The sequence below is a fragment of the Zingiber officinale genome, chromosome 11B (assembly GCF_018446385.1).
Source record: "Zingiber officinale cultivar Zhangliang chromosome 11B, Zo_v1.1, whole genome shotgun sequence".
NCBI lineage: Eukaryota > Viridiplantae > Streptophyta > Magnoliopsida > Zingiberales > Zingiberaceae > Zingiber > Zingiber officinale.
In genome coordinates this window covers 59,887,650-59,959,738 of record NC_056007.1, presented here as the reverse complement: position 1 = coordinate 59,959,738, position 72,089 = coordinate 59,887,650, and the positions used below count along the sequence as shown (strand labels likewise).

The 72,089-nt window shown below is 38.7% G+C and overlaps 1 protein-coding gene across 1 annotated transcript; it reads right to left on the bottom strand.

The window, feature by feature from the left end:
• Positions 1-30,439: 30,439 nt before the first annotated feature.
• On the bottom strand, positions 30,440-45,031 carry LOC122033948 (WD repeat-containing protein 75-like). The gene is made up of 9 exons (XM_042593092.1): positions 44,951-45,031; positions 44,702-44,842; positions 44,552-44,596; positions 43,513-43,679; positions 31,939-32,017; positions 31,779-31,864; positions 31,215-31,344; positions 30,991-31,123; positions 30,440-30,573 (listed from the first exon to the last, which is right to left on the bottom strand). Exons 1-9 carry the CDS (start codon positions 44,990-44,992, stop codon positions 30,440-30,442), a joined length of 957 nt encoding a protein of 318 aa, XP_042449026.1. The 5' UTR covers positions 44,993-45,031.
• Between the last annotated feature and the right edge of the window lie 27,058 nt (positions 45,032-72,089).

Genomic DNA, 72,089 nt, shown 5'->3' with positions numbered 1-72,089 from the left:
CTAGTTCCCTTTGGTACATGCAGTAGGCATGAGAGTTATATGTTGCAGTGCAGTTGCATTTCCCTAAGAATGCACTTCCTTTGAAAATACAGTAGGCGTGAATCACAATTGTAGCATTGTAGTCTATCTCTTTTAGCAGTGCAGATTTTGTTTCCTTTAAACATCTACTTCCTTTTTGTTTTAACAATAGGCGTGTACCATATTTGGTAGAGGTGCAGAATTTTAGATCCCTTTTAAGCATCTAATTCTTTCTGTTGAACATTGGGTTTTTGTGTAGTTTGGTATTCAGATTTTAGATATCTTTTGCACATCAGTTATAGATCTTTGTTGTGTTATTAGAGCATGAAATGGTGTAAATTGGAGCATACAGTTTAGTTTCATTGTGTAGCTCCTTAGTTTGATTTTCCCTTGCATTATAACAAATCTGAACAGCTTTCATTTTAGCATGCTTAAAGATTTCAGAATTGTTTCCTTTGTTATAAATATGTTGTAGCATGTTTGAAGAAGTTAGATATGCTTTCTTTTGATTTGTCTCTGATAAAGCATGTTTATAGAAGTCAGATTTTCTTCCTTTGATTTAATTCTGTTGTAACATGCCTATATTCTTTTAAGAGTTCTATTAAATTCTTTTAGAAGTATTAACGAGTATAAGAAAGATAAAGAAAAGAAAGAAAAAGGCCAAGGCCTTAAGTAGATCCCAAGGTCAAGACTTTAGGGATTTTGGCACACAAGGTGCTAAAGAAAATGCCGAGGCATTATATAGAAGTATTAAAAGATAACAAGTATTTTACTTTTATCAGTGGCACTGTGTTGGACTCTCTGTCGTCCCTAGGTTTAGATAACCTAGTAGTAACGGCTCGGCCGACGGTCGACGGTCGACGACCATAGGGTCGCCAAATGGGCCGCCAAATGGGCCGCCGAATGGGTCGGGTCGTTACAAAAGTAAAAGCACAGTTGCCGGGCCCAAGAAGAAGTTGATTATTATTTTGAAGTATTATAAGTATAAGTTTTTGAACAAGTAAAACGAGTTTTACATAAGTATAAAGTATTAAAGAATAAGTCTTTAAACAAGTGGAATAAGATTCAGAAGGTGTTTAGAATTCAGTAAGTTTAGTTCTTTATTCTACCATGTTGATCTAGTGGATGAGTAGTTTCATGTTTACCTATTAGATGAGTTGCATGATTAGCGAGTAGAATTACATGAGTAGATTTCTTAGCTTTTCTTTGCTATTAGTTTGACATGAGCAGTTATGTTTATGCTTTATTTCTTTTTAGAGCATATAGTTTTTAGTTCTTTTCGTATACATGCACATTCATGATTTTGTGAGTTAGATAGCGCTTACTAAGAAAATTTTGCTTATAGACTACACTTCCTCTTACTGCAGATACAGGAAAGGAAAAGATATAGAAAGGAAGACGACAAGGTGGCGCGGATGGTGTGTGATGCCAGGACTATGGAAGCCTTGGGACTTAGTTTAAGAATTTATTAAGATTGTCATTTATTAAGAATGTATTAGACGAGTCATTTAGTCTTCCGCTGTTAGTTAATTGTATGTTTATTTTGTTTCCGCTATTCATTAGTTGCATGATTTGATTTCATTAAACTACGTGGTGATGTTATTCCTTTTGTGTGTTTGATATGTGTTCCAGCCGCCTGTGGCTGTGTATATTATGTTATGTATGCCAGTTTAAGGTCACCGGTACAGGGGAGACTCTGCCGAAATTTTTCGGTAGGGTTTCCATGTGATTTTTAATCATACCGGTTAAGTAGAGTTAGCAGTTAAGTAACGATCATCCTTAGATAGTAGTAGTAGTAAGAAGGGTGGTCGTTACATCTTCTACCGTATTCCTATCTTTATCTCGGACGTTGTGTGGGCAACGATCTTCCGAGACGAGAACGACCAAGCTCCTTCTTCTCCAAGCTAGATTCGGCCACCAAGAATTCTCCATGAGAAGTAGAGGTCCGGCCACCACCACCAAGCTCCAAGGGATGCAAGAAACAAAACATCCTTTCTCTCCTTCTTCTCTTATCTTGAACCGGCCACCATCAAGAGATCCAAGAGGGGATAAAACCGGCCACTAGAGAAGAAGAGAAGAGGAGGAGAGCCTCTAAGGGCCGGCCACACCAAGGAGAAAAAGAGAGGAAGAAAAGAATAGAGTTATTCACCATTAAGGCACCTCTACCCCCTCTTTTATAATCCTTGGTCTTGACAAATAAGGAAATTTTAATAAAAACTTCCTTAATTCTTTTGCCATCAAAAGGAAAATTTATTTTAATTAAAAAAACAATTTTCTTCTCATTAAAATAATGGCTGGCCACTAATCTCCAAAACAAGGAAAGTTTTAATTAACACAAGAATTAAAACTTCCTAATTTATCTCCGGAAATTTATAAAAATTTCTCCAATAATTTTTCACTTCATGGTGGATTATAAAAAGGAAATTTTATAAATTAAAATCTTTCTTTTAAACATGTGGATAATTTCCAAAAAGGAAAGTTAACTCTAAAAATTAAAATCTCCTTTCAATCTACAAATAAGGAAAGATATCAAATCTTTTCTTAATCTTTTGTAGAAACTTATAAAAGAGAATATATAATTTTTAAACTCTCTTTTAAATCATGAACATGGTTAAAAAAGGAATGTTTTTCTCAAAATTAAAATCTACCTTTCAATCCACAAATAAGGAAAGATTTCAAATATTTTCTTAATCTTTTGTAGAAAGCTATAAAAGGAAAGATTTAAATTTCAAACTCTCTTTTAAAACCATGATATCCACATAAGAAATAATTTTAATTAAAAAATAAATTCCCTTTTAAAATGGCTGTCCTATCAAGCTTGGGCTCCAAGCTATGGCCGGCCAATTAACTTGGCTCAACCTTTGGGTCTTGGCCGGCCCTAGCTTGAGTTCCAAGCTAGCTTGGTCGGCCCCATTAGGATGGGTAAGAAGGTGGGTATGTGGTGGGTATAAATCTCTATATACAAGAGGCTACGATAGGGACCGAGAGGAGGAATTGGTTTTGGTCTCCCGATGAAATTAAGCTTCTCGTGTTCGCCCCGAACACACAACTTAACTTCATCAATAATAATTCATACCACTAAAGAATTATTATTGAACTACCGCACCAATCCCAAATTACATTTTTTTGGGCTCCTTCTTATTATTAGTGTGTTAGTCTCCCTCTGTTTAAGATGTCGAATGTCCACTAATTAAGTGAGTTACTAACAACTCATTTAATTAATATCTTAGTCCAAGAGTAGTACCACTCAACCTTATCATCATGTCGGACTAAATCCACCTGCAGGGTTTAACACGACAATCCTTATGAGCTCCTCTTGGGGACATTATCAACCTAGATCACTAGGACATAGTTTGCTTCTATAATCAACAACACACACTATAAGTGATATCATTTCCCAACTTATCGGGCTTATTGATTTATCGAACTAAATCTCACCCATTGATAAATTAAAGAAATAAATATCAAATATATGTGCTTATTATTATATTAGGATTAAGAGCACACACTTTTATAATAACTGAGGTCTTTGTTTCTTTATAAAGTCAGTATAAAAGAAACAACCACTAAATGGTCCTGCTCAATACACTCTAAGTGTACTAGTGTAATTATATAGTTAAGATAAACTAATACCTAATTACACTATGACCTTCCAATGGTTTGTTCCTTTCCATCTTGGTCGTGAGCTACTGTTTTTAATTTATAAAGAACCGATAACACGATCTTCTGTGTGTGACACCACACACTATGTTATCTATAATATAAATTAATTGAACATCTACATTTGGTATATATAAATGTAGACAACTGACCAATGTGATTCTTATAAATGTTTATACAAAAGCTAGGCTTTTAGTATATACTCCAACAGGCTTCAACATATGGGTTCCACCTGGGTGGATAGCAAATCTATAGCGATGAGCCTCCTGAAGTAACTCCTCCATGACCGGGTGAGACTGAGGCACACATAATTTACCTCGGAAATAAACAATACCCTTGTCATCTTATGTAATCTCAATCTGCTGTCCGGAAGCTATTTGGCTGCCAATGAACTGTAAATACTGATCTCCGGCCTGGGCCTCTCGAATCCTCATCCTAATCAACGACTGAGCAACCATGGTAACAAGAATACCCTGCTGTATCCGTCCCTGCTCCTCAAGGCCCAACTCAGAGAAACCCTGAATCAAGTCCGTGACTATAACTCGGTGATAAGATAAAGTCCCTCTGGACTTCCTGCTAAGTGCATCGGCAACCACATTAGCTTACCCAGGTGGTAACTAATAGTACAATCATAATCCTTCAGGAACTCCATCCATCTCCTCTGACCAGGGAGAGATCGCCGGTTGTGGCTTGGCAGAGAAGAAGACCAGCGATGGCTGGGAAATAAGAGAATCGACAGAGGAGGAGGGAGCGACGTCGGGCGGCAGTGAGGAGGAAAAGTGGAAGCTCGGCGCCATAGGGGAGGGGAAGCTAGGGCACGGCTAAGGGCAAGGGGTTTGGCGCTGAGAGCTTAGGGGAGAAGCTATTTATATTTAGAACTTAGGTTTCAATAAATCAAGGCCTAAGTTTATTCCTCGCTCAACTCCTATCTTTGGATATTCCAAACAGGCTTTCATCGAGCCTATGAATGCATCCCCTCAAAATACGTCGCATGAGCTCCGATTGATTCTAGAAAATTTTCTAAAAATTCCTAAAAATTCCATTATGGCTATTAGCCCATTAAACCTTATTATTTAATTACTATTTTATTCAGTATTTTATAGGTTTGGACATGTTAAATTATGCAACACATTTTCATGACCCTTGCTCCACCTTAACCTAGCACCTTCTGGTTATCTTTGTTGGGAATAAGGATTTTTACCTTAGTGCCTAAGTAATTTACTATTTGTAAAACTACTGCTCATCAAATATATTATTTACACCTTATTATGATTGTTCACTTAAGTTTAATTAATCATTAATCAATTATTCAAAAAATAATTAACCTTAGATTTAGGTCTATTAAATTAAAATTAAAATTAAGTTTCAGGTTAAATGAAATAATTTGTTACTAATTCAATAATAGTTAATCATTATCAATGGTTTATTGATTAACTTTTACTTGACTTAATTCAATAATTTAATACTTATTTGATTAAAACAACTTATATTTCACATTAACTCATTGAGTTAATTGACTAATGAAAGTATTAATTTTAATTTTAAATTTTGATTAAGTTTAACCTAAAGAATTATGGATCGAAAGCGCTAGAGGGGGGGGGTGAATAGCGCTCGTGGCTATTTCATTTTTCGAAATCGTAAAAGCTTGTTCAGAAATAATGCAGCGGAAAAGTAAATAAAGTGGACACGAAGGATTTACTTCGTTCGGAGCCTGTGACGACTCCTACTCGAAGGCCCGCGATCCTTGATCTCTTCCGGTGGGCAACAACTATAATTCGTAAAAGCTATTACACGCTAAGTACAATTTAAGCAGAAAAGAATATTGTACCGACAATAAAAAGAATAAAGTTGAAGCTCCGAATTGTCGTTGCAGCACTTCTGAGTCGAGACGTTAGCAGCTTGTCGCACGGAGAATGCTTAGAAGATTGTTGTTGTTAAAGCTGCACCTCAACCCTCCTTTTATATGAGGTTCCGAGCGCCTAGGCCTTTTCGAGCGCCTGGAGTGTGACGTGGCCAGCCAACTAGGTTGCTTCACGTGGTGAAGTCGCGCAGGGGATAAAGTTTGGTCCCGGGCGCCCGGATCCATCCCGGGCGCCCGGACCTCCTTTTTCCAGGAGCCGCTTCTCCTTCAAAACAAGGTTAGTCCGAGCAATTGCATACCCTACAAGACAATGTTAGAATCTGATAATTCATAAGTGAAAAAGAGCTGACAGTCTTCGGACTGTCCGAGTCTCACTTCGGATTTCCTACCGAAAATCCTAGGTTGACCCGACGCCTACTGTTCCCTCTACGGGGAACGCGTCCTCACCTACTCCCTTCAGGAGAGATTACCTGATGCCAGTCCGGTCCTCCAGACCGACTGGACTTTTCGCCTAGGGTTACCACCCCCTAGGACCTAGGGTTACCGCCCCCTAGGGTTTTTCTCCACCTAGGGTTACCACTCCCTAGGACCTAAGGTTACCACCCCTTAGGGTTTTCCTCCACCTAGGGTTACCGCCCCATAGAACCTAAGGTTACCACCCCTTAGGGTTTTTCACCTGCCTAACCGCAGCTAGGACTTTCCTGAAACACTCATTCAAACATGTTAGATCACACACTAGCTTAACTTTGAATCCTTTGCCATTATCAAAACTAAGGTTCGATCGTCGGATGCTTCCCGCACCAACAATCTCCCCCTTTTTGATAATAGCAACCGAAATTCAATGTCGAGTAAAAGAAATTTGCTGTTATGTATAAGCACAAGACACAAGATAAGCGTGATAGCAAGATAAACATAGCTCCCCCTTAATACAAGCTCCCTTTAAAATATTTTCTTTGAATTTCTCTACTCTTTCTTTGAATTTGAATTTCTATTTTTATTTATTTTTATTTCTTTCTTTGCGTTGAATTTCTCTATTCTCCCCCTTTGCCATATATCAAAAATGAGCTAGTTTTGAAAAACTTAATTTTTCAAGACAGAATTTAGCAGAAAAACATTTTAACTTAGGCAAGGAGCAAGTGAAAGGTAACACTTTAGAATATTTTTCAAAATTTTATCAATTGATTTTGCTTGAAGTGATTTGCCAAGAGGAACTCTTTTTAACTTAGTGTGTTTTGAGGAGTTTCCAAAATTTTCACAGAAAAATTTTAAAACAAAAAATTTAACTTCAGAATTTGTCAAACAAAAAATGACAACTTCAAAGATTTTCAAACAAAATTTTCAGCTTCAGAAATTTTCTGAAAAAAAATATTCAGGTTTTTAAAGAAAATTTCCAAGGAAGATTTTCAACTTAAAAATTTTCAAAGCTTTAAAAAATTTTAACTTAACGAATTTTCAAAAAGTTTCAGCTTAAATAACTTTCTAACAAGATTAAAAAAGATTTTCAGAATAGAGGACACTGAAAGTTTAAAATTTGGAGAAAGTTTTTGAAAATGCTGCTTTGAAATGAATTTCAAGAATACTTAAGGCAAAGGAGAAGCGATAACCTTATTTTTTAATAGCTTGTCATTTTGTTTTAGTAAGGTATCAGAGCCCTAAAGTCCAAGCATGAGTAAAGATTTGTTTTGATCAGGTATCAGATCCCTTAAGTACAGACATGCTTAAACTTATTATTTCCTTCACCAACTGTCTAACCGTTTAGCTACTTGCTGATTGCCTAGAGGGCAACAGTGTTCACTTGGTTAGTCAAGTCAAGTCAATTTATCCAGTTAGATTTGACTAAGGCTGGAAGACTTGATTTGATTACTTTTAATCAATTTACCCAGACTCATTTTGATGCACAAAAATAAGCATTATTGAGTCCAGGCTGTACCCTATGCATCTCACACCGTTCTATGTTTTACAAACATAATCAAGGTATGCCTAGGTGTTTGTGAGATGCTCTGGCTGAGTCCTGGGGGAACATGACTTCTAGGGGGAAATCCTAGGCTAAATCCAACTTTTGAAAGTCTAGTAAAGTAGGGATTTTGAAAAATCAGTTTTGCCTAGAAGTTATAAACATGAAACAAAACATTAAAAGGACTGAATTGAAAGTATCTATTCTACCCAGCACATTCCTATTTGTCTTTTAAGTGTACTGAACTCAAGTTCAGGTAAGGGTTTTGTAAAGATGTCAGCTAAGTTTGATTTTGAATCAACATAGTTGAGTACAATGTCACCCTTAGCTACATGATCCCTTACAAAGTGGTGTTTTACTTCTATATGTTTAGTCCTTGAGTGATGAATTGGGTTTTTTGTTAGATTTATTGTACTTATGTTATCGATAGAAATTTTTGTTTTTTGATATTCAAGTTGATAGTCTTTAAGGGTATGCATCATCCATAGTAATTGAGATGTGCATTCACCTAGTGCTATATATTCAGCTTCAGTGGTAGATAAGGCAACACAGTCCAACTTACTAGGCAGTGCCCTAAAAATTGACAACTGCCACTTGTGCTTTTTCTATCTAGCTTGCACCCGGCATAGTCAGAGTCAGAGTAGCCGGTTAGATCAAGGGTGCAAGATCTAGGGTACCAAAGTCCTACGTTTAGGGTTCCCTTAACATACCTAAGGATTCTTTTTACTAGGGTTAAGTGAGACTCTTTTGCACAAGATTGGTATCTTGCGCACATACATACTGCAAAGATGATGTCTGGTCGACTTGCAGTTAGGTACAGTAGACTTCCTATCACACTTTGATAGTATTTCAAGTCTACTGGTTAACCTTCTAAGTCTGAGTCAATTTTAACATTAGTAGCCATTGGTGTATTAATGATTTTTGAGTTTTCCATTCCAAATTTACTAATTAATTCCTTAGCATATTTGGTTTGATAAATATAAATTCCATCTTTGGTTTGCTTAATTTGTAACCCTAAAAAGAAATTAAGTTCACCCACTAGACTCATTTCAAATTCATTTTCCATTAGTTTGGTAAATTCTTTTAGAAATTCTGAGTTGGTTGATCCAAAAATAATATCGTCAACGTAAATTTGGGCTATAAAGATGTCGTTTTCAAAGGTTTTTACAAAAAGGGTTGGATCTATTTGACCTTGGTTGAACCCTTTTGATATTAGATAGTTGGATAGTCGTTCATACCAAGCCCTGGGTGCTTGTTTTAGTCCGTACAGGGCCTTTTTTAATCTGAAGACATAATTTGGATGTTCTATGTCCTCAAATCCTGGGGGCTGGCCTACGTATACTTCTTCTTTTATAAATCCATTTAAGAATGCGGATTTTACATCCATTTGAAATAGCTTGAATCCTTTGTGTGTTGCATAGGCCAACAGCATCCTGATGGATTCAAGTCTTGCTACAGGAGCATAGGTCTCATCATAGTCTAGCCCTTCTATTTGATTGAACCCTTTGGCTACTAACCTGGCTTTGTTTCTTACTATTTCACCTTGATCATTTAATTTGTTTCTAAAAACCCATTTAGTGTCAATTATGGTTTTGTTAATGGGTTTAGGCACTAATTCCCATACCTGATTTCTTTCAAATTGGGCCAATTCTTCTTGCATTGCTAAAGTCCAATCTGGGTCTGGTAGGGCTTCTTCTATGGTTTTGGGTTCAATTTTTGAAATTAGGGCTATTTGACTCTGGTTTCTATAAGATGACCTAGTTCTTACTCCTACCGTTGGATCACCCAAGATTTGATCCGATGGGTGATTTGTGCTTGTTCTGGTTGGTCGTATGTCATTTGAATTAGTGACTTGTTCTTCAGATTCAATAGGTTCAGATTGAATTTCGTCATCTTCTCTGTTTATTGGATTAGCATTTTCTGTATCTTCAGTTTCATCTATAGTGTCTTCATCAAATTTTATATTTGTTGTTTCTTCTACTTTTAGGGTATTCTTGTTATATACTCTATATGCTCTACTAGTGGTTGAGTACCCTAAGAATATTCCTGGGGTTGTTTTTGATGTAAATTTTCCTAAGTAGTCTTTAGTGTTCAAAATAAAAACTTTACACCCGAATACTTTTAAATAATTTAAGTTAGAAATTTTATTATAATAAATTTCATAGGGGGTTTTATTTTGAAATTTGTTAATTAAGATCCTATTTTGAATGTAGCATGCTGTACTAACTGCTTCAGCCCAGAATTGATTAGATAGATTATATTCGTTTAACATGGTTCTAGCAGCTTCTTGTAAGGTTCTGTTTTTACGTTCTACTAAACCATTTTGTTGGGGGGTTCTGGGGCAGGAGTATTCATGTTTGTATCCATTTATCTCACAAAATTCAGTGAAGTTGTGATTTTCAAATTCTCCTCCATGATCACTCCTTATCCTTTTAATTTTAGTATCTTTTTCATTTTCTGTTAGTTTGCAAAAATTACTAAATTTTTCAAAGGTTTCATCTTTTGTTTTTAGAAATTTTACCCAGGTGAACCTGGAGTAGTCATCAATTATAACTAAGCAATACTGGTTCTTGCTTAGTTATTTGGCTCCATGTGAATCAAATAGATCTAGGTGAAGGAGCTCAAGTAGATAGGTAGTTCTAACCGTATTGGTTGACTTGTGGGTGGACTTGGTTTGTTTTCCTTGTTGACATGCATTACAGATTGAGTTTTCAATAACTTTTAATTTGGGCAACCCTCTAACTAGTCCATTTTGACTCATTTTTGAAATGAGTCTTGTGTGAGTGTGACCGAGTCTTCTGTGCCATAACTCAGTTTCCTCTTGTTGTGTTAGAAAACACTTTATTGAGGATGATGGTAGATAAATAGTGTAGACATTATCTTTCCTAGCTAGTGCCCTTAAGTATGATTTTTGGATTATCGACATGTTTGACTATGCATTCAGACTTGGTAAAATTGACTGAATAACCAGTATCGCATAGTTGACTTATACTTAACAAATTAAAATTAAAATTTTCAACTAACAGTACTTTTCGAATAATAAAATCAGAATTAAGTTCGATATTACCTTTTCCGATTACTTTCAGTTTTCCATCGTTGCCGAATGCAACTGATCCTAGGTTCTTTAGTTTTAGCTTAGTGAACTTCAACCTATCTCCAGTCATATATCTGGAGCATCCACTGTCCAACATCCAATGATCCAATTCCTACACATAAAGTAGTTGATGGATCAAAAGACATTTTGATTGAAGTAAGTACCTAATTTAGCATCTTACCTAATCTGAGTTAATTTTATGGGGGTTTGTTTGGTGATTTGATGTTTAATTGAGAATTATTTTAAATTAATTCAATCTTGAAATTGTTTAAGTTAAGTAATTTGGAGGAATATTTAAATTTTAATTTGCTTAGTCATCTCACCCGATGTATGTTTTCAATCAGGGGATCCTATTATTTTGTGAGATGAATTAGTTCAATTTATAGGGTTATGTTTAACTTTATGTTAGATTCGGGTTTAGCTTTGGGTTCAACAAGTAAGCGTTCTTTGGATAAACTTCTGGGCTATGGTGAGTCACAAGGAGCTCATTAAAGTAATCATACCTTCGAGGTTTCCCAAATAGTCCTACCCATTGAGTTTAATACTAAACCTTGGTCTAACTAGTTAGGATCCATTTAAGGGTAGCTTCGGTTAGTTCCACTTGGCCAAATGCACCAGGTCGAAGTCATATCTTCCTAGACATGCGATGCCCATGTTTTTCCCAACGTACTATCATCCAAAAACTTCACCAGTACTGTGCTTCAAGTTAAAATTTAACCCTTTTTAATCTATCATTATTTTCCCATACGGGTAATCTACTCTTGTTTACCCATTTCGGGTAGATTAAGTTCGGTTACCCTGTCGGGTAAATAGATTTCGGAGTTGCCAGCTATTCTGGACCCTCCTTCTATTTGATTTTTGAGTTTTAAATTTTAAAATTTCAATTACGATTTTTGAATTTTGAGTTTTAGATTTATTTTGAATTTTGATTTTAGATTTATTTTGAATTTTGAGTTTTAGATTTATTTTGAATTTTGAATTTTGAGTTTTAGATTTATTTTGAATTTTGAATTTTGAGTTTTAGATTTTGAATTTTGAATTTTGAGTTTTAGATTTATTTCGAATTTTGAGTTTTAGATTAATTTCAAATTTTTAATTTTGAGTTTTAAGTTTTAATTACGAATTTTGAATTTGAATTTTAAGTTTTAATTACGAATTTTGAATTTGAATTTTAAGTTTTAATTACGAATTTTGAATTTGAATTTTAAGTTTTAATTACGAATTTTGAATTTGAATTTTAAGTTTTAATTACGAATTTTGAATTTGAATTTTAAGTTTTAATTACGAATTTTGAGTTTGAATTTTAATTATTAATTTTAATTATTTTTCTGCTAGCTCCCCCTGGATCATAGCCTCGATAAGGTTTATCGAGGTAATGTATTTGATCCTTATGAATCCAGTAATGTCCAAGTCCTACTTGATTGATCAGATTTGACTTGGCAACCCAAGCTTGGACTGATTTACTATTTGGTTTGTTTATTAAGGATAGGTAAGATTTATATTTCTTTTTATATCCTAGTCTAGTTCGATTGTAGATTGCCCTTTGAGTTCCAAGAATCAAGTCAAGATTCTTGGATCCCAAGGAAAATCGCTCTAGGGTTGTTTTCAAATCCTTGACTTGACTTTTCAGATTGGAATTCTCTTCCTCAAGTTTTTGAACTTGAGTTGAGGTTCCAGTCTGAACTTGATCAGTTAAGGATTCGTTGTTAGGCGTTTCTTTAAGGAGTGTTACTTCCTTTAGAAGCGCTTTGATTCGAATCTTGGACTTAGCTACTTTATGCATTAAATAATTAATTAAACTATATAAACGACTTTTACTTACAGAGGGGTTCGGCCCTTCGGAAACGAATGTGGATCCGTGGCTTCTCTCGGACTCGGCTTCCGATTCGTCCTCACTTCCGGATCCGTTGGTGTAGTCCCGGGCTGTCAAGGCGAGAAAGTTCGTCTGTTCTATTTCTTCGTCGTCGGATTCCTCGGAAGAAGACTCGTCCCATGTTGCCTTCAATGCTTTCTTTCTTTTGGGTTTCTTTGGATCCTTCTGGTTCGGGCAATTTGCCTTGATGTGACCCTTCTGATTGCATCTGTAGCAGGTCACTTCGAATTTAACCTTCGAGCTTGGTTGGGCTTCTTTAGACTGAATTGCCTTTCTGAGATCCTTTTTGTTGAAGTCCTTCTTTTTGCAGAGCTTCTTTACTAAGTTGACTATTTCGGTTGTAAGTTCATCGTCGTCTTCTGAGTCAGGTTCTTCTTCTGACTCCGGTTCGGTTCCCCGCTTGATTTTTGACTCACGCGATCTCCCTGTTCCTGCAACCAAAGCCAACCCTTTCTCGGTCGGGCGTGCATTAGTCTGTTCATGAAGTTCGAGTTCTGCAAAAAGTTCATCTAGTTTAATGGTAGATAAGTCCTTGGAGACCTTGTAGGCATCTACCATGGATGCCCACAAGGTGTTCCTTGGAAAGGCATTTAGAGAATACCTTATGATGTCCCGGTTGTCTACCTTCTGTCCAATTGCATGAAGACCATTGAGCAGATCTTGAATCCGGGCATGGAGTTGGGCAGCTGTTTCACCTTCCTGCAATTTGATATTAAATAATTTATTAAAAATTAGGTCTCTTTTACTTACTTTGGTGTCAGATGTCCCTTCGTGAAGTTCAATTAGTTTCTCCCACAACTCTTTGGCACTGCTGAAGGGGCCGACGCGGTTGAGTTCTTCTTTTGATAGGCCACACTGGAGGGTGCAGGTTGCCTTGGCATTAGCTTCCACTTTCTTGATCAAAGATGCATCCCAGTCCTTGTACGGTAGTGGTTTGCCGGCACTATCAGATGGTCGTTCGAATCCGGGTTTGACAATCATCCAGACTTCAAAGTGAGTCTGGAGATATGCCTCCATCCGACCTTTCCAGTACCCGAAGTCGTCTCCGGTGAATAGCGGAGGGCGGGCAGTACTGTAGCCTTCTTGAAGGGCCATTTCAGTTTTACCTAAAGCGAAAAACAACCAAAAAAAAATTATCCCAGGACTTGGTCCTGGCTTAGTAGTGCGGTAGGAAAAAAATGGATCACGAGCTCGGGTGGTGTTGCACCAATTCCGAGAAAAACCGATTCGAGGGAAAAAAGAATTAGAATATAGCTATGAGGCTAAATTCTAATTGACTCCGAAAGAAAAAAAACCACGAAAAAATATTTTGAATGGTGGTAGCACCGATTCAAAATGACCCCGCTCTGATACCAATTGATGGATCAAAAGCGCTAGAGGGAGGGTGAATAGCGCTCGTGGCTATTTCATTTTTCGAAATCGTAAAAGCTTGTTCAGAAATAACGCAGCGGAAAAGTAAATAAAGTGGACACAAAGGATTTACTTCGTTCGGAGCTTGTGACGCCTCCTACTCGAAGGCCCGCGATCCTTGATTGCTTCCGGTGGGCAACAACTATAATTCGTAAAAGCTATTACACGCTAAGTACAATTTAAGCAGAAAAGAATATTGTACCGACAATAAAAAGAATAAAGCTGAAGCTCCGAATTATCGTTGCAGCACTTCTGAGTCGAGACGTTAGCAGCTTGTCGCACTGAGAATGCTTAGAAGATTGTTGTTGTTAAAGCTGCACCTCAACCCTCCTTTTATATGAGGTTCCGGGCGCCTGGGGCCTTTCCGGGCACCTGGAGTGTGACATGGCCAGCCAACTAGGTTGCTCCACGTGGTGAAGTCGCGCAGGGGATAAAGTTTGGTCCCGGGCGCCCGGACCTCCTTTTTCCAGGAGCCGCTTCTCCTACAAAACAAGGTTAGTCCGAGCAATTGCATACCCTGCAAGACAACACTACAAGAAAATCCTCATTCAACAACACTCAAACGACAATGGTTTTATACCAAACTGTTATTTTTTTACCTTTTAACAACGGTTTTAACAAAAACCGTTGTCTTTTAGCAATTTTTTTGACCTACAACAACAATTTTTAAAAACCGTTGTCTATTTATGCTTTTTTGGGGCTACGACAACGGTTTTTAAAGGCTACGACAACGGTTTTTGAAAACCGTTGTCTATGTGCGCTTTTTTGGGGATTACGACAACGGTTTTTAAAAATCGTTGTCTATTAAGTGTTGTTGAATACCATATTTTTTCCCTCACCATTTTTTTCCCTTCGTCATTTTTCACCGCCGAGTTTTTCTCTCCCTCTCGCCGAAATTTTTTGTAGCCGATTCCGCCCCTTTACCTTCTCGATCCCTAAGCATTTCCGTCCAACCTACGATCTCTTCATCTACTTCACGTTTTTCTTTCTTGATCTCTTCTCGATCCCACCTCGCTGCCACCAAAATCCACCCAACTTCCCCGATGAGCTCTTCTTCATCCTGTAAGAGGAAGGCAGAATAAATTTGCGCTTCTTTTGTTTTCTCCTCTTCTTCATCCTGGAAGAGGATGTGAAGGGCTTAGGGTGTCTCATATCTCAGCGGTGACTCATCTCCTTGCTTGTGCTTGGTCCCTCTTCGCTAAAACCTCTTCCCTCCTCGTTGGTCTTCTTCCTCGTCTGAAGGGTGTCGTGATCGGTGTGTGATGACGACAGGTGAGGCGGCGGCATCTCCGAAGGTGGGCATCGCGTTCTCCAACCGCCTCCGGCACGTGGAATCATTGTCCCTGCACCCCTCGGGCGCTGGTCGGATCTGACACCTTAACGCCGTCATCCTCGGCGAGTCCCTAGAATGAGGAGAACGACCTTATCTTCCCCTCACAAGAATTTTCCAGCCAGGCCCTCGTCTCCTCTCCCAAACAGGTGTGTGCTACTTGTACTTGAACTCTTCGGTTCGAGCTTTCTTGGGCTAATTCCGTTTTATGGGCTTGAAGGTTCCTCCTTTGTTGGGCATTCCATTGTTTTTGTAAGTAAGTTTTGGCTTTGTTTAGGTTTATGTAAGTTTTATTCTTTTGTGGAAACTTGTAGATTGTGATATTTGCTATTGTACAGAACTAGTTGTGTGCTTTTTTTCCCGATTCGGAAGAATGCGAAAACTTTAAAATGGAACGTTGTTTAGTTTCTTGGATAAACTTGTTTTGCCTTTTTTTTCTCAACATTAATATCATGTATCTTCAGTATCGGAACATGTACAGAAATTGATAGAGGATCCAGCTGGTTCTGGTCAGAGATCGCTTCCCAGTTCTACTCGAAGGAGAAGTGAAATCTGGAGGTTTAGACCGAAAACATTGTTGTGAGGAAGGGAACTGTCAAATTCGAGGTGAGTTGTCTTACACTTAATTTTGTTTGGTGGACAATGATGAATATTTTTTGTTCTTTGTTTTCTTCTTTTGGAGTTCAGTTGTTGCCGTAAATGTGATATTTGTTAGAGAATGTCAGCATCCTTGTGAAGAGTTTGAGTGTTTTGCTTACTGAAGGAGTGAAACTGTTACAAATGGATAAGAGAACCTGCCAATGTTTTTAAAATCTTATTGTTCAAATAGTTTGAGACTTTCATAGGCTATATTTTGTTGCTGATTGATGTCTTAATTTTTAATAACTTTTATTCTTGTAGTTGTTGCCTTCTGATTGGGTTACTTATATTCAATTAGAGGCAAACTTTTCTTCATGCTTTCTTTTGTTTTGGATACTCAGATATTGCAGTTTTTGTTCTTGTTTTGTTCATCATCTAGGTATTCCAGTTTGATTTTTGGTTGCATACATTTTCAGATCATTTGGAGGTTAAATGACAGACTTGTTAAGCTGCATATTTCCTTACATGTTTTTATGTACTTACCGCAGCTACACGAACTAAAAATTACAGTGGCGCTAAACTGGAAGGTGTTGTTAGAAGTGCTGTCTCATTTGCCTTGAATCGACAGATAAGCTTCGATGATTTGACCAAGCCCTTGGATGAGGAGAGCATAAAAGTCACTATGGATGATTTTTTGAATGCTCTTCATGAGGTTGGACCAGCTTTTGGTGCATCAATGGATGATCTTGAATGACGCAGGTATGTTCAAGTTTGACATTGTCTCGGTTGAAGCTAATTCCACATCCTTGAAAGCAATTCAACTTGGGGATGTTCAGGAGGGCCTACAGATTTTTGTGCTCTGAATTTTCATAATGTTACATAATGTGGCATTATCTTTAATGTGCAAATGGCTTTCAGGCTTAATGGGATTATCGATTGTGGTGAGAGGCACAAACACATCCATGAGAGAGCCCTGCTTCTTGTTGAGCAAATCAAAGACAATCAGAGCCCACTTGTTACATACCTTCTGGAAGGTCCAACTGGAAGGTAAATTTACAACCAGCTTTCTAATTGATTAATCTGACTTTTCTGCCGATTCAATCTGCTATTTATTCTTTTATGTCAGTGGCAAAACTTCAATGGCAGCTACAATTGGTATAGAGTGTGATTTCCCATATGTCAAGATGGTAAGTTGTGATACTATTGATGAAAGAAAAATAATTACGTCAGTACTATCATGTTAAATGATTAAATCCTCTCATTATTAGATATATGCAGAAAGCATGATTGGTCTCGGTGAAGCAACTAAATGTGCACAAATTGTCAAGGTGAGTTGAATGCTAGAACAATTTTAGTAAAAGTTCTCAATTTATTAAATTGTAAATGAAAAAACATTTTAAGTATTTATCCTACTAATTTTGTCCATGCATTAGTAATATCCTACTAATTTTGTCCATGCATTGTTTCTATCTGGGTTGCAAGATGAGTTACTTCCCCCTTTGCAAATGCAGATGCTACTCTAAAGCTATTATTGAAAACGAAATCCAAGAAACAACTTGGAATATTGCCCTGTAATAAATTCCATGAGATATCCAAGAATTGCAGTTGAGATAATTGCCCAAGATTAAAAGGGATTGACCCACTTAACTTATTGCCATGAATGTTAAAGTTCCATAACTGAGATCCTTGTGGACATTTAGACAAACCATCAAGTAGATTTGTTAGTTCTCCACCAATATTATTCAAAGACAAATCAAGAGTTTCCAAGTTGCATAGATCACCCAAACTCAATGGTATTTGCCCCATCAAGTTATTCATTGATGCATCAAAATACCTTAAGTTGTGAAGATTACCCATGTTTTCTGGTATTTGACCAGAAATATTATTATCAAATAGTAATAGCTCCTCCAAATAGATGAGATTGTACTCCCAAGTCTAACTCTCCTTAGTAGTTCTATCTGTTTCTTGCATAATTCTTAATCCAACTTTGCATTCATTATCAAATGCTGCAAGACATTGCTTCCTGATGCATAATTTAATAGTTAACTTAGATTTGCATGCAGATTTGAGAACAATTTTTTGAAAGAAATAAAGACAAGCTATTGTTTCATGTCATCTTTCTTTGTTTCCTAGTATATCTTCTTACTATGCTAAAACAATTAGTTGCTGATTTGTATTCTGAATCAGTCTGAGTCTCTAGGCTAATAACAACTGGCATTCTAGGGCCATCTCAACTCTCTGTGGTAGTTGTGCTATTGAGACAAAAGAAAACAATTTAAAAGTAATGCTAATAAAGTTCATTTGAAATTATATCATATTCGTATATATTATTTGTGATATGTTCAACGCATCTACCAAAATTCTTTAAGAAATAGCTTACGTTTGCCTTATTGTAATTTGCAGGCATGCAGTAGTGTAACGACCCAATTTTTCCCATTTCAAGTCCTAAAGGTCCATAAAAATATTTGGAAACACTTTTAAAATATTCTAGAGATTTTTAGGGATTTTTAGAGTATTTTTACGTAATTTTTGGAGGTCGTTTAGTAGGTTTACAAAAACAAAAGAAGTTTTGACAAAAACCGTTGAAGGTGAGACTCGAACCCAAGACCCCCGGCTGAACCCGACCTAACCGGACGCAGCCAACCAACTGGGCTACGCGTGGTTTATTAATAAGTATGAAGCGGATATATATATATAAGTCATAGTAAAGGGCAAAGTTAGACCTAGGTTATAAAAGGGATAAGTTAAGAGGAGAAGGGAATTATTTTCCCGTGACCTAATCTCGCGATCCCTTCCTCTCTCGCGGCGGCGACTTCCTCTCGGGCGAAAACGCAGCCGCAGCTCGGGCTTCGCCTCCGGTGGTCGGACAAGGACACTTCTATGAGATCTTCTTGGACCCGAGCTTCTCTCGTCGAAGGGAGCACGCGGACACAAAAGGGACACCGAGATTTGAAGCTAGCCGAAACCCTAGAGTTCTCTTCTCCGATTGTAAGTCCAAGAAAGCAAGTAAGTACTACTCACCTGCGGTAGGAGTTGCTCCGAATCTTTGGATTTCGTTTCCTTGTCTTCGGATTTGTAGTTTCCTTGATGTGAATCTGCCGTGAGTTCCCTGGTTGGACGAATTCGGTGGTGAACCTTGGATAAGTGGCTTCCTGGTTTCCGAATCATGCTTTGAAAGTGATTGAATCTAGGGGTTAGGATGACTGCCGTGGGTTTCAAAGAAGGATTAATAAATTGTTTAGTGTGATTGAGCATGTGGAATTGTGTTATAGACCCTTGCTGAGTTTGCAAATAAACATCTTCTGAGATTTACATTGGTTTCGGATTAGCATGTTTTGGAATTGCCTGCACCAAGAGACATTCTCTGTTAGCTTTCTCTTTAGAATTTGACATGCTAAGCTTTCTTTTTGAATATGCATGCCAGTTACTGTAATATGCAGAATAATATGCTAAGTTTCCTTTAGAACTTGCTGTGTAGAAATTCTATGCTGTTGCCATGCTATTTCTGTGTATTTTAGTTGAGTTACCATGATTTAGGTTGCTGGAATTAGTTTCCTTCCATGCTACTATCATGTTTTAGAATTTCTGAAGCCATTTTCTGTTGGAAGTGGTCTAGGATTAAAAGCACACCAAAAGCTTAATTAAATGCCAAGGCATTTTTAATATCAGAATAAGAAAGATAACAAGTAATTAAAACAAGAGGCTAGTACCCGACATCCAAGAGCTTGTCGTTAAACAAATCCAGGTGACCATTTCCGAGGTCTTGGCCCTGGTAGACCGAGGTCTGCTCTTTTAGGATTGGTGGCTCGCAACCCCAACCTATTAGGGAACGCGCATGAGATGGTACTAAGCCTGGGCCCAAAGAAAAGAAAAGTTAAGAAAGAAAGAAAGAAGAAGTGAGTAAAAGATAGGAATTAAAAGATTAATTTCTAACACAAGGATATAAGAAATGAAACAAGTTACATGCTTAGAATAAATAAAAAGTTAGATGCTGAAATTCTGAGCTTATAGTATTAATTTCTTGTTATCCTGCTAGTTAGTGAGTATGACTTTTATCCAGTTTATTTTCTGTATACCATGAGCACATGCAGATTGCTTTAGTATTCCAGTTTCTGTACTTTTGCATTATATTTATGCATTGCGAGTTTTGTGAGATAGATTAGTACTTACTAAGCGTTTTCGCTTATAGATCTTTTTTTTTCTCCCTCCTACCGCAGATAAAGGAAAAGCTAAGATATGAAAGGGAGGCGACAGGATGGTGGTGGCGATGAAAGAAGTGTGTGATGTTGAAGTGTGAAGCCTTGGGACCAAGAAAAAGTTTAATTGATTTCTTGTATCGCTAGAGATTAATCTATTTAACTTGTCTATTCCTTATGACCGGATTCCTTTGGTATAGCTGAAAGGTTGCTTTTTAATACTGTTTCTAGGCTTGGATTTTGTTGGAATAACTCTTGTTACTTGCTACTGGATATGATTTTTGATCAGCTTTTGTGATGAGGTAGCTTGAGTGCTATACTGCCATGCATGTTAGTTATTCTTAGCCTTCAATTTGCTGTTGCCGTGATTAAATCTGTGCAAATTATGTTAGCCTCCAGTTTGATTGCAAGTTAAATCTGCTGCCATATACTTGTGAAGTTATGTTGCTTGAATTGCCTCTTGCTTATATGCTTTTGATATGGTTGAAGTATTGTTTTTGGTTGCTGGAAGCTAGTCCCTTAGAATATGAGTTATGGTTTGGCTTTCATGGAAGCCGTAGCATGCCATGATTATTATTAAGTTAAATTCCTGCACAAGTCCTTAGCATGCAGTTACAGTTAGCTCGGTTTAATGTTTCCTTATTAATGGTTAAAGGTTTGGCTGTTAATGAATTGTTATGCATGCAGTATTAGTAGGAACAGCCATGACCGAATTATGCAAAGGAATATACGTGCATACAAGTTGAAATGCTATTATGGAAACATGCTAACACACTTCAGTATGATAGATAGGCTTGGTTGATGGCAGTACTGAAATAATTAGTAGTAATGCAGCATGTCCCCAAAAGTGAAAAACAAAGATTAAAAAGAAACAATATATATTATGTCAAGCTTATTACCTTTAAGTCAAGCAATATCAGTTAGGTAGAATGAGTAGTTAAGTAACGGTCCCCTCAGAGTAGTAGTAAGGAGGTGGTCGTTACAAGTAGTGATGAAGATGATTTGCTTGGTTTTGACGTACATAGTGATGGCCATGGCCAAAGGTGCTGCCTAAACTCATGATTTTTGTTTTGACGCCATTAATTCCACCCAATTCAACGGATATGGTGTTTTATTGCAGGCAAATAAATGTTCTAGCAAGAGATGAGCGAATGGAGATCACCTCAAGCATGAATGGTGCTCCTCTGTTCCCTCCAAAGAAGAAATCTTTTTCTTGTATCGAAAAGAATGGTTTTCCGCTATTAATAGTAATTTTGTCAATCTTCATTTCTTGCTCTATGTATAGTTGCCTTGATGTATCCTTATTATCTTGATTATATTTGGTTTCTCAGGTTATTGCGTCTCAAGACTAGCTCGAGAGAACGAAATGCCTCGAGCAACTGAGAAGCCAGCTCGAGAGAACGAAATGCCTAGAGCAACTGAGGCCAACCTTTCTGAAGTGGTTGCTCAGCTCCAGAGGCAAGTAGCAGAGCAGCAGCAAGTGATTGCCAATCTGATGGCAAACCAGCCAGCAGTTCCTCCCCCTCCTCCAGTTGTCACTGCAGAGGCTCCAGTGGTAATTGAGACTCCACCAGCTAACCAGGGAGCCATCACAGCACCTCAGAGACCAGAAGCTTATCTTATACAGTGGCTGAAGCTGAAACCAGAGAGCTTCTCAGGCACGACTGAGCCCTGGGATGCCCAGGCTTGGTTTAAAACACTAGAGAGCACTATAGAGCTTCTTGACTGGCCAGAAGTCGTGAAGGTCAAGTGCGCCTCTTTCTGTCTGTCTGGAGATGCTCGTATGTGGTGGGAGAGGATAAAGACCAAGAGAGCAGTTGATCAGATGACCTGGGCAGATTTCCAGTCAGAGTTCTATGAAGAGTTCTTCCACCTGCAGATTACCAACAAGCACTACGAGGAGTTTATAGAGTTCAAACAAGGTGACTTGTCAGTGGAAGAAGCAGCCAAGAAGTTCAACAGGCTAGCTCGTCTCTGTCCAGAGCTAGTGAGTACAGAGAAGGAGCGAGTCAGGCTGATGCTCAGAATGCTGAGACCACAGATAGCACTGAATGTGAGCAGTGGAGCTCATCGGCCCCAGACTGGCGAAGAATTGATCAGTAGAGCATTAATTGCTGAACATTACATGAACAACATTAAAGCACAGCGAGCACAACATAAGCCAGTGAAGACAGAGGACAAGACAGCAGGAAGCCAGAAGTCACAGTCAAGTAAGCAGAACTAGAATGGCAAAGGTAAAAGGAAGCAGTGGAACACAGGAGGTGGCCAGAAGGGAGGACCAGCAAACAAGCAGACCAAGTTCCCTCCCTGTCCCAAATGTGGGAGAACACACCCAGGAGCCTGCCTTTTGGGTAAAACTGGATGTTACTCCTGTGGTCAGGAGGGACACATGGCTAAAGAGTGTCCTAACAAATTCAAAGTACCTCAGCCACAGCCATTGCAATATGGAGGCCAGCCTGCACAGTTGCACCATATGGAAGCAGCATTGGAAGGACCCTATATTAGTCGAGGAAGGTTAGAAGCTCCACCAGTTCTAGCCTCTGATGGTGCCAGAGTATTCTCCCTCACCAAAGAAGAAGTTGCTAGTGCCTCCACGGTCGTAACAGGTCAAGTAGTTATTTTCCAGCACATAGCTACTGTACTATTTGACACTGGGGCGACTCATTCTTTTGTATCGCTACCTTTTGCCAGTAGATTACAGGTGCCTACAGAGAGTATGAACTCCAGGTTCCTGACGACCCTACCTTCTGGGAAGTCATGGAATCCAATCAGTGGCTCCGAGCTGTACTGGTCAGAATTGCAGACCGAGCGCTATACGTAAATCTGATACTCCTCGCTATGCAGGATTTCGATATCATCTTTGGTATGGATTTCCTCAGCAAGTACAGTGCCTCAGTGGACTGCCGCAGAAGGAAAGTAATTTTTAGTCCGGAAGGTGAATCAACTTTTGAGTTCACATGAGTGCCAAGGAAGAAGACCCAGAAGCTTCTCTCATCTCTAGCAGCACACCAGATGTTAGCTAAAGGGTGTGCAGGTTTTCTTGCATACATAGTAAAGGCAGAAGAGCAGAAGGGACCCAAGCAGGAGGAGGTTCGGGTAGTATGCGAGTATCCAGAAGTATTTCCAGAAGAGTTACCTGGACTACCTCCCAACAGAGAGGTGGAATTTGAGATTAAATTGGTTCCTGGAACCGGTCCAATTTCAAAAGCTCCGTATCGCATGTCTCCAGCAGAGCTGAAGGAGTTACAAGAGCAACTACAGGAGTTACTGGACAAAGGCTTCATTCGCCCTAGTCACTCACCTTGGGGAGCTCCTGTGTTGTTTGTCAAGAAGAAAGATGGGACAATGCGGATGTGTATAGACTACAGAGCTTTGAATCAAGTGACGATCAAGAACAAGTACCCTCTTCCCAGGATCAATGACTTATTTGATCAGTTAAGAGGAGCAACGGTGTTCTCGAAGATAGATCTACGCTCTGGGTACCATCAGCTGAAGGTGAAAGAAAGAGATATACCCAGAACGACGTTAAGGACCAGATATGGACACTACGAGTTTGTGGTCATGCCTTTTGGAGTGACCAATGCACCTGCGGTCTTCATGGATTTAATGAACAGAGTGTTCAGAGAGTATCTTGACAAATTTGTCATTGTATTCATCGATGACATTCTGGTCTATTCAAAGACCCCAGAGGAGCATGACACGCATTTGAGAATAGTGCTGCGGACTCTTCAGCAGAAGCAGCTTTATGCTAAATTCTCCAAGTGCGAGTTCTGGTTAAATCAGGTGACGTTTTTAGGTCACATAATTTCTAAAGAAGGCATTCAAGTGGATCCAGCCAAAGTGGAAGCGGTCAACAACTGGAGTAGACCCAAGAACGTCAGAGAGATCAGAAGCTTCCTTGGTCTAGCAGGGTACTACAGGAAGTTCGTGGAGAATTTTTCCAAGATAGCTTCTCCACTGACAACCCTCACCAGAAAGAACAAGAGATTCGAATGGTCAGATAAATGTGAGCTGAGCTTCCAAGAGCTAAAGAAGAGATTGATCAGTGCTCCCATTCTGACTGTTCCACAGAGCGACAAGAGTTTCGACATCTACAGCGATGCTTCCAAGATGGGCTTAGGAGCTGTACTCATGCAAGAAGGAAAAGTCATAGCTTATGCTTCCAGACAACTCAAAGACTATGAGAAGAACTACCCTACTCATGATCTTGAGCTGGCAGCTGTGGTTTTTGCACTTAAACTCTGGCGACATTATTTGTATGGAGTTTAGTGTAGAATCTTCACAGATCATCAGAGTCTTAAGTACTTCTTCACTCAGAAGGACTTAAAAATGAGACAGCGTAGGTGGCTTGAGTTAGTCAAAGATTACGACTGTGAAATTCTCTACCACCCAGGCAAAGCTAACAAAGTGGCAGATGCACTCAGTAGAAAATCTAGTGCATCACTGATGTCTTTGTCATCACTAGCCCTGCCACTGCAGAAGGAGTTGTCAGATTTTGGACTTGAAATTATCGAAGGACAGCTCTCTGCATTGACCTTAGAGTCTACATTGCTTGTGGAGATACAAAGAAAGCAAAGTGAAGATCCGGACATCCAGAAGATCAAGCAGGGGATACAAAAAGAAGACAACTCAGAGTTTAGAGCAACAGATAGCGGAATTCTTTATCAGGGGAGTCGCATTTGCGTGCCCAATGATGATGAACTGAGAAAGAAGATTTTAGAGGAAGCTCACAGTACACCATATTCCATGCATCCTGGTTCTTCCAAGATGTACCAAGATGTGAAACAGAGGTTTTGGTGGTCAGGACTCAAAAGAGATGTAGCTAAGTATGTCAGTACCTGCTTGACATGCCAGAGAGTCAAAGCAGAACGAGACCAGAGGAGTTCTTGACCTCTTCCAATACGAATGGAAATGGAAGACATTTCCATGGACTTCATAACAGGTCTTCCAAGAACCAAAGAATGGATATGATGCGATATGGGTAATAGTAGAGATTGACCAAGTCCGCTCACTTCCTAGCCATCAAGGTGTCCCACTCCATAGAGCGGTTGGCCCACTATATGTTAAGGAGGTAGTCGACTTCATGGAGTTCCTAAATCTATCGTTTCGATAGAGATGGGCCTTCACCTCACACTTTTGGGAGTGCGTTCAGAATGCACTAGGCACCAAACTCAAGTTCAGACAGCTTTCCATCCACAGACAGACAGAGCGAGTGAATCAGATTTTAGAAGACATGCTCAGAGCTTGTGCTCTAGATTTTAAAGGAAGTTGGTGCAAGTATTTGTGCTTAGCTGAATTCGCTTACAACAATAGCTATCAGGCCACCATCAAGATGGCACCTTATGAAGCACTATATGGCAGGAAATGCAGATCACCCATATGCTGGCAAGAAGCAGGAGAGAGAAAAGAGATGGAAGCAGAGTTGGGCATTCAGACAGAGGTGATAGACGAGACTACTCAAGCAATCCAGAAAATCAGACAGAGAATTGAGACTGCCCAGAGCAGACAGAAGAGTTATGCTGATATGCGCCATAGGCCATTGGAATTCCAAGTAGGAGATTCGGTTTTCCTCAAGGTCGCTCCTATGAAGGGAGTGATGAGATTTGGCAAGAAGGGCAAATTAAGTCCTCGCTACGTAGGACCTTACCTGATCATAGAGAGGATTGGAAATGTAGCTTACAGGCTGGACTTACCACAAGACATGTCAGCAATACACAATGTGTTTCATGTCTCTATGCTAAAGAAGTGTCTCCATGACCCGAGCCAAGTGATTCAGCCTCAGTCAGTGCAGATCCAAGAGGATCTTAGTTATGAGAGCAGACCTACACAGATAGTGGACAGAGCAGTTAAAAGACTGAGAAACAAAGAAGTACCACTAGTGAAGGTCGTCTGGCAGAACCAGAAGCACGAGGAAGTCACTTGGGAGCGGGAGGACAACATGAGACAAAAGTACCCAGAGCTATTCTAAGTTCGGGGACGAACTTTTTATAAGGTATGGGGGATTGTAACGACCCAATTTTTCCCATTTCAAGTCCTAAAGGTCCATAAAAATATTTGGAAACACTTTTAAAATATTCTAGAGATTTTTAGGGATTTTTAGAGTATTTTAACGTAATTTTTGGAGGTCGTTTAGTAGGTTTACAAAAAGAAAAGAAGTTTTGACAAAAACCGTTGAAGGTGAGACTCGAACCCAAGACCCCCGGCTGAACCCGACCTAACCGGACGCAGCCAACCAACTGGGCTACGCGTGGTTTGTTAATAAGTATGAAGCGGATATATATATATAAGTCATAGTAAAGGGCAAAGTTAGACCTAGGTTATAAAAGGGATAAGTTAAGGGGAGAAGGGAATTATTTTCCCGTGACCTAAACTCGCAATCCCTTCCTCTCTCGCGGCGGCGACTTCCTCTCGAGCGAAAACGCAGCCGCAGCTCGGGCTTCGCCTCCGGTGGTCGGACAAGGACACTTCTGTGAGATCTTCTTGGACCCGAGCTTCTCTCGTCGAAGGGAGCACGCGGACACAAAAGGGACGCCGAGATTTGAAGCTAGCCGAAACCCTAGAGTCCTCTTCTACGATTGTAAGTCCAAGAAAGCAAGTAAGTACTACTCACCTGCGGTAGGAGTTGCTCCGAATCTTTGGATTTCGTTTCCTTGTCTTCGGATTTGTAGTTTCCTTGATGTGAATCTGCCGTGAGTTCCCTGGTTGGATGAATTCGGTGGTGAACCTTGGATAAGTGGCTTCCTGGTTTCCGAATCATGCTTTGAAAGTGATTGAATCTAGGGGTTAGGATGACTGCCGTGGGTTTCAAAGAAGGATTAATAAATTGTTTAGTGTGATTGAGCATGTGGAATTGTGTTATAGACCCTTGCTGAGTTTGCAAATAAACATCTTCTGAGATTTACATTGGTTTCGGATTAGCATGTTTTGGAATTGCCTGCACCAAGAGACATTCTCTGTTAGCTTTCTCTTTAGAATTTGACATGCTAAGCTTTCTTTTTGAATATGCATGCCAGTTATTGTAATATGTAGAATAATATGCTAAGTTTCCTTTAGAACTTGCTGTGTAGAAATTCTATGGTGTTGCCATGCTATTTCTGTGTATTTTAGTTGAGTTACCATGATTTAGGTTGCTGGAATTAGTTTCCTTCCATGCTACTATCATGTTTTAGAATTTCTGAAGCCATTTTCTGTTGGAAGTGGTCTAGGATTAAAAGCACACCAAAAGCTTAATTAAATGCCAAGGCATTTTTAATATCAGAATAAGAAAGATAACAAGTAATTAAAACAAGAGGCTAGTACCCGACATCCAAGAGCTTGTCGTTAAACAAATCCAGGTGACCATTTCTGAGGTCTTGGCCCTGGTAGACAGAGGTCTGCTCTTTTAGGATTGGTGGCTCGCAACCCCAACCTATTAGGGAACGTGCATGAGATGGTACTAAGCCTGGGCCCAAAGAAAAGAAAAGTTAAGAAAGAAAGAAAGAAGAAGTGAGTAAAAGATAGGAATTAAAAGATTAATTTCTAACACAAGGATATAAGAAATGAAACAAGTTACATGCTTAGAATAAATAAAAAGTTAGTTGCTGAAATTCTGAGCTTATAGTATTAATTTCTTGTTATCCTGCTAGTTAGTGAGTATGACTTGTAACCAGTTTATTTTCTGTATACCATGAGCACATGCAGATTGCTTTAGTATTCCAGTTTCAGTACTTTTGCATTATATTTATGCATTGCGAGTTTTGTGAGATAGATTAGTACTTACTAAGCGTTTTCGCTTATAGATCTTTTTTTTCTCCCTCCTACCGCAGATAAAGGAAAAGCTAAGATATGAAAGGGAGGCGACAGGATAGTGGTGGTGATGAAAGAAGTGTGTGATGTTGAAGTGTGAAGCCTTGGGACCAAGAAAAAGTTTAATTGATTTCTTGTATCGCTAGAGATTAATCTATTTAACTTGTCTATTCCTTATGACCGGATTCCTTTGGTATAGCTGAAAGGTTGCTTTTTAATACTGTTTCTAGGCTTGGATTTTGTTGGAATAACTCTTGTTACTTGCTACTGGATATGATTTTTGATCAGCTTTTGTGATGAGGTAGCTTGAGTGCTATACTGCCATGCATGTTAGTTATTCTTAGCCTTCAATTTGCTGTTGCCGTGATTAAATCTGTGCAAATTATGTTAGCCTCCAGTTTGATTGCAAGTTAAATCTGCTGCCATATACTTGTGAAGTTATGTTGCTTGAATTGCCTCTTGCTTATATGCTTTTGATATGGTTGAAGTATTGTTTTTTTGGTTGCTGGAAGCTAGTCCCTTAGAATATGAGTTACGGTTTGGCTTTCATGGAAGCCGTAGCATGCCATGATTATTATTAAGTTAAATTCCTGCACAAGTCCTTAGCATGCAGTTACAGTTAGCTCGGTTTAATGTTTCCTTATTAATGGTTAAAGGTTTGGCTGTTAATGAATTGTTATGCATGCAGTATTAGTAGGAACAGCCATGACCGAATTATGCAAAGGAATATACGTGCATACAAGTTGAAATGCTATTATGGAAACATGCTAACACACTTCAGTATGATAGATAGGCTTGGTTGATGGCAGTACTGAAATAATTAGTAGTAATGCAGCATGTCCCCAAAAGTGAAAAACAAAGATTAAAAAGAAACAATATATATTATGTCAAGCTTATTACCTTTAAGTCAAGCAATATCAGTTAGGTAGAATGAGTAGTTAAGTAACGGTCCCCTCAGAGTAGTAGTAAGGAGGTGGTCGTTACAAGTAGTGATGAAGATGATTTGCTTGGTTTTGACGTACATAGTGATGGCCATGGCCAAAGGTGCTGCCTAAACTCATGATTTTTGTTTTGACGCCATTAATTCCACCCAATTCAACGGATATGGTGTTTTATTGCAGGCAAATAAATGTTCTAGCAAGAGATGAGCGAATGGAGATCACCTCAAGCATGAATGGTGCTCCTCTGTTCCCTCCAAAGAAGAAATCTTTTTCTTGTATCGAAATGAATGGTTTTCCGCTATTAATAATAATTTTGTCAATCTTCATTTCTTGCTCTATGTATAGTTGCCTTGATGTATCCTTATTATCTTGATTATATTTGGTTTCTCAGGTTATTGCGTCTCAAGACTCACTACAAGAAAAAAGCTAAACAACAACGCTTTTTTGGCGTTGTCGTATGTACTTAAAAAGTGATGTTGTAGATGGTGTTGTAGAAAGTCATATCAAAGACAACGCTTTAAAAGCGTTGTGGTTGGTCACAAAGACAACGCTTTTTAAGCGTTGTCTTTTCGTTCTTAAAAAGCGTTGTTATAGATGCTGTTGTAAAAATGCACATATCAAAGACAACGCTTTAAAAGCGTTGTGGTTGGTCACAAAGACAACGCTTTTTAAGCGTTGTCTATTCGTTCTTAAAATGCGTTGTTAAAGATGCTGTTGTAAAAATGCACATATCAAAGACAACGCTTTAAAAGCGTTGTGGTTGGTCTCAAAGACATTGTTTTTTAAGCGTTGTCTTTTATTACTTAAAAACGTTGTCTTTTTAAATTTATAAAAAATAGTGTTTTTCTTAATAATAGCAAAATTATAAAAATACTCAAAATTTACATATAATTGAATATCCACAACCACAATCATTTTTATAATAAGACTATTTAACAAATAAATAAAACTTTATATTATACAAACAAAATGTATACATATTGATCCACAAATTAAATTTGTATCATATAAGTTATCCTTAACTTCATGACAATAATTTTTCAAACACACAAGTTTTACAAAACCTCATCATTGACTAACCACTGTTGTTGGTGTCCATCGCATGGAATTGCTTCTTTAAGTCCAGCAATCTCTTCTTCTGAAAGGCTTTCAGCTATCACTCTTAGAGCCATCTTCTTCAACTTGTCATCAGCACACCTGGGGTTGTAGGCAATCAAGAAATTTTGTATGAAAACTTTCATACATGTAAATCTCGTACTAAATAATATGTCAATGTTATATATACATGTAATTCATACCGTAAGTGTGTTTATATCGTAACTGACAAGTTTTCTTTAGGGCCAACTTCTACTCAAGCTCTTTAAACACTGTATCAAAATAAAAAAATTGGCATTAGTTCTGTGCTAAATGAAAATCATATTTAAAGGAAAAAGCGGGAGTGCTGTAGATGGATATATTAACCAAGCATATTAATGTTTGACCTGTCTTTACAAGTTCTAAGCATATATATTAACCAAGCATATAACCTAAGAGGAATAAGTTACAAAATGCTACTTGATGTTTGACCTGTCTTTATTGGATTTTGCGGCCCCGGTCTTCTTGTAGCCAGGCACAATGTAATACTTGATGTTGACTCTACCTTTGCAGTTGTTTCGGCTTGAGGAGTGGCAAAGAATGGTGGAGTAGAGGATGGATTTTAGGTATTCATCCGTGCCATCGAGGAAATGACTTATTCCTCTTAGGTTGCCACAGGAACAGGATCTTCCACATCGAAGAAAAATATTACCCCATTTCCTTTTGCATCAGCATCACCTGCTGAACTGAGAAGAGCTAAGACGGCGAATTGAGATTCATCATGGGAACAGCTTACGGCTGTAAAAAAATGGGAACCATCAACAAGACAAAAGATTACAATCTTCTAACTACTCAAAGAGAAAATAGTATAAAGTTAAAGAAATATAAAAAATTCTATAAATATTTCACAAAATGTGAGCTTTGTTTGTAATCATACACCATTCGCAAAGCCACGGTAAGTTTATACTGGTCCAACAATGGACTGGTTCTTGCTGCCTATTTTGGACATTTGCAATTTATTAATATTAGTGCATGTATGCTAGAGACACTTGCAAAATAGAAGCTTTAGGACTCAAGATTGTTGTTGTATGGAACTGTTGACATGAACATCTAAAGTGCCAAAAATGGACTGGTTCTTTTTATTTCATTTTAATTTTCTGGTTCTTTTAGTCTTGGATTTATACTACGATCATTTAAGAGCCAAAAAATGCACACCTTCTGTAACAATCCCGTGAGACCAGTACAATGCCAAATTTGAAGTACTCCAAACTGAAAGTTGTGGCTTTAAACCGTGTGTATAGGACACCAGATATTCTGATTCCCCAACAAATGAAGGCTTTGTAATTGGCTGTACAAGAAAAAGGAAAAAAAAACAGATGTAAGGACATTCACTGCTATTTCGATTTGCCAGATAACAATATAGGCAAAATGATGATTACCGAAAGTGTATCTCCAATCATAGCCACAAGAATATTGGAATCTGGATCCCATAATGTAATTATAGTCTCAGCTGCAATAGCAAGGACTGATCCATCGGCAGAAAAAGCAGCAGCTGTTAATGATTTTCCCCTGTCATCAATTCAAAGAAATTAATTTCATGGGAGTTCCACTGCGCAACAACACTATATGATGGGAAAAGAAATATATGCAAGCAAATAATTTCAAAAAATAGTTTAAAGATTTCACCAATAATTCAATTAAAAAACAAGGCATCCTTTAAATTAAGAAACAGTATCTTTTTTTCATAATTAATGTATATACAAAATTGCAAGTTCCATACGCCCAATCAACTGGTTCAGCTCTGAGTAGCATCAAATACAAGTATTACTTTAAATATCTCTGCTTGATTTGAAAGCTGTCTGCTTCCACAAATTATTTCAATTTCATTCGATACAAATAATTTTTTATGTTAAAATAAATCATAAAAACTAAAAGGCATCAAATGAGCAATGATATTAATATAATAAAGGAAAAAACATTTCATTGGCAGCAAAATTTAATACTTGTATGAACCAACAGATTGGCATCTCCAACCAGTTCTCTGGATTGATTCATTATTTCTGTCGGCATGAGAACCATGAACCCAAACCTGAAAAATAGATTACTCATTTAATCATTATATACAATGGGGCAACAGAAAGAAAAGAGCCTAATAGACACTACCTTAAAATCACCACCATAAGATGATGTGACAGCCATGTTGTGTCCAGGGCGAAATGCAAGAGATGAAACTTGAGCATCACTACATCAGAAAGTAAAGAAAATATAAAAAGGTGGTTTATTTTATCTGTTAGAGTGGAAGGTGTAAAGGGTAAAAGAAGTGCAAAGAAAACATTAGTCAAGTAGTGAAAATCTTATAATTTGTCCTGGAGCTCCGAAGGATAAGATTCATGTAACTGATTCCAAACAGTTGGGACAAACATGGGATGGTAGTAATGATAACGGCAGCAGTAACAAAGAACCAAGAATTATTAAGCAGCAGAGAACAACTTGGCAACCAATCACTCAAAGAAGAGCTAAGCCAGCCCACAACCATATGGATCACTCAAGGATAAGCAACGTCAGCCCATAACCATATAGACCAGAAATGAAGTTTCAATATAAAATTGATCAACATTTAACTAATTCAAGATTGTCAACTTGAAGAATTTCTCTAAAATGAGTAATGGTAACAATCAAACTTATCACTCTTTTCCAACAATCAAAAGGTTCAATATGCTGGAATAAGATATGATCTGATCATTCAAGGATGCTTTTCATATTGCAAAAGAAATGCGTGAATGTGCGGATATAATAACCAAATCATAAGCACCAAAACTATATAGAAATTAAAAACCAATGAAACTTCTGTTACATAAAACTAAAGTATCTAGAAAATTGAAAAGGAAATATGTTTGTCTCACTGATATGAAAGACCACATTGGTGTGCCAAATTAAATACTTGTAACGACCCAATTTTCCCTATTTCAAGTTTTAAAAGTCCATAAAAATATTTGGAAATACTTTTAAAATATTCTAGAGATTTTTAGGAATTTTTAGAGTATTTTTACGTAATTTTTGGAGGTCGTTTAGTAGGGTTACAAAAAGAAAGAAGTTTTAAAAAAAAAAAACGTTGAAGGTGAGATTCGAACCCACGATCTCGGGTCGGACTGACCCAAGCAAAACCGACCCAACCAGCTGAGCTACACGGTTTTTGTTAACCTTATATGGAGAGAAATAGATTTAAGCTATAGTCGGAACATTTTAAATAAAAGAGGGAAAAACGGGTTGCAGCAGGATTTGAACCCGTGACCAAGGGTTCCGGTCAAAAGCAGCTAACCAACTGGGCTGCGCGTGATTTGTTAATAAGTATGAAGCGGGATATATATAAGTTATAGTAAATGGCAAAGTTAGACCTAGGTTATAAATGGGATAAGTTAAGAGGAGAAAGGAATTATTCCCGTGACCTAATCTCACGATTTCTTTCTCTCTCGCGACGGCACTGTGCTTGGGCGAAGAAGACGACGGAGCTAGGATTTCCTCCCTCCGGTGGCCGGCGAAGGCTTTTTCCGGCCGATCTTCACCTGCGGTGGTAATTCCCTCGTCGAGAAGGTCTGCGGGCGCAAGGGAGGTTGAAGATCCAAGCTAACCGAAGCCCTAAAGCTTCCTCCGTCGGTTGTAAGTGCAAGAGCAAGGGGTGAGTTGCTTCTCACCTGCAGTAGGAGTTGCTCCGAGCTTCGATTTGCTTTCCTTGCTTTCGGATTTTTGCTTGCCGTGTAGAATTGTAAGCTCGGTTTTGTTTTCCTTTCCATGCCCTGTTTATAGCCGAACAACATCCTTTAACATTAGGGTTGGTAGATCTCGGTTTTAAGCCTAAGTATAGCATGATTTGAGCTTGCGGGGTTGAAGTGGGTGGATTTTTGGTGCCATCCTAGTGCTTCCGAGACCTGCACAGGAAACCTTGATACTTGCCGTGACCTGCACATGAAGTTTGGGTTTATGCTGTGACCTGCACAGGGAACTCCAAGCATCATCTAGGCTAATTGAGCAAGTAGAATGGTTTAGTGCTAATTAGAATTGTATGCATTTTTATTCTTGAGTGTATGTTGTTCATGAACCTCTTTGCTTTAGGGTCATGTTGTACATACTTAAGTTTGATAAGTAAATATTTTGGACAGCATGCTTATAAAACCTGAGTCGCATTCCTTTGCTTCCATTACAGCATACTTAGAAGGCCAAGAAATTAGTTTCCTTTATGCTTCGTATATAGCATGTTTAAGAAGTTTAAAGTAGCATGTTACCTTATTTTGGTACAGCATGTTTAAAGGCCTTAAAGTAGTATTCTTTGTCATGTTTTAATAGCAGGTTTAGAAGCCCTTAAAGTAGCATTTCATGCTTTGTTTCTACAGCATGATAGAAAGTGTAGAGTGACATATATTGCTTTTATTACAGCATACTTAGAAAGCCCAAAGTTAGCTTTCTTTTGCTCTATCTTACAGCATGTTTAGTAAGTCCAAGTTAGCTTTCTTTTGCTCTATTTTATAGCATGATTAGTAAGTTCAAAGTTGCTTTCTTTGTTCTATTTTTATAGCATGATTAGTAAGTTTAAAGTTGCTTTCTTTTGCTCTATTTTTACAGCATGATTAGTAAGCTCAAGTTGCTTTTCTTTGCTCTATTTTTACAGCATGATTAGTAAGCTCAAGTTGCTTTTCTTTGCTCTATTTTTACAGCATGATTAGTAAGCTTAAAGTTGCTTTCTTTGCTCTATTTTATAGCATGATTAGTAAGCTTAAAGTTGCTTTCTTTAGCTCTATTTTATAGCATGATTAGTAAGTTCAAAGTTGCTTTCTTTGTTCTATTTTTATAGCATGATTAGTAAGTTTAAAGTTGCTTTCTTTTGCTCTATTTTTACAGCATGATTAGTAAGCTCAAGTTGCTTTTCTTTGCTCTATTTTACAGCATGATTAGTAAGCTCAAGTTGCTTTTCTTTGCTCTATTTTTACAGCATGATTAGTAAGCTCAAGTTGCTTTTCTTTGCTCTATTTTACAGCATGATTAGTAAACTCAAGTTGCTTTTCTTTGCTCTATTTTTACAGCATGATTAGTAAGCTTAAAGTTGCTTTCTTTGCTCTATTTTATAGCATGATTAGTAAGCTTAAAGTTGCTTTCTTTAGCTCTATTTTATAGCATGATTAGTAAGCTCAAAGTTATTTCCATTTGCTATTTTAACAAGCATGAACAGCCATGTATTCTAATGGAAAAATAAGAATCCTATTAAATACTTTTAGAAGTATTAACAAGTAAAAGGAAGATAAAGAAAAGAAAGGGAAAAGGCTAAGGCCTTAAGTAAAATCCCGAATTCAAGACTTTAGGGATTTTAGCACACAAGGTGCTTATTAAATGCCAAGGCATTTTATTATAAGAAGTATTTAAAGATAAAAAGTATTTTACTTTTAAATGGCATGTACCGGACACAAGATCCAAGGGATGGGCTCCAAGTTGCCCCTAGGCACATGGCCTAGAAGGGATGGGCTCCAAGTTGCCCCTAGGCACATGGCCTAGAAGTATCTTAGTAGTTTCGGGATTAGCTACCTCGATTCTTACTAAGAATGCGCGCAAAGTGGTACAATGCCGGGCCCAAAAGAAGTTTATTATCTATTTTGAAGTATATATATATACATATATATATAAGCTTTTAGAACAAAAGAAATAAACTTAATTTAAGTTCAGAAATCAGCAAGATAGTTCTTTTGTTTCAATTTCAGCAAGTTAACTGTCTTAGTTTTATTTCAGCAAGATAGTCATTTCTATCTCTAAAAATTCAGCAAGTTAGTTCTTTTATATTAGCATGCCATTGAGACTTTCTACTGCTATTTATGAGCATGACTAGCTTCACATGTTAGTATTTCAGTTAGTTATACTTACTCGCTGTTCTTAGTAAGCATGCAGTAGTAGTTTCAATTCTTTCCTTGCTACTAGATTATTCAGCATGTTTAGCTTTACATGTTTAGTAGTTTTACATGTTTAGTAGTTTACATGTTTAGTAGCTTTACATGTTTAGCTTTACATGTTAGTAGCTTTACATGTTTAGTATGCTTCTTTTATAGTTTCATTCTTATGAGCATGATTAACTATACATGTTCAGTATTTCAGTTAGCATGATTCCTTTGCTATGTATGAGCATGAGTAGCTTTACATGTTAGCATTCAGTTTTAGCATGTTTTTATTTATATACATGCATATCGAGTTTTTGTGAGTAGATAGCGCTCACTAAGCTTTATGCTTATAGATACTACCTTCCTCCTACTGCAGATAAAGGAAAAAAAAAAAAAAAGATTTAGCAAGGAAGGCGACAAGGTGGTGGTGATGAAGGTGTGTGATGACTGGACTATGGAGAGATCCAGAGTCAAATTGCCAAGACTTTTCTGTTTAGTTATTTTAGTTCTCTTTTAATGCTATGATGAAGTTGAGATTGTAATTGAGTCTATTCCGCACTTGTAGCTTGGTATGCCTTATCGTTGGAGTTCTATTTGTTTACTATTGCTAGAATAGTTTCCTTTTAGTTATTGTGACATTATTACTGCGTGGTTGTGAAGTGTTTATACCAGCCGCATGTGGCTGATGGTTTATTATTTGTTTGTATTGCTGATTTGGTCACCGGTACAGGGGAGATTCTGCCGAAATTTTTCGGTAGGGATTCCTCGTAGTTAAGTAGCGTACCGGTTAAGTAGAGTTAGTAGTCAAGTAATGGTCTACCTTTAGAGCGTAGTAGTAGTGTAGAAAGGTGGGTCGTTACAGTTGGTATCAGAGCAGTTCTCATTCTCCAGCATCACACACACATCAGCATCATCCTTGCCGTCTTCAAGTAAGAAAGTATTTAAATTCTTTCTTAATTGCTTTCCTTTATTATTATTTGCAGTATAGAGTGATTGCTTATAAGTGCTTAAGTAAGATAAGAGTTTTTGTTGTTTTCTTTCTTCATATACAAATATGTATGTTTAGAAAGGATAGAGAAATGTTTAGAAGTACCTACTCATAGGTGTTGAAAGTCAAGAATCATGTATAAGTAAGATATATCTAGAAAGTATAGTGATAATTTTAAGTTTTCTTGTCATCTGCCTGACTTGATGGCAAGAAGAGAATGTTCTCGTACCGTTCGTACTAAGAACCAAGATCAGGAGAACGAAAAGCTTAGATTAACTGAGCCCAATCTCTCTAAAGTTGTTGCCCAACTCCAGAGACAAGTAGTAGAGCAGCAACAAGTGATTGCCAATCTAATGGCCAATCAGAAGCCAGCTCCTCCCACTCCCCCAACCATCAATGTGGAGACCCCAGTGGTGACTGAAGTCCCATAAGCTGCCCTGGAAGTCGCCACAACACCTAGAAGACAAGAAGCATACCTCATCCAGTGGCTGAAGCTGAAACCAGAAAGCTTCTCAGGCACGACTGAGCCCTGGGATGCCCAGGCTTGGTTCAAGACACTTGAGAGCACAATGGAGCTTCTTGACTGATCAGAAGTCGAGAAGGGTAAGTGTGCCTCTTTCTGCCTATCTGGAGATGCTTGTATGTGGTGGGAGCGAGTTAAGAGTAAGAGAGCAGTCAACCAGATGAGCCGGGTCGACTTCGAGACAGAGTTTTACAAAGAAGTCTTCCGTCAGCGGATCACCAATAAACAGTATGAGGAGCTTATGGAATTCAGACAAGGTGACCTACCAGTAGAAGAAGCGGTTAAAAGATTTAACAGGCTAGCTCACCTTTACCTATAGTTAGTAAGTACAGTGAAAGAACGAGTCAGACTGATGCTCCTAATGCTGAGACCAGAAATAACACCTAATGTGAGTAGTGAAACTCACCGACTATAGATTGGTGAAGAGCTGGTCAGCAGGGCATTAGTGAGCACTATCTGAACAACATCAAGGTACAACAAACACAACACAAGCCAGTCAAGATAGAAGACAAGACAGTGGGGAAACAGAGACCCCAGTCAAGTAATCAGAACTAGAAGGACAAAGATAACAAGAAAGACCCAAGCAGGAAGATGTTCGGGTAGTCTGTGAGTATCCATAGGTATTTCCAGAAGAGCTACCTCCCAACAGAGAAGTGGAGTTTGAAATTGAATTGGTTCTTGGTACCGGTCCAATTTTAAAAGATTCGTACCGAATGTCTCTAGCAGAGCTAAAAGAGTTACAAGAACAATTTCAGGAGCTACTTGACAAGGGTTTCATCCGTTGTAGTCATTCACCTCGGGGAGCTCCAGAGTTGTTCGTTAAGGAGAAAGACGGATCTATGCGGATGTGCATAGATTTTAGAGCGCTAAGCAAAGTAACAGTTAAGGACAAGTACTCCCTCCCCAGGATCGACGACTTATTTGATCAGTTGAGAGGGGCAACAACGTTCTCAAAGATAGACCTGCGCTCTAGGTACCATCAGTTGAAAGTTAAAGAAAGGGATATACCCAGAACGGCTTTCAGGACCAGATACGGACACTACGAGTTTGTAGTCATGCCTTTTGGTGTGACTAATGCACCAGCGGTCTTCATGGACTTAATGAACAGAGGTTCTGGTGGTCTGGACTCAAAAGAGATGTTGCGAAATATGTCAGTGCCTGCCTGACATGCCAGAGAGTCAAAGCAGAGCACCAGAGACCAGGAGGAATGTTACAACCTCTTCCAATACCAGAGTGGAAGTGGGAAGACATATCCATGGACTTCATAAAAGGTCTTCCAAGAACTACGAATGGATATGACGCAATATGGGTAGTAGTGGACAGATCGACTAAGTCTGCCCATTTTCTAGCCATCAAGGTGTCCCACTCTATAGAGCAGTTGACACAAATATACGTTAAGGAAGTGATCAGACTTCATGGAGTTCCGAAATCTATTGTTTCTGATAGAGATGGACGTTTCACCTCTCACCTTTGGGAGTGTGTTCATAAGACAATAGGCACCAAACTCAAGTTCAGCCCAACTTTCCATCCACAGACTGATGGACAGACAGAGCGAGTAAATCAGATTCTAGAAGATATGCTCAGAACTTGTGCACTAGATTTCAAGGGAAGTTGGTGCAAGTATCTGTGCTTAGCTGAGTTTGCCTACAACAATAGCTATCAGGCCACCATCAAGATGACACCTTATGAGGCGTATATGGTAGGAAGTGCAGATCACCCATCTGCTAGCAGGAAGCAAGTGAAAGAAAAGAAATGGAAGTAGAGCTGGGCATTCAGACAGAGCTGATAGATGAAACTACTCAGGCTATTCAGAAGATCAGACAGAGAATTGAGACTGCCCAGAGTAGACAGAAGAGTTATGCTGACACACACCGTAGGCCACTTGAATTCCAAATAGGAGATTCAGTTTTTCTCAAGGTCGCTCCTATGAAGGGAGTGATGAGATTTGACAAGAGGGGCAAATTAAGTCCTCGTTATGTAGGACCTTACCTGATCATAGAGAGGGTTGGGAAAGTAGCTTACAAGCTGGATTTACCACAAGACATGTCAGCAGTACATAATGTATTTCATGTCTCCATGATAAAGAAGTGTTTCCACGACCCGAGCCAAGTGATTCAGCCTCAGTCAGTGCAGATCCAAGAGGATCTTAGTTATGAGAGCAGACCTACACAGATAGTGGACAGAACAGTCAAGAGATTAAGAAACAAAGATGTATCACTAGTGAAGGTCATCTGGCAGAACCAGAAGCACGAGGAAGTCACTTGGGAGCGTGAGGACAGTATGAGACAGAAATGTCCAGAACTATTCTAAGTTCGAGGACGAACTTTTTATAAGGTATGGGGAATTGTAATGACCCAATTTTCCCTATTTCAAGTTTTAAAAGTCCATAAAAATATTTGGAAATACTTTTAAAATATTCTAGAGATTTTTAGGAATTTTTAGAGTATTTTTACGTAATTTTTGGAGGTCGTTTAGTAGGGTTACAAAAAGAAAGAAGTTTTAAAAAAAAAAAACGTTGAAGGTGAGATTCGAACCCACGATCTCGGGTCGGACTGACCCAAGCAAAACCGACCCAACCAGCTGAGCTACACGGTTTTTGTTAACCTTATATGGAGAGAAATAGATTTAAGCTATAGTCGGAACATTTTAAATAAAAGAGGGAAAAACGGGTTGCAGCAGGATTTGAACCCGTGACCAAGGGTTCCGGTCAAAAGCAGCTAACCAACTGGGCTGCGCGTGATTTGTTAATAAGTATGAAGCGGGATATATATAAGTTATAGTAAATGGCAAAGTTAGACCTAGGTTATAAATGGGATAAGTTAAGAGGAGAAAGGAATTATTCCCGTGACCTAATCTCACGATTTCTTTCTCTCTCGCGACGGCGCTGTGCTTGGGCGAAGAAGACGACGGAGCTAGGATTTCCTCCCTCCGGTGGCCGGCGAAGGCTTTTTCCGGCCGATCTTCACCTGCGGTGGTGATTCCCTCGTCGAGAAGGTCTGCGGGCGCAAGGGAGGTTGAAGATCCAAGCTAACCGAAGCCCTAAAGCTTCCTCCGTCGGTTGTAAGTGCAAGAGCAAGGGGTGAGTTGCTTCTCACCTGCAGTAGGAGTTGCTCCGAGCTTCGATTTGCTTTCCTTGCTTTCGGATTTTTGCTTGCCGTGTAGAATTGTAAGCTCGGTTTTGTTTTCCTTTCCATGCCCTGTTTATAGCCGAACAACATCCTTTAACATTAGGGTTGGTAGATCTCGGTTTTAAGCCTAAGTATAGCATGATTTGAGCTTGCGGGGTTGAAGTGGGTGGATTTTTGGTGCCATCCTAGTGCTTCCGAGACCTGCACAGGAAACCTTGATACTTGCCGTGACCTGCACATGAAGTTTGGGTTTATGCTGTGACCTGCACAGGGAACTCCAAGCATCATCTAGGCTAATTGAGCAAGTAGAATGGTTTAGTGCTAATTAGAATTGTATGCATTTTTATTCTTGAGTGTATGTTGTTCATGAACCTCTTTGCTTTAGGGTCATGTTGTACATACTTAAGTTTGATAAGTAAATATTTTGGACAGCATGCTTATAAAACCTGAGTCGCATTCCTTTGCTTCCATTACAGCATACTTAGAAGGCCAAGAAATTAGTTTCCTTTATGCTTCGTATATAGCATGTTTAAGAAGTTTAAAGTAGCATGTTACCTTATTTTGGTACAGCATGTTTAACGGCCTTAAAGTAGTATTCTTTGTCATGTTTTAATAGCAGGTTTAGAAGCCCTTAAAGTAGCATTTCATGCTCTGTTTCTACAGCATGATAGAAAGTGTAGAGTGACATATATTGCTTTTATTACAGCATACTTAGAAAGCCCAAAGTTAGCTTTCTTTTGCTCTATCTTACAGCATGTTTAGTAAGTCCAAGTTAGCTTTCTTTTGCTCTATTTTATAGCATGATTAGTAAGTTCAAAGTTGCTTTCTTTGTTCTATTTTTATAGCATGATTAGTAAGTTTAAAGTTGCTTTCTTTTGCTCTATTTTTACAGCATGATTAGTAAGCTCAAGTTGCTTTTCTTTGCTCTATTTTACAGCATGATTAGTAAGCTCAAGTTGCTTTTCTTTGCTCTATTTTTACAGCATGATTAGTAAGCTTAAAGTTGCTTTCTTTGCTCTATTTTATAGCATGATTAGTAAGCTTAAAGTTGCTTTCTTTAGCTCTATTTTATAGCATGATTAGTAAGTTCAAAGTTGCTTTCTTTGTTCTATTTTTATAGCATGATTAGTAAGTTTAAAGTTGCTTTCTTTTGCTCTATTTTTACAGCATGATTAGTAAGCTCAAGTTGCTTTTCTTTGCTCTATTTTACAGCATGATTAGTAAGCTCAAGTTGCTTTTCTTTGCTCTATTTTTACAGCATGATTAGTAAGCTCAAGTTGCTTTTCTTTGCTCTATTTTACAGCATGATTAGTAAGCTCAAGTTGCTTTTCTTTGCTCTATTTTTACAGCATGATTAGTAAGCTTAAAGTTGCTTTCTTTGCTCTATTTTATAGCATGATTAGTAAGCTTAAAGTTGCTTTCTTTAGCTCTATTTTATAGCATGATTAGTAAGCTCAAAGTTATTTCCATTTGCTATTTTAACAAGCATGAACAGCCATGTATTCTAATGGAAAAATAAGAATCCTATTAAATACTTTTAGAAGTATTAACAAGTAAAAGGAAGATAAAGAAAAGAAAGGGAAAAGGCTAAGGCCTTAAGTAAAATCCCGAATTCAAGACTTTAGGGATTTTAGCACACAAGGTGCTTATTAAATGCCAAGGCATTTTATTATAAGAAGTATTTAAAGATAAAAAGTATTTTACTTTTAAATGGCATGTACCGGACACAAGATCCAAGGGATGGGCTCCAAGTTGCCCCTAGGCACATGGCCTAGAAGGGATGGGCTCCAAGTTGCCCCTAGGCACATGGCCTAGAAGTATCTTAGTAGTTTCGGGATTAGCTACCTCGATTCTTACTAAGAATGCGCGCAAAGTGGTACAATGCCGGGCCCAAAAGAAGTTTATTATCTATTTTGAAGTATATATATATACATATATATATAAGCTTTTAGAACAAAAGAAATAAACTTAATTTAAGTTCAGAAATAAGCAAGATAGTTCTTTTGTTTCAATTTCAGCAAGTTAACTGTCTTAGTTTTATTTCAGCAAGATAGTCATTTCTATCTCTAAAAATTCAGCAAGTTAGTTCTTTTATATTAGCATGCCATTGAGACTTTCTACTGCTATTTATGAGCATGACTAGCTTCACATGTTAGTATTTCAGTTAGTTATACTTACTTGCTGTTCTTAGTAAGCATGCAGTAGTAGTTTCAATTCTTTCCTTGCTACTAGATTATTCAGCATGTTTAGCTTTACATGTTTAGTAGTTTTACATGTTTAGTAGTTTACATGTTTAGTAGCTTTACATGTTTAGCTTTACATGTTAGTAGCTTTACATGTTTAGTATGCTTCTTTTATAGTTTCATTCTTATGAGCATGATTAACTATACATGTTCAGTATTTCAGTTAGCATGATTCCTTTGCTATGTATGAGCATGAGTAGCTTTACATGTTAGCATTCAGTTTTAGCATGTTTTTATTTATATACATGCATATCGAGTTTTTGTGAGTAGATAGCGCTCACTAAGCTTTATGCTTATAGACTGCACTTCCTCCTACTGCAGATAAAGGAAAGGAAAAGATTTAGCAAGGAAGGCGACAAGGTGGTGGTGATGAAGGTGTGTGATGGCTGGACTATGGAGAGATCCAGAATGAGCTGGCAAATTGCCAAGACTTTTCTGTTTAGTTATTTTAGTTCTCTTTTAATGCTATGATGAAGTTGAGATTGTAATTGAGTCTATTCCGCACTTGTAGCTTGGTATGCCTTATCGTTGGAGTTCTATTTGTTTACTATTGCTAGAATAGTTTCCTTTTAGTTATTGTGACATTATTACTGCGTGGTTGTGAAGTGTTTATACCAGCCGCATGTGGCTGATGGTTTATTATTTGTTTGTATTGCTGATTTGGTCACCGGTACAGGGGAGATTCTGCCGAAATTTTTCGGTAGGGATTCCTCGTAGTTAAGTAGCGTACCGGTTAAGTAGAGTTAGTAGTCAAGTAATGGTCTACCTTTAGAGCGTAGTAGTAGTGTAGAAAGGTGGGTCGTTACAATACTTCTCCAATTGACATCATAGAAAATTAAAAGATTGATGGTCCCTATTCGCAAAGTTATGAAAGATTTATAGAATAAATAAACAAAAAAATAAAGAACAATAGATGAAGCTCTGTTTGTAGTCTTCTTACCTGTGAGGCTCATATATGACAGTGGATAATAAGTACTCTGCCACTAGGGAACCACGAGTCCAGTATTTTAGACAAACCAAACCCCCTAATTTTTCTTCAGGAATTGTCACATCAATGGTAGCCATTAAGGAGCCATCAAGAGAAATGGCTACAAGAGCCACATATAGCTGCAACCATCGAAGTACAAGTACATCCACGAAGAGTTAGCCAAAAATTCAAAGATCTAATTCATCATCTACAAGAATTATGATAGCTATCTATGTTGTAATGCAAAAGTAATTACATGCTTAAAACAAATTATGACAGCAACCAAGCAGATTTTAAGATTGACTCTCTCAAAATGCATCCCCAAGACATTATTTAAATAGGTGCAAATTTGTGATCTCGCTCTATTGAAACACAAACTACACACCAATCCTAGCATGGTAGTTTAGCATGAATCTCAGAAATTATTGAGCTTTAAACTAAATTAAATCTCTATCTTGTCCCAGACAATCCATGACTGATTACTCCAGCAATAGAAACATGTAATTGAATACCCCACAACTGCCACAAAGAGAGCCTGTGGGAGTTATGACACGTGCATTTCCAGTTTCCAGCAAATAGGAACCAATTGTGGTACTTTCTAGCTTATATCCCTGCCTTCTATGTGGCTGGCTAATCAGAATCAAAATGGATATTTTTGTACCCCATAACTGAGTTGTATCAAATATACTTGTTTCTAGTTAATGGAACCCAACAGTAACAGTGATATTTACAGAGCTAATTCCTGGAAGCAATAATGTCTTAGCAAAAAATGACCCAAAGAATCCATAAAAATGCAACTCCAATCAAGCTGTTTACAGAAATTTGGCAGTTGGTACAAATAATGCATTCTTTCCAAATGTCAAACTACAAATTAGAATTGCTTCTAAACTAACAGCCTACTAATGCATGGACGATTGACTCAAAGAGCTACGGATACAACAGAACAAAAGTTAAGGTAATAGTCATAACAGATACAGCACCGCAAATATATCTTGATTAGTTAATGGCGTACCATAACGTCATCTGCAGGCTGAAAATTTCTTTTGCACACTTGGACCTAAGCAATAAAATAAATATCATGAGAACTTGCTTTTTCTTAAAAGGAAAAAAGAGATGTCAAGCTCTAGATGATAATATCAGAATGCAAAAATAGAGCCATCACCTCTGAAACCTCATGGTTGTCAAACAAGCTATAGAATTGTACACAATAATCTTCAGTGGAAACAGCAACTAATCCAGTTGTCTGCTCAAATGCAACTTGTGTGCAGGATCCTTCATGTTTGAGAGGAAACGAAAAAGGAGGCTGAAGATATACTAGAATATATCAACATACGAAAGTTTATCCAGGAAAGGTTTTCAGTAAAACTAAGCCAACAAAGCATTGATGTCTAAACCATATGGTATGACAAACCTTGATTCCCGATATGGATTTTGAGATATCCATTGTAGGCATTTTTAGCAGATGAATGTGATTATCTGAACAAGATACCTGGAAAAAAATATGAATTAACATTGGCTTCCAAATTTCAATTAAATCAAAACATCAAAAGCAGTACAAAGCAATAAAAAGTAGTGTGACAAGTAGAACTATAGAGGTTTATCAATTCTGTATAGGATCATCAGTTGCCAATAATATGCAAAATGCCTGTAGATTTACTAAACAGGACCTCCTTATTAAACATATAATAAAAAATGGAAAAAAACCTCATTTTCAATGAAAAAAATAATGTAATGATATATAAGAAGTCTCCTTAGTTAAGTTGGACATCCTCTTTTGAGTAGGACTTCCTCTTTGATTCCCACGTGATTGAGAACCAGGAATCCTAATTAAAGTGTTTTGGTATTTTAGTCAGATTGAGCCTCACTTTGACTTCAACAACTCTAAATATATAGTGCCTAGCACAAACTTCATCAGATTATGTACTCATCTATGCAAACCATATTTTTAATCAGTCTTCATCAGATTATGTACTCATCTATGCAAACCATATTTTTAATCAGTCTTCATCAGATTATGTACTCATCGATCCGTGCCATCGAGGAATGACTAAATCATGAGAAAATACAATCAGGGGAGGGGGAAAATTGATGCAGTATGAATCCGGCAAAATGGCTAGTTCGGAAAATAATCAAAAATAAACAAAATCTTATTCTAGAGGGATGGAAGAAATTTTACCTTTCTTTCTTCCGTTCCTCCTACTCTCGAATCTGCTCTGCGAGGAAGGAACTAAGATCGAAGGGTTCAGAGGAGTTGAGGAGCCGTGAGAAGATTAGGAAGGGTAAGCTGACTTTGATTTTTTTTTTTTTTTTTTTTTTTTTTGAGCAGACGACATTTCAAGAAATAATAATAGCATCGAATGCACATTTCATCTCATCCATGTGCCATAACACCACAGGAAGAAGCCAGAAACTGCACTCGTTTATATAATTAGACCACATGTAACACACTGCCATAAGATCATTAAGTAGGATTTTTTAACATGCTTATACAAACTTCAAACTGTTCATTTGGCATGGAAACAGCTGCTGACTCTGATTCTATTCTTCTTTTTTATCAGATTGTGTAGCAGAATTTTTATGAGGTTCCACAAGAGACTCTGTACCTGCATTTAAACCATCAACATTTTTTGAAGCAGGCTTGTATGGACAAGCAGCTGGCACCCTTGCAGGCTTTCTGTATTCCCAGCCGAAAAGCCTGTAGATCTTACCGACGATGAGATCGAAGAGCAGAGGCAAGGCGTTAACGACGGGGATCAAGAACAAAGGCAACAGGCACGCAATACAGACCATCCTGGCGATTGTTCCGCTCGGCGTCTACACTCCGCTGGATCTGCGTCGAGGGCTCGAGAGATTTGAGAAAGGATAAGCTGACTTTGATTGAGGAGATGGGGAAATGCGAGATTAGGGATCTCGACTTGGAGGAGTTGGGCCGGCGTGAGGAGTTTTGCGTGAGGAGTTTGGGTCGAGATTAGGGTTCAGAGGAGATCACGCGGCAAGGAGAGGAGAAGGCGCTCGTGGAGAGGAGTGGAGAGGAGAAGGCGCTCGTGGAGAGGAGAAGGAGAGGAGAAGGCACTCGTGGAGAGGAGTGGAGAGGAGAACTCGTGGAGAGGAGTGGTGAGGAGAAGGCGCGCGCGCGTTGAGGGTTTAGAGTTTAGCAAAGCGAGGGCTGCGAATTTATTTTAAGTGAGTTTAGGGGAAACATACACAACACTTTAAAAAACGTTTTTTAAAAAAATGTTGTCTTTGACCATAAACAACAACACTAAAGACAACACTTCATTAAAAATCGTTGTCTTTAGTAAAAAGTAAATACCATAGACAACGCTTTTCACTAAAAGCGTTGTAAAACAAAGAACGACAACGTTTTTATTAAAAAGCGTTGTCTATTGGGTGTTGTTGAATGCAAAAATTCTTGTAGTGACTAGCTCGAGGTGACAAAATATGCTGGATTAGTCTGTGCTGAGGCCCATCAAGAAATCTTACAAGTTGAAGATTGTGATGGGACTTGGGTTGACAATAATTAAGTGCAATTCTACATGGCATGAACCACCATCACAAGTTTCTAGTATTTTAGCTATTGTTCATTAGTTGTAAATAGAGTTTATTTGTTTATTTGTATTGGGATAAATTTTATTTAAATATGAGATATGTTTCTTCTTTTGTGATTGTAATTCTTGTATAACTAACATTTTGAATGATATTAATGTGGAGAATATTCTTTCTTGATTATGATTCTTTATTATATATTTAAATTGAAATTTGATATATTGGTATTAAAAGATAATAATTTAAAAGACAACGGTTTAAAACTGTTATTGTTGTCTATCACCCTCAAAGACAACGGTTAAAAACCGTTGTCGTAGCCACAAAAACGGTTGTAACTGCAATAAAAATGCTCTAAATAACAACGGTTTTAAACCGTTGTCTTTTCATTCAAAGACAACGGTTTAAAACCGTTGTAAAACTGTTGTCTTTTCATTCAAAGATAACGGTTTAAAACCGTTGTCGTAGTCCCCCACTTTTAACAACACTACCAATTACAACGGTTTTAAATGGCCTACGACAACGGTTTTTAACCATTGTCTTTTAATGTTTTTGTTGTAGTGCAATGTTAGAATCTGATAATTCATAAGTGAAAAAGAGCGACAGTCTTCGGACTGTCCGAGTCTGACTTCGGATTTCCTACCGGAAACCCTAGGTCGACCCGACGCCTACTGTTCCCTCTACGAGGAACGCGTCCTCACCTACTCCCCTCAGGAGAGATTACCTGATGCCAGTTCGGTCCTCTAGACCGATTGGACTTTTCGCCTAGGGTTACCACCCCCTAGGACCTAGGGTTACCGCCCCCTAGGGTTTTTCTCCACCTAGGGTTACCACCCCCTAGGACCTAAGGTTACCGCCCCTTAGGGTTTTCCTCCACCTAGGGTTACCGCCCCCTAGGACTTAAGGTTACCACCCCTTAGGGTTTTTCACCTGCCTAACCGCAGCTAGGACTTTCCTGAAACACTCATTCAAACATGTTAGATCACACACTAGCTTAACTTTGAATCTTTTGCCATTATCAAAACTAAGGTTCGATCGTCGGATGCTTCCCGCACCAACAAACAAATTATTGATTAAAGTTGAGTTAGGATTAACAAAGTTGTAAGTTTGAATTAATTCAGAGTTAAATTTGTTGAAGTTAGTAAACAAAGTCAAGTAAAGTTAAGGTTCAATTTTAGTCACTCTTTAATTAATATAAATTATAATTTAGTTAAAGTAAAGTTAAGATTTTGATTAACCTTAAAATTAAAGTTGATTAAGTTAAATTAAGGTTAAGTTTTAATTAACTTGTAAATTCAAGTTTGATTTAAAGTGCATTAGAGTAAAGTTAATATTTTGATTTAGTTAAATTAGGGTACTAATCAAGTTTAGTTAAATCGTAAAATAAGGTTAAAGTAAACAATTAAGTTTTAATTATTTACTTATTAATTTTTTAATTGAGATTAAAGTTTAAGTTAATTGAATTTTGATTGATTTAATTGTTTGTTAATAAAGATTTAAGTTTTAAGTTAAGTTTTTAAAAGTTTTTTAAAAGATTTTTTAAAAATATTTTTAAATTAATTTTTAAAAGGATTTTTAAAATAATTTTTAAAACAATTTTTAAAAGGTTTTTAAAAGTATTTTTTAAAATAATTTTTAGAAGTATTTTTAAAAGTATTTTAAAAGAATTTTTAAAGGAATTTTTAAAAGTTTTTAAAATAATTTTTAAAATAATTTTTAAAAATATTTTTAAAATAATTTTTAAAATTATTTTTAAAAGAATTTTTAAAAATAGTTTCAAAATTATTTTTAAAAAGAATTTTTAAAAATATTTTCAAAAGATTTTTTAAAAATATTTTAAAATAATTTTTAAAATATGTTTTTAAATGAATTTATAAAAGAATTTTTTAAAAGAATTTTTCAAAGATTTTTAAATGAATTTTTAAAAAGATTTTTAAAATAATTTAAAAAATATTTTAAAAATATTTTTAAAAAATATTTTTAAAATAAGTTTTAAAACATTTTTAAAATTATTTTTAAATGATTTTTTAAATAATTTTTAAAATTAATTTTTAAAATATTTTTAAAAATATTTTGAAAATAATTTTTAAAATAATTTTTAAGATAAATTATATGTAAGAAATTAATTAACGTATGTTTAATTGAATTTTTATTTTAGTATTTAATTATATTAATATTGGTATTTAATTTAATTAAATTTTGATTTAAATTAATCCTTATTCATCTCAATCCATCTAGGTTTTAAGACAAAGGGATCCTATGGTTTTATGAGATGAGTTACGTTGAATTTCTGTGTTTAGTTTAGCTTGTGTTAGATTCAAGTTTTGCTTTGAGTTTAAGAAACAAATATTCTTTGGATAAATTTCTAAGCCGTGTGGAGTCACTGGATATTATTAGATTAACCACGCCTTCAAAATTTTTCAAATAGTCCTATCCACTGAACTTAATAACAAAACTTTGGTCTAACCAGTTAGGATTGGTAAGAGGTAGCTTCAGTTAGTTCCATTAAGTCAAATGCATTAGGTCGAAATCATATCTTCCTAGACATGCATAGACAGAGCTTTCCTAACCTACTATCATCCAAAACTTCTCCAGTGCTATTTGTCAAGTTAAACTTTTGTTTCTATTTAAGTTAATCCTAATTACCCAGCTAAGTAAGCTATTGTTTTGGAGATGCCAACTAATTTGGAGCCTCCCCCTGAATTATTGAATTTTGGTTTCACTTTTATGTTTATGTCTATTACTTTTGTAGTTATAATTGACTTGATTGTTCCTTGAATTTAAATTATCTTTGTAGTTATTTGATTTATTTTTTCTATTTGAGTTTGAATTGTTTGACTTCATTTTACATTTTAGATTTATGTTTGATTTATTTGATTTGATTTTATTCTTTATTTTGGAATTTATCTTTGAAGGTTTTTGGTTTGGTTTTGAATTAATAGGTTTAGTAGGGTTTGGTTTTAGATACTGAATTTCATTTTTAGGTACATAAAATTGATTGAGTCATACTTGAGTGGTTAGACACACTTTCGGAACCCACCCTTTAGTTTGTTTCTTATTTTGGCTTATAAGTGATATAAAAGTTTTGTTAGTCGAGCTAGACTTGTATCCGAGTTTAGATTTATTGTACACAACTCTTTGTGATCCAAGTATCATGTCTAGGTATTTGGATCTAGTTGTGAATTTTTCTAACAAATCATTTAAATTAGTCTTCAGTTTTCAATTTAGAGTTTTCTTCTTCAAGTCTTTCAACTAGAGTTGAGTTAGTATTTTCTGTTTGGGTGTTTAATTGTTCCTTAAGATGTTGGTTTTCCTTAAGGAGTGAGTTATTTTGATTTTCAAATCTTATCAATTTTTTATTGAGACATGCGATTATTCTAAAAAACTTAGCAGTTAAGATAGATGATACCTCGTTTGAACCTTTGGAAATGAGTGCGGACTTGTGGCTTGATTCATCTTCGGACTCGTCATCTTGTTCGGTCTCGCTTTCTAATTCCGGTCTGAATGCTATCAGGGCGAGGTAGTTGTGATACTCCCGATCTTTAACGTCCAATTCTTCGGAGAACACTTCATCCAAAATCAACTTTTCTTCTTGCATTTTGATGTTAAGTAATTTATTCAGAATTGAGTCCTTTTCAGTTACCTTTGCCTCATTTGTTCCTTTATGTAGCTTGATGAGTTTATCCCTAAGGTCCTTTGCATTTTTGTTCTAGTCAACGTAGTTTAGTTCTTCCTTCGTGAGTCCACACTGGATCGTGTTCAATGCTTTGAAGTTGATTTACACCTTCTTTTTCATTTCCAAAGTCTAGTTTTCAAGGTCCATCTGAATTCGGGTGTTGTTATCGATTGGAGGCTTGTATCTCATGCAGATGCTGAACCATTGGTCAAAGTGTATCTTCAGGTACACTTCCATCCGCTTCTTCCAATCTAGGAATTCGTCCTCGTTGAAAAGGGGGGGGGGGGGGGGGGGGGGGGGTGATGTATCCCTCATTTTGGGGCATTACTATTTGAAAGAAAAACTTTGAAATATGGTCAAGACTTTGGTCTTGGGGTAAGTTGTGTGAGAGATAAAGAAATGAAGATGTTTCACTAATTTTGAAAAAATAATAACAAAAAATATTATGACAAATTTTGTCAAAAGGGTTATTTATCACCAATTTTAACTAATAGTGAAAAAATAAAAATAAATTTTTCAAAAAAAAAAATTGGAGGAAAAAAATAAAAGATATAAGAATAATTTTTAATAAAAAATGATATATAATTCTTATTTTAAAAATGAACCCCCTTTGCCTAATTGGTAACCACCAATTCAGAGCGGTACCAGCTCTGATACCATTTGTAGGATTGGAAAGACCCTAGAAGGGGGGGGGGGTTGAATAGCATTCATCGAAAAATCATGAATTAAAAACAAGTATGCAGCGAAAAACAGAAAGAAAAAGACAATGCTAACACAAGTTGGTTTTACTTGGTTCGGAGCCTTCGACAACTCCTACTCTAAGGCCCACACTCATCAAGTGCTTTCATTGGGCAATCCACTATCAGTTTGAATGGCTAGTGATATGGGTTAGGTTTTGAGAGTCTCTCGATGAGGAAAGAAAAGGAAGAAAGAAAAGCAAAAAAGATAGGTTAATATCGACCGGGACATACCTCCCCGGCAAAGTTAGGTATAATATCGATCGGGACATATCTCCCGAGTAAGCTAGTCTAATATCGACCGGGACATACCTCCTGGGAAAAGTTAGATATAATATCGACCGGGACATACCTCCTGGGCAAAGTTAGATATAATATCGATCGGGACAAACCTCCCGGGTAAGCTAGTCTAATATCGACCGAGACATACCTCCTGGGCAAAGTTATACCTCCCGAGTAAGCTAGTCTAATGTCGACTGGGACATACCTCCTGGGCAAAGTTAGGTATAATATCGACCGGGACATACCTCCTGGGCAAAGTTAGGTATAATATCGACCGGTACATACCTCCCTGGCAAAGTTAGGTATAATATCGATCGGGACATATCTCCCGGGTAAGCTAGTCTAATATCGACCGGGACATACCTCCTGGGCAAAGTTAGATATAATATCGATCGGGACATCCTCCCGGGTAAGTTAATCTAATATCAATCGGGACATATCTCCCGGGTAAGCTAGTCTAATGTCTGCTGGGACATGCCTTCCAAGAGGAGATAAGACCGGTCGATTGACCTATGATGGGGAAATACATTTGATAGAATATAATGATTTCGATCAATATAAGGAATATTGGTGTATGGAATTAATTATAGCAAGAGGGGTAAGATATCCACAGTGTATAACTATATGACAGAAAATATATATTGCTTTGGCGGGAAATGTGTTTTCATATTATGTTGCAGGTACTAAACGATAAAGAAGGTACATCTGGGGTACGAAAAAGATTCCTTAAAAATCATCTACCACAAGTACGTAATTGACGTCATCTCATAACGAACTCTAACAAACCGGGGTCCACTTCATGACTACGGAGGTTATATGAAGTGGTATAAAAAGGGGAATCCTCTCCGTTGGCAAGGGAAGTGGACAAGTTCACATCATCGTGCACACTCATAACCCTAATTTTCGGAGTTACTGTTCATCTTCTTCTTCCTTCATCCATACTGAAAGAGATCACTTACTTGAGCGTCGGAGGGCTTAGCCAGGGATTCCCACCCCGGTTTTAGGTCACTGACGATAGTGTTGGTTGGTTTCTTGTGTGCAGGAGGTCTTGGAAGCTTCGAACCTGGGTTTCCTCTCTTCAGATTTGGTTTTCTTTTTCGTTATTAGGTCTTCATACGAGGAAAGCCTCCGGTGACTCTACATTTTCCCGATCCGCTTTGGGTTTCTCGGATTGGTATTCGGCAGACTTTATTCTTCATCAGCACGGTGGGTTTCCCTCTTTCGGGTCTCCGTCGTGTCCAGCTTCTCAGACAGGATCAGTTATAAATTGAGTATAGGAACTATATATGAAAATTACCAACAATAAAGTAAATAAGAAAATTATCGACAACAAAGGATATATGAAAATTACCAACCACAAAGTAAGTAAGAAAATCTTGATCGTCGATTATCGGAGGTGTGTAACAGCGTTGCAGGAGCTTGTTTGGAGCATCGAGCAAGAGTGAAAGTCGTAGTAGTTATTTTTTTAAGCTCCTGGTCGAAGGCCTTTATTTAGGTCCATTCCAAGTGCTTGGAACCCCTCTGGGTGCTTGGATCACGTGGCTCAGTCAATCGACGCGCTCCACATCAAATTATGGATGATTTTTGGGTTTGAGGACCAGATAGACTCCGGATGCCTGGACCGACTCCATGAGCCTAAACTGCCTGGGTGCCCTCGGTACCAGCCTGGGCACGACTGCTCCAGACACCCAGATCCCTTCCGGGAGCCCGAACTCCTTTTCTTCAATGGGTTCCTCCCTGCAAGAAAAGGTTAGTCCAGGCAATAGAAAAAATATTTATCCTGCAAAATAAAGTTAGCATAACATAATAAAATATGAGCAGCAATTAGATCTTGTCTCTCTGAAACCAAGATCTAATCTAGGTCTCAACTTAGGTTTCCCAAATGGACCTAAGTTGAATCAACGTCTATAGTTCTAACCCACCAGGTCTTCCCATCAATTGTTAGGTTCGCAGACCAAACTGGACTTCAGTCAGCTATCAGGCCCCGCAGACCCAACCGGACTTCCCGCTAGATATCAGGTCCCGCAGACCTATCCGAACTTCATACCAACTATTAGGTCCCGTGGACCTAGATAGATTTCATCCTGGTGTCAGGTCCTACAGACCAGTCAACTCTTGTACACTTGGTAGAAATGTTACACAAATAACACATCTAACTTTAACCTATTTGTTATATATCAAAACTAGATTATTAGTGCAACCTGCACCAACAACTTAGTCTTACCGTTGACCAAAAAGTTGATCTACTGCTTCTTGTTCAATTGGTACTCCACTTTTTCTTCTATGTTCTCATCCTTGAGTGTTATAAAATCATATTTCATAATTAATAATATGTCAAAATCTATTTTAAAATATATCTCCATTTGATATTTGTAAAGCATGAACTCTCCCTCAAATTTTGGTGGATGAATACTTGATCTGACCATCTTCCTTGTTACTTTAGTCGACGGTTAGCCCTTCTAAGGTGGTTAGACTTTGATACCACTTGTTGGATCGGTTGTACTGGCTTAAGGGTGTGAATAGCCCTATAAATTAGAATTAGAATCTTCTCTTGCTACTTACTTATCAAGGATATACACATTAAATGTAAACAAATAACATAAAAATAAACTAAAAGACTCAAAAATTTACTTAGTTTGCAACTAGAAAATTACTATACTAAGCGTTGAAATGTGCACTAAGTGGCTTCTTCTTCGACGATGATTGGAGGTGGAGTATCCCCTTACAACAGTTGAGTGCACAAGTATCTAAACAAGAATTAGGAAATGAAATGTAGTGTGTTATATGAACTAAGAGGACAAGGCCTCTATGTATAGCATTTTGGTCGAAATGGCCATTTTACTAACGTGGCACATCAAAGGAGCCTTAGTTCCATTGGAGGCACCTCAGTTGTGCTGAGGTTGATCTATGTGAAATGACTTTCTTCTGATTTGTCAGCATTGGAGGTGCCTCAATTCATTGGAGGCACCTTGGGACGGCTAATGTGGACTTTGCTGCTTATCTCCACAAGAATGGTTACTTCCTGCATGTGAGATGTCTAAGATCCATTCGAGGCATCTCATGCTAAATGAGGCATCTCGAGTCTTCAAGGTGCTTGGAGGCATTCCAGGCACCTTGAATGGTCAACCTCAGAAGTTGACCATTTTTTGATCCATTCGTCATGTTTTAGTCATCCAGAGTTGAGCTCACCTGAACCTAATTACGACCTTCTCCTTGAGCACACTTACTCTTGGCTTCTCATCCCTCAGGTGCACTGTGCTCATCCTTCTCGCTCCACTAATGCACTCTTCCTTAGTTCCTCATCTCTTGGATGTGTTGAGCCCATCGACTCTCTTCCCATGTCATGCTTCTCATTTACTGCGTCTTTCACTCAACTTCTTGTGTTCCTAAGTCCCTGCATTACACTAATTTGAGTGTCGTAGGACCTTCATCAGGGACCCCTTCCCTAGTTTTTGGTGTTGGATCGAGTAATTCGCTAGGGGGGGGGGTGAATAGCAATTTAAGAATTCAAAAAGAAGATCGAGTTCACAGCGAAAAAATCAAAAATAGAACAATGCTAACACAAGTAATTATTTTACTTGGTTCAAAGCCTTCGTCGACTTCTACTCCAAGGTCCGCACTCGTTGAGTGCTTTCATTGGGCAATACACTAGCAATTCAAAAGAGTATTTACAGAATGAAAGTACAGGAATGCTAAAAGAAATGAAGTACCGACAATAATTAAGAAATGAAAAAAAGATAACACGTTTGTCGGAGAAGCTTTAGCGTCGTAGGAGCACAGCACGGCAGAGCAAGCGTTGGAAGGCTTTGTTGTCAGTTAGTTCTTTGCTCTAGGGTGCTTCCTCCTTATATAGGAGGCTCCGGGTGCCCGGATCCCTTCCGGGCGCCTAGAGTGTGATGTAGCTCGGACAATCATGAAGCTCCACGTGGTGACTGTTAATGTTTCACAAGTGTACGAAAATATCGTAAGTAATAATAAAAGATATCGTATCCATAGGGACTGGAATAACCATTAAAGATTTCTCAACACGAATTAGCTAAGCAACTAATCAATTGGTTTTCAAAAACTAAGGGCAACTAATGAAAAGCAAACATAGAAATAAAAGAAATAGAAACAAGAATAAGGGCTATGATAAATGAATGCTCTAGGAGTTTTGGTTTCTTTGTAAGGTAAATCAATGTAAATGATCTACCAAATCTTATTTCTCAATTGTCCATCATTTGTAGAAGGTTATCGGTTCTCTCTTGCAATAGACAACCAGCCTAGGACTGAAATCTATATCAAAATGTGATCAATTAGGAACGAATCTATGTTGTCCTTACTCGGGCTTGCCTGTCACGTGCGTCCCTCGGATAATCAACATAAGAATTCATCACTCCTCAACCACATAAAGATATAAGATATGAACGCATACAATCTATCCTACCCCCTTGAATGACCCTATTTCACCCTCAAGATCATCCCTCAAACGTCCTTACACGGGCTTGTCTATCATGAACGCCCCTCGGAAAATTGAACGAGAGATTATCTGTACAAGATCCACAAGGTATTCAAACATTCAATCAAGAATGGGAATTAGGTCCAAATCAAAATAATCCACATAAGATTGAATAGGTACAAACAGGATAAAATCATAGAAATAGAAATATGGCAAATCCACAAGAGGTTTACATCAATTCAACTTACAAATACTTCTTCCATCCTAGAACAAAGATATCTAATCCATAGAACGAGGAGGAAATCCGAAAAGAGAAAGATTACAAGCATTCTTGACCCCCAAATCCAAGAAAGGAGAGAGAGAAAGTTTATCTACGATGAAGAATGGTCATCGGATCCCATCCTCGATTCCAGACTTGATACATTGAAGATCTTCCCTTGAATTATCGTAAAATCCCTCCAAGATGGAGAGGAATCGCCCAAATCTTGCTCTCCCCCAAAAGGGAGAAGATCCCCTTGAAAATCATGAAGAAGGCTTTATATAGAAGAGGGGTTTGCGCGCCACACGACTCCGAGACACGGCCGTGTGAAGCTCACAAGGCCTGTCCTACTCCCCTCTCTGCTCAACTCACACGGTCGTGTGTGAGACACGACCATGGTATGCTTTGCCACTGCTCCCCTTTGTACGCCCGTGTAGATCTACACGGCCTGCCCTACCTCCGGCTCTGGAACTCTTTCATGGTCGTGTGGTGCACATGGCTAGGGCTTGCTTGGCCTCTGGAAATGTTGCACGGTCGTGTTGCTCTACACGACCATGTACTGCTTCGACTCTGGAGGGCTTCCACAGTTGTGTAGTGCACACGACCATGAACTTTCTTTGCTTCAAACTTGGCACGACCATATAATGCACACACGGTCGTGACCACTTCCTCCTCTGCTGCAGCCACACGGGTGGTGATAACCACACAGCCTGGGCAACCCCCCATGTCAGGGTCATGTGGCACTCAAGCCTCTTCCTTCATCCATTGTAATTTTTGCCTCGGACATTAATTATTCTCCAAAATCGACTCCTGTGTACAGAAAATGCACAAAAGCATATCTCTGAACAAAAAGAGTAAATATGCTAAAAGTAAAACTGGAAGTACGAAAATGCATAGATAAAGCATGTTCCAAGTATGTGAATGTGGATCAAAACATACTAAACAAGAGTATACAATCTACTCACATCACACCCCAGACTTAATCTTTTGCTTGTCCTCAAGCAAAAATGTCGCGATCTAGATTCATATATTCACTAACGCATCATAATCTTTAATGTACCTTCCTAACTCTATCAAAAAGTGTCATTGATGAGCATGATCATGGAAACAACTCAAGTATGGCTTAAGCATAAGTATCTTGTGCACAGTGTAGAATATACTCAAACTCTTTAAGTTTTCAATCTATGTCCTAGTCAAGTCATCATCCAATTGAGTTCCTAATGTTTCCGGCGATAGGCACTTACCTGCCACACACTTGGTTCATATTCCTCAATCAACCCAAGGTCTTAAAGGCGTGCTCGATATCAGGAGAAACCTAGGAGTCATTTCCCCAGTAACCTAACTCGGTCTCGAAGGGGTGACAAGCTAGTTTCCACTCACGACAACTATTTTTTATATCCCTTTTTCAACATTTTTTTTTCATTTCACTTTTTTTTGTTCTTTCCATGCACTTTTTCCCATTCATACATTAAGTGATTGCATTGTACAATACTTAAACTCATAAGTACATAGGCAACTAATTTGGGATATTTCATTTTTCTGAATGAGTTTTCCAAGACTCGAGCCTCATCTAGTAACCAAAATGAAGTTTGAAAAATCACCATGGACACCAAGTACTAAACAAATAGGATGAATCATGACTATTTCAATGATATCAACTATTCAAGTTCAAGTAAAGTGAAGTGAAGGTAAGACCCTTAAAGTTAAGCCAAGGCTCAAATTTATTTCCATATGATACTTAGCTCATGTCATGCTTCTCAAGATAGAGAAAATTGGTACATTAAACATACTAGCATCATTTACAATATCATGAATCAAGATAATAAATGTGCTAACATTTTTACAAGAAAGACAAGAAAGCATAAAAGTGAAGTTTGATGTTCTTAAGATGTATACCACAAGGTTTTTCAAAAGATAGTCAAGTGACTATTAAAACAATCCAAACAAAACAAGAACTAATGCTAAACAAAACAAACTGTAAAACAAAACAGAAAATGCAAAAAAAATTTACGTTTTCAAACCACCCCCTCCCCAGACTTAAACTTTTCATCGTCCCGATGAAATCAATATGGTGGAGGAGGTGGTGGAAGAGGGAAAGGAGACCTACGTCGTGCCCCAATGGGAAAACTAGGAAAACCAGGAGTTTCACTCAGGAATCTATGATATTCATACAGAGCATCAACTTGTTGGCTAGTAACACTCATGCCCTACTTGAATTCCCTTATTTGTGCTTGATCAATATCATAGTTCTGTACAAATTTAGCCACCTGACCTTAAAAGTTTCTCGTAAACTGAAAGTAATTTTGTACTTCTCTGAACTAGTCATCTGATAAAGAGAAGCAACCCTCCAACATTGTTCGTTGGCCATTTTGCTTCTCATGAAGTGAGTCCAGAGATGCACGTAAATCAGAATAATCAAATCTAGAAGAACCCGTACCATAGGCAAAAGAGTGCCTAGCAGGATCCGGAAATCCGGAAGGCTACGGGTATCCAGATGACGAGGGCTCAAGGTGTGGCTCTGTGTCTCCGGACACAGAAGGGACATTCTCGGGATCTAAATAAGAGATTACCCAATTAGAAGGGTTGCGAATAGAAGTTCATTCGGGATAAGGAAGAGATAGAGGAAATCCATTCCTCCTAGGAAACGCAAAACCGTTCTCATCCCGACAAATCATTTTCGTAGCAAGACATGCATCAATGTCTATTATGTCATTGCCATGGATGACTTCCAATGTATCTAGATTGAGTTCCAGATTTATTGCTACTTGAGTAATCAACCCACCAAAAATAATTGACCCCGAGGATGCCCTCGTGGCTCTCACTATGGTTTGCAAAAAATGAAAACCAGAATCAAAATCAACCTTATGCAACATAGCCCACAAAGCATAAAGCTCTACTTTCTTGATGACTCCATCACTTTCCCCTCTACCAAAAATAGTCTTTCTCATAATATGGTGTAAGTATCTAAAGACGGGGTTTTGCATGTGAGAAGCTTTAGCTCTAGAGGGTTCATAAGATTGCTCTAATCCAGTGATCGAATTCCAAAAGTGATTCCAATTAAACCTAGAATCAAACCTGCGAGAGTTTCCGGTAGATAATCCATAACAATTATTGAAATCACTAAACGTCCATTGAAACTCTTTATTCATCAGTCTAAAAGTAATTTTGCCAACATAATCATCTTCATTGGCAAAATGGATGTCTAGTGAACTCAAAAACTCCAGAATAATGTGAGGATACGTCGGTAGATGCGTGTACATAATGTCACTCCAATCTAAGAACCCAATCATCCAATCTACATCTTCTCTAATCCCTAGCATATCTAAAACAGTTGGGTTCATATATCGTGTACACATAATCTTTCTACTGACAATAATTTCATATCTAGATTTATGATCTTCATTTCTAAAAATGATATTTGATCCTGTCTGAGAAGCTGACCGTGAAGGAGATCCGGGAGAAGGAGACCCACTGTAATGACGAAGAATAACGACGGTGAAACCTTGATCTGAGAAACCCAGAGCGGATCGGAAGAAAACCTTCAAGCTCCCGAGGCTCCCTGCGCACAAGAGACCAATCAACACTATCGTCAGTGACCTAAGACCGGGGTGGGAATCCCTGGCTAGGCCCTCCGACGCTCAAGTTAGGGATCTCTCTCTTGATGCCGAGGAAAGAAGAAGAAAGAAGATGAACGATAGCCCCAGAATTAGAGATGTGAACTTACCTCGCCAATGGAGAGGATTCCCCCTTTTATACCACTTCATATAACCTCCGTAGTCATGAAGTGGACCCCGATTTGTTAGAGTTCGTTATGACCTCAGCTGCGTACTTGGGAAAGATGATTTTTAAGGAATCTCTTTTGTACCCCAGATGTACCTTCTTTGTCGTTTAGTGCCTGCAAGACAAGCTAAAAGCATATTTCCCGCCAGAATATATATTCTCTATCATGAATTATTTTATTCGGTATATTCATGTATGATTCTTCTTCATGTGACTTCTATTTGTATCCCTGTTATGTTTTAAAAAATAACATTTTGTTCAACATGTTTCTAAAGTATTCATTGAAGGAGCTATGCGGGTTATTTGCTCGAAAGAACCCTCTTGACCGATATTGGTCTATCTTTGCTTCGGAGTATGTAATGGTCGTTATTGGCTTACCTTCATACGGCAAGCATGTATCGACCGATATTGGCCTATCTTCGTTCGGCAGGCATGTATCGACCGATATTGGTCTATCTTTACCTCGGAGTGTGCATCGGTCGTTATTAACTTACCTTCATACGGCAAGCATGTATCGATCAATATTGGCCTACCTTCGCTCGGCAAGCATGTATCGACCGATATTGGCCTACCTTCGGAGTATGTAATGGTCGTTATTGTCCTGCCTTTGCCTCGGAGTGTGCATCGGTCGTTATTAACTTACCTTCATACGCCAAGCGTGTATCGATCGATATTGGCCTACCTTCGCTCGGCAAGCATTTATCGACCGATATTGGCTTACCTTCATTCGACAGGCATGTATCGACCCATATTTGCTTACCTTCGTTCGGCAGGCATGTATCGTCCGATATTGGTCTATCTTTGCCTCGGAGTGTACCTCGGTCATTATTAACTTACCTTCATACAGCAAGCATGTGTCGATCGATATTGGCCCACCTTCACTCGGCAAGCCTGTATCGACCGATATTGGCCTACCTTCGTTCGGCAGGCATGTATCGACCGATATTAGCTTACCTTCGTTCGGCAGGCTTGGCCTTCCTCCTTTGACTCTTTCTTCTTTTTCTTTCCTCCTCTGAAGACCCATAAAACCTAACCCATATCACTAGCCTTCCCTTCAAGTCTAGTCGATGGAGGTGTAGACGACTGACTAGACAGAAGTATGATCTTATCTTTTCCTACCCGTGACTCTGCTCCAGATTTTGAAATGACCTCACAGATTTTGTGTACCACTATCTTAATAGATTAAGTGTGGCCATACTGTAAACCTTTTTCTCCTTTAAATAGGGCTACAACCTTCTCTTCACCCACAACCTTTCCCAGTTCTTTTTCTTCCTTGCAACTTTTTGTTGCTAAGGCCATGGTCGTGGATCCTCCTTTTTGGAGGCAACTTTTGTTGGACAAGGTGAGATCTATATATGAGTTTAATGGGATTTTTTCTCTGGCTACTTCAGGGGTTCAAGGGATCGTCTTAAGAGATGAAGCTTCGCGGTTCATATCTTGTATCCAAAGATGTAGGTGCTCTGAAGGACCCCAGAAACTTCAGAGAAATTTTTCCTACTTATAGAGGGGCAGCCAAATGACCCAGGGGTGTTGTGTGAAGGGCACAACACATGTTACCCTTGGGCTAAAATTGGTTGCTCCACTTGCTGAGCTCATATGGCTTGAGAGGGGAAGTGGTTTCTTTATCTACTTTTCCATTATGGAATGAATCAATGTCCCCTCTTTCATTGCCCTTGAGCTCTTTGGCTTTTGTTGCTTTCTTCGTCCCGGGCAAAATATTGTCTCTTATTCGCCTTGACAAGCTCGGACGAAGTGGGCTATTTCCCTCTCTGCTCCATGGTAAGTTTGAATCTAGTGGGACTAAAATTTTCTGAGTGCCCTAAGAGCTTATGCTTGTAATATTTGTTATCTATTTGAGGTCTGCTGTTCCTGAGGAAATGTGACGCTATGTATTTGATCAGATTCTAAGTGTAAAGACAAATTTTGTATCTAATCAAAGGCTTTTATGGAATCCTTCTATCATTTACAATGTGGTGTTGTGTTCATCATTTCTTCATGTATCCTATATATCAGTTATCATAGCTAAGGTCATTTTAACTATTTGTATGGTTTAATATTATAACCCATGTTATATCAACTGATGTTGTCTCATTGACTGAAGTCAATATCATATTTATCCAACATAACCATACTTGCCTTCATTAATAAAAATATTTTCAATAAATACTAAGTCATATTCTGCACTAACAGATTAATATTTGTCACTCTTCTAAACTTTTACTCTTAAAATATTCTTGTCTTTAGCCTGGGTAGGGTCAAAAAGTTTAGTCCTTTTTATTTTATTATGCCCAGTAGATCGCATTTTCTTTCGAGGTTTATGAACCGGTGATTGGCTCTCCTTCGGGTGAGAGGATGTTCTAGGCACTACCAACCCCCATCGTGGTCCGATTCGTCATATCTGATATAAATGCCCCTCCTTTTTTTATGATGACCTGACACATGCCTTTTCTGATCACCACGTCATATAGGCCTTTTATCCTTCTATTTTGATCCTCAATGTCTGCTGAGCTACCAACGTCCTAATCTGACGACCGTCTTGCGTTTTTCCAACCCTAAACCTTTCGTCTCCTCTTTAAACCTCATCCTTCCTTTTTCCTTCTCTAGAGCTCTCTTCCTGTTGCTGTCTTCGACCAGTCCTCGTGCTCGCCGTTCCACGACGATCCCCTTTCTTGTCTTCAGTAAGTAATCCATTATTACTTTAGCCTATACCTTTGTCCATGGCTGAAGAAGCAATTGCTCCTTGGTATGTCCATATGTCTTCTATCTTTGACAAGAATGCTAGATTATCCATCCGTCGTCAGTATGAAATTCCTAAGGAATATAAAATCATACTCCCAGCACCGACTGATCGGCCTCATCATCCCCCTGATAACTGCGTGACTTTTTTCAGGGATCAGTTGATAGGGGGCTTAAGGTTCCCCATTCCTCCTTTCTTAATTGAAGTAAGTCGATATTTTGATATTCCTTTGCAACAATGTGCTCCAAATGCCTTTCGTTATCTATGCGGCGCTTATATGTTGTTTCATCTACGAGATATTCCCCCTACTCCTCAAAATTTCTTCATGTTTTCATACCCTAAGCTTTCGGAACCTGGTGTCTTCTTATTCCAATCGAGAACTAAAATGGTCCTTTTTGGAGATATGCCATCATCTCTCAAAGCATGGAAATCTCGTTTTTTCTTTTTAAAGTTTCCGGGACCTATCCCTTGGTCTCATGCTTGGAAATCTTTCTTGCCTCCCTTGCCCGATGTTAAAGAGTTTCATCTCCTTCCTACTTTTCCCATTCATTGTGAGAAGTTATTAGGTCATCGGCTTTCGATCCCGAAATGGTTGAAGGTCGAGCTTTTATAACTATTTGGTTTAAGCCACGTCAAACCCGATACTCGTATTTCCTTAGGTAACGCCTTGTTCCTTTCTTTTTGCTTATAACTGGCTAAATTATTTCTCTGTTCTATACAGTGGAGAGTTTCTATGATGCTTTGATTGACGAAGAAATACGCGTGGAAGAAGAATTGCTTCGTGCCAAGGAGGCCGAATTTCTGGCCGCTATCGCCCCTCCACCGTCAATTGAAGAGCCGGCTCGCTTAGCCGGAATACCTAGCTCTTCTGGGCTTCATGAGACTCCAGGAGATTCTTCTAGGGATCTTGCTGCGCAGATCCCCCCTGATCCTGCTCCCGCTATTATGTCTCCTGCAGCTGTTACTGTCTCTCCATCTGCCTCTATTTCTCTTATCGAGCTTACATCCCTTGGTAGCTCTGAAAAACCCATAACTGATATTTCTGTGGGCAAGCGTCCGGGATGCAAACTAACCAGGGCTCCTCCTCTAAAAAGGAGGCTCATTCTTTCTGCTGATGAGCCTGCTTCAGAAGATTTAGTGTCGACTGGCCTTCTTTCCGATGAGCCCACATTAGCAGAACTTTATTCCACCTTGAATTTTCCTACCTCTCCTTTTCCTAAAACTAATACTTCTGATGACGTCTCTTTTACTTTTCCTTTGTCTACTCCGACTTCAGGATCTCTACACTCTTCACCTTCGTCTTACTTGGTTTTTGCTCCACCATCTATCCCTACTTCTTCCTTCTCAACTGGCTCTTCTACTATTCCTGTTCTTCCCATATTATTGGGGGGTTCTTTCGCTAGTTCTTGGGATGAGGTGCGTCCCCTGTTTGAGGGGCTTTCCATTCCTGAAGCGATTGACCGCTTTTCTAATAAAGAGAATAAGGTATGTTTACGTACTCCTGCTTTCTGTTTATGAAGTATAGTCTTACGGTTTCGAATATGCTTCCAGCGGTGGCTGGAGAACATGGGTTTCTCCCGATTATTGCACAATCTATACATTGAGAACGAGAAATTGAGATCGGAGAACAAGGGGTTGCGACAGCAGGTTATCGAATTGTCTTCTGTCGAGTTTTCTGCTACCGCCAAGAAGCAATTCAAAACTCAAATTGAGAGCCTTGAAGCCCAATTCAAATTGGTTGCGGACCTCAATCAAGAGCTAACTTCAAAACTTGGCGAACTAAAAGAGAATTATGAAGCAGAATTGGCTGAGAAACTTAAAGCCTTACAGCTGAAAGAGGAGGAGGTAGCTTCTTTGACCACCTCCCTTGATTCGGCTAAAGCCGAGGCTTCTGTCAGAACAGATGAATTAAAAACCTCTCAGATGGCGCTGGTAGTCTACAAAGGGGGCGAGGACGTTCGTTATAAGGAACGAGCCACCGCCATGATCGAGTCTACTGAGTTCAACCGGCCGATTGTGAGATCTATCTTGTCTGCTTTTACGGCAGGGGCCAAAGGAGCGATTCGACAATTGCAAGAGGAGGGCTACTTAGCGCGTGTTCCTCCTCTCAATTTCCTGAACCGTCGCAGACTCATTGAAGAAAGACCTCCCGATTTGTACCCCAAACTAGTTCTAACTCATTCTCCAGTGGTTGTAGAGAAGGGGAATTAAGGTTTTACAAACTTTTGTGAATCTGAATAGTCTCTTTTGATTGCTGATCTTATTCAAATTTTTGGAAAATTTGTTGGTCTCTTGTACGTGTACTAAATGCTACTTAGCTTGTGAGTGTCCAATTTTTCCCTATGACCAATTCTTCAATGACCCGGTCGATATATATATAAACATTGGTAAGTATTGTCCGATATTTCGGAGATACCCCCAATTATCCTCGTTCCTTACTGACCCGGTCGATCTAGGTACAAGCATTGGTAGGTATCGTTCGATATTTCGGAGATACCCCCAATTATCCTCATTCCTTACTGACCCGGTCGATCTAGGTACAAGCATTGGTAGGTATCGTTCGATATTTCGAAGATACCCCCAATTATCGGTCGATTTATTAAGACGGTTCGATTTAATCAGGTTGTCTTCATTAATCAATATTCGAGGCTTGACCCGTGCTCTAAACCTATTATTTTTTGTTTTTGTCTCATCAAATTTCTTCAAAAATTATTCCTAGGGAAATTTAGTATTTTTTCCGAGGTAGTTTATTTGACTTCGTCTCTTTCCCTTTATTCTATGATATTATTACCTTTTATGACGCTTGATATTCTGAGCACCTTTTATTTCCCTTTCATATCTTATGTTTAGAGGTTTTAGCATAGGACTAGAAAAGGGACAAGGGTTTACGAAATCTTATTCTTCTTCCCTCCGTCCATCTTTTCGCTTCTCAATTCTTCTTCTTTCGACCTTTTCTCTTCATGGCGGTTTCTTCTCCGGCATGGTTCCTCTCTTGCTCTTCCGATCTCACAGATACAGAAGAAGTGGACTTACAGGCTACCTATGGTTTTCCCTCTTACATTGTCCGCCCTGCTCCCCATGAGGGTCCTCACCTTCCTCCCTTAGACTGTATCTCCATCTTCAGGGACCAAGTTCTGCAAGGTTTCAGATTTCCTCTTCACTCCTTTTTTTGTGAGGTTAGCCGTTATTTTGCTATCCCGTTAAACCAGTTTGTCCCTCAATCCTTTTCCATTCTAGTGGGTTCCATTGGAGTATCCAAACTGTTGGATTTCCCACTATCTCCTCGTCTTTTTCATCATTTCTTTATCCCTCGTCGGGTAGATGTTGGTATTTTTAAGTTTCAGTCTCGTCCCAAAGCCATTCTATTTAATCGTATTCCCCCTCAAGGTGAATGGTATAAAAAATTTTTCTATATGTGTCTACCTTCTCCCCCTCCTTTTCTTATTCAATGGATACATGATCTTCCCCCGCTTCCTAACACCCAAGGTCTCCTCAATGATCCTTTTGTTGCCTCTGCTTTACCTAAACTGCGGGGAGCGAAATTTAGTTTGCCACATCTAATTGCAGAGGGCTTAATGTTTCCCTTCGGGATAGGTAACATTAACACTCCCTTGGATGGTTCCTTCGGTGAGTATAATTATTCTACTTCGTCTTTGCTGATTAGTATATCTTTATAACCATGATGTTTATACTCTGTTTTTCAGCCGACGCTATTCTTCCGGCTCTTATGTACAGGAATTCTGCTATGACCAAATCCTTTATCAATAATCTTGGAGAACAATGGTTACTGGCTCGCCAATCTGATCCCAATCCCTCTACCTTGGGCTTGCTTTCTGAAGAAGAACAACAAGCAGAGGGTGTCGCACTTATGGAAGAGGAAGAAGAAGAGCCTTTTGTCACTTTAGTTAAAAGCCAAATCATACCAAGAATTCTCCCTTTGGTGATTTCTTTGGTACCTTTGTACAAACTCCTCTTGTTCCGGCGCCTATTTCTTTTGAAAGAGGTAAAACACCGATGACTCCCACCAATATCATCTCCAATCCTGCTCTTCGAATGATGAGGCCTGGTCTGCTTATCTCTTCTTCTTCTACTGTTTTAGCTTCTCCTGCTCCTGCTTCTAAGATGGCTACTATCTCTCCTGTGCTTTCTACATCCTTGGCATTGGCCTTGCCTCCCTTGGCTTATAGGCCTCGAGCGAAACGAACACCTTGCCGGAGATCTTCTCCCATTGTCAGCCCTTCAACCGTTAGTGTTTCCACAATTGTAACATCCCCTCCTGCACTACTACCTTCTGTTCCTTCTAGCTCCCACTCTGCTCCTCCTGCTTTTACTATCCCTTTTCCTCAGATTGCCTCCTCTTCTTCTCCATATCCGGCCTCCTCTCATCCCCCTCCTTTATTTAGAGTGGCTGCGGGCTTACCTTCTCAATTGGGACAGCCTTCTAGTCCTCCTGGCTATGGCATTCTGCAATTGCAAGGTTTATTGGCTGAATCTTGGTCGCAAGGTTATGAAAAATTACGAGGCCTTAGTCTCCCACATCGAGCGGATCGCCATAGTCGTCAGGCAGTGGCTGTAAGTATTCCCAGTTATGTGTTTATTAGCTTTGTAACTTTATCCCTAACTGACATTATCCTTTCATTTAGTTTCTAGCCACAAGTCTGCATATCGATCAGTTACTCACAGCTAAAGATCATGAGAACACTAAATTGAAAGCTCAATTGGAAACATTGAGGGCCGCGTCTCTTTCTTCCGCTAGCGACCCGACTCAATTGCAGGAGAAGGTGGCCTTGCAGGATCAACAGTTGGGGATCCTGAAACAAGAGTTGGAAGAATGCCAGCAACTATTAAAAGACAAAGAGCTGGCTAGAAAAAACTTAGAATTACAAGTGGATCGACTGCATTCCGGTCTTCGTTTGGAGATCGCTCTAAAAGAGAAAGCTCTCTTAGATGCTTCTAAGAAAAGTCTTATCTTAGATAAAGTAGAGAAGCTTCATAATGCCTGTCTTTCTGACCAAGCTCAGGACCTGGCTTCTCATGATTTCACTATTCTACAGGAACAAGAGCTGAGGAAAGCTCAAGATAACGAATTATCACTGCTCCAGAAGGAATTGGAACAGCTAAGATCAGAGAAAGATGCTTTAAAAGAATAAAACACAAAGCCGCAAGCTGATTTCCAGAATTATAAGGAGCAGGAAAAGGGTCGGTGGGAAGAATGGCGGCAAGTTTACTTACAGTCCCCGGCATTTGCCTGGGAATTTGTTCGCAGGATAGTGGGTGCGCTAAATCATTCCGTATCGGGAGTTCTACGACAGTTAAAAGAGGGTGGATATCTACCCAAAGAACCTCCCCTATCTTTCATAAATCGCCGCAGGCTTAATGAAGAACTACCTTCAGATTTGAAAGGCCCTTTCCCGAATGTTTAAAGGATGTATTCATAAAAACTTGTAAAGTAAGAATTGACAACGAGAAAAAAGATGCAGTTGGTACTAAGTAACTAAGTATTTGCAAGGTATAAGGAAGTTTTAACACTTACTTGCTTCTTTTTCAGGCTAGTTTGAGAATACCCCTTTTGGAATGTTATTGTTTGCTGAATATAAACTTTATTAAAAAATTCCTTGTTCATCCTTCAAAGCGGAGCCTTATCTTGATGGATTCTTTTTTCCAGTGTCCTCCCGCGTGCTTCGTATCTCCCCGAGGATGAATAGTCTTGGTCGAGACTGGATATGAAATTGTATAAACTATTAGCTTCCAAGCTGGATAGAATATCCTGGATGAATTTTGAGTAAATACTTTCATTTTCACATATCTGGGCTCCTCTATGGAATCCCCTTTCGAAATTAGGCTTCGAAACCAGAAGATTCTCTGGTTATTTATATCTTGCACGGGTTCAGAATCTTTGATCTCTTTTGTGAAGACTCATCTAATGTATTTCATATAATTTCTCGATGTTTCAGCTTCATGTTGGTTTATAGACTCCGGCTTTTCCTATGAAGGCTCCTCCGAGTTGTTTCATAGGATTTTATCGATCGACTTTAGTTTATAGTCTCCGAGTCTTCCTATGAAGACCCGACCGGGTTACTTCATAGGCTTTTCTCGATCGACTCTGATCTGTCTTGGTTTATAGTCTCCGGTCTTTCTTATGAAGGCCCGCTGGGTTACTTCATAGAATCTTCCCGATTGATTTTAGTTTATAGTCTCCGAATCTTCCTATGAAGGCCCGACCGGGTTACTTCATAGGCTTTTCTCGATCGACTTTGGTTTATAGTCTCCGAGTTTTCCTATGAAGGCCCGCTGGGTTACTTCATAGAATCTTCCCGATCGACTTTGGTTTATGGTCTCCGAGTTTTCCTATGAAGACCCGACCGGGTTACTTCATAGGCTTTTCTCGATCTACTTTGGTTTATAGTCTCCGAGTTTTCCTATGAAGGCCCGCTGGGTTACTTCATAGAATCTTCCCGATCGATTTTAGTTTATAGTCTCCGAGTCTTCCTATGAAGGCCCGACCGGGTTACTTCATAGGCTTTTCTCGATCGACTTTGGTTTATAATCTCCGAGTTTTCCTATGAAGGCCCGCTGGGTTACTTCATAGAATCTTCCCGATCGACTTTGGTTTATAGTCTCCAAGTTTTCCTATGAAGACCCGACCGGGTTACTTCATAGGCTTTTCTCGATCGACTTTGGTTTATAGTCTCCGAGTTTTCCTATGAAGGCCCGCTGGGTTACTTCATAAAATCTTCCCGATCGACTTTGGTTTATAGTCTCCGAGTTTTCCTATGAAGACCCGACCGGGTTACTTCATAGGCTTTTCTCGATCGACTTTAGTTTATAGTCTCCGAGTCTTCCTATGAAGGCCCGACTGGGTTACTTCATAGGTTTTTCTCGATCGACTTTGGTTTATAGTCTCCGAGTTTTCCTATGAAGGCTCACTGGGTTACTTCATAGAATCTTCCCGATCGACTTTGGTTTATAGTCTCCGAGTTTTCCTATGAAGACCCGACCGGGTTACTTCATAGGCTTTTCTCGATCGACTTTAGTTTATAGTCTCTGAGTCTTCCTATGAAGGCCCGACTGGGTTACTTCATAGGCTTTTCTCGATCGACTTTGGTTTATAGTCTCCGAGTCTTCCTATGAAGGCCCGACTGGGTTACTTCATAGGTTTTTCTCGATCGACTTTGGTTTATAGTCTCCGAGTTTTCCTATGAAGGCTCACTGGGTTACTTCATAGAATCTTCCCGATCGACTTTGGTTTATAGTCTCCGAGTTTTCCTATGAAGACCCGACCGGGTTACTTCATAGGCTTTTCTCGATCGACTTTAGTTTATAGTCTCCGAGTCTTCCTATGAAGGCCCGACTGGGTTACTTCATAGGCTTTTCTCGATCGACTTTGGTTTATAGTCTCCGAGTTTTCCTATGAAGGCCCGCTGGGTTACTTCTTAGAATCTTCCCGATCGACATTGGTTTATAGTCTCCGAGTTTTCCTATGAAGACCCGCTGGGTTACTTCATAGAATCTTCCCGATCGACTTTGGTTTATAGTCTCCGAGTTTTCCTATGAAGACCTGACCGGCTTACTTCATAGACTTTTCTCGATCGACTTTAGTTTATAGTCTCCGAGTTTTCCTATGAAGGCCCGACTGGGTTACTTCATAGGCTTTTCTCGATCGACTTTAGTTTATAGTCTCCGAGTCTTCCTATGAAGGCCCGACTGGGTTACTTCATAGGCTTTTCTCGATCGACTTTGGTTTATAGTCTCCGAGTTTTCCAATGAAGGCCCGACTGGGTTACTTCATAGGCTTTTCTCGATCGACTTTGGTTTATAGTCTCCGAGTTTTCCTATGAAGACCCGACCGGGTTACTTCATAGGCTTTTCTCGATCGACTTTAGTTTATAGTCTCCGAGTCTTCCTTTGAAGGCCCGACCGGGTTACTTCATAGGATTTTCTCGATCGACTTTAGTTTATACGAAAGTATAATACTCGGGCTAATCTCGTGTTGGCTTGTAATTCCTTGAGGGGATCCGAATAGGCCTTTAGGATTTCCCTCTATTTTACTGCTCGAAAAATAGTAAGGAGGCTTCCCCTGATACTTATTAATTCGCATGAACCATATTTATCTTCTGTGTCAATATTTATCTTACTTGACTTTCATCAAAGAAACAAAGTACATAAACTGCAAGTATCTCAATTTGCCTGGGAATTCCAATAACTGTGAATGTATTTAAAGTAATATGATCCAATCAAGCTCGATAGGGTTGCAAATGATTAGCGCTCCAAGGGCGCTCTAACATTCTTCCTTCGGCATCTTGGAGATAATATGAGCCTGACGCGAGCTTTTCTATTACTTTATAAGGCCCTCCCCATTGTGGTGCTAACTTGCTGACATCTCCCACAGGCTTAACTCGTTTCCATACCAAATCACCTACTTGGAAGAATCTGGGAATGCCCCTTTTGTTATAATTCTGTCTCATTCTCTGTCGATATGATATAAGACGAGTAGCAGCTTTATCCCTTATCTCCTCGATCAAGTCCAGCTCCATAAGTCGTCTGTCTCCATTATCCTCATCATACAATTGTCTTCTGTCAGACTCTACTCCTACCTCAATTGGGATTACTGCTTCTCCTCCATAGACTAATTGGAAGGGAGTGATTCCTGTAGCTTCACGAGGCGTAGTACGATATGCCCAGAGAATACTGGGTAACTCGTCTACCCAGCTACCTCCGACATGATCTAGCTTAGTTTTCAGTCCTCTAATAATCTCCCTATTAGTTACTTCTGCTTGCCCATTGCTCTGCGGGTAAGCTACAGAGGTGAAGGCCTGAGTAATCCCATAACTCTGACACCAGTCTAGGATTCTATCGCCTTGAAACTGCCTTCCATTATCAGAGATCAACTTATGAGGAATGCCAAACCGGCAGATTATATTTTTCCATAAGAATTTAATGACCGCGTCCTCTGTGATTCTAGCAAGTGGTTCTACTTCCACCCATTTAGAGAAATAATCCACAGCCACCAACAAGAACCTCCTCTGTGCAACATCCATAGGAAATGGACCTACTATGTCCATTCCCCACTGATCAAAGGGACACGAGACTATAGAGGT

What these genes read in the sequence shown, in the direction of transcription:
- LOC122033948 (XM_042593092.1), bottom strand. Translation starts at nt 44,992, where the DNA reads ATGCCTACAATGGATATCTCAAAATCCATATCGGGAATCAAG. An exon ending in AATCCATATCGGGAATCAAG is followed by an intron (nt 44,843 to 44,950) that starts GTTTGTCATACC and finishes GTATATCTTCAG; the next exon opens with CCTCCTTTTTCGTTTCCTCT. An exon ending in AGCCTGCAGATGACGTTATG is followed by an intron (nt 43,680 to 44,551) that starts GTACGCCATTAA and finishes CGATGGTTGCAG; the next exon opens with CTATATGTGGCTCTTGTAGC.